Genomic DNA, 69011 nt, shown 5'->3' with positions numbered 1-69011 from the left:
GCTCTCTCTCTCTCTGCCCTCTCTCTCTCTCTCTGCCGCCCTCTCTCTCTGCCCCCTCTCTATCTCTCTGCTCCCCCCCTCTCTCTCTCTGCCCTCCCTCTCTCTCTCTCTCTCTCTCTCTCTCTCTGCCCCCCTCTCTCTCTCTGGCCCCGTCTCTCTCTCTCTCTCTCTCTCTCTCTCTCTCTGCTCCCCTCGTCTCTCTCTCCCCCTCCCTCTCTCCCCCCCTCTCTCCCCCTCCCTCTCCCCCCCCCCCTCCTCTCTCTCTCTCTCCCCCCCCTCTCTCCCCCCCCCTCTCTCCCCCCCCCTCTCTCCCCCCCCCCTCTCTCCCCCCCTCTCTCTCCCCCCCCTCTCTCCCCCCCCCCTCTCTCTCTCTCTCTCTCTCTCCCCCCCCCTCTCTCCCCCTCCCTCTCCCCCCCTCTCTCCCCCCCTCTCTCCCCCCCCTCTCTCTCCCCCCTCTCTCTCCCCCCCTCTCTCTCCCCTCCCCTCTCTCCCCCACTCTCTCTTCCCCCCCCCCTCTCTCCCCCCCCTCTCTCTCTCTCTCTCTCCCCCCCCCTCTCTCCCCCTCCCTCTCCCCCCTCCTCTCTCTCCTCTCTCCCTCTCTCCCCCTCTCTCCCCCCTCTCTCCCCCCCCTCTCTCTCCCCCCTCCTCTCCCCCCCCCCTCTCCCCCCCCCTCTCTCTCTCTCTCTCTCTCTCCCCCCCCTCTCTCTCTCCCCCTCCGTGTTACAGAGGTTACCGGAGGGCGTGCTGAAGCAGCTAGGACTGACGCAGCCCAAATGCCGCCACCTCCCCCTTCACCTCCACGCTCGGCAGCTGACGCTCCCAGACCCCGGGGAGGGGCCGGAGCGGGAGTCCCAGATCCAGCTGGTCTGCAGACCCCCCCACTTCTTCCTCCGCTCCCTGCGGAGCCTGAAGATCCAGCTCCCGGAGAGGGGGGGTTCGTGACCCCGGCGGGCGACCCGGTGACCCCGGCGGGCGACCCGGTGACCCCGGCGGGCGACCTCTTGAACCCACCGCCCCAGGTCGCCAGGCGATTGGGGGAGAGCTGTGCCTTGGACTGCGATGCTGCCTCAGGGCGGTGAAGACTCAGAGCGACAGGACGGGACGTGGAGAGGAGGGGGCCAGGCTGGGGGGTTGGGACACTGGAGCCTCCCCCCTCCTTCACAGCTCATCCAACAGGCCACAGAAATAAAACTGTTCAATTGCCAGGAGTGGCCCGGTGTGGTTATTCCGGCTCTGGGACCACCTCACACCCTGAGGGTGGTTGGTGTGGGGGGGAGGGGTGGTGGAGTCGCCCAGATCAGAGGAGGGGCGAAGGAGAGTTTGACATCAGGTGAGGAGAAAGAGACTGTGACGCACTCACTCTCTCGCCTCCTCTGATTCACAAGATCGTGGATTCGAGCCCCATAATCCCAAGTTCGGCACTCCCCGTTGGCTGTACTGAGTGAGTGCCGCACTATCGGAGGGGCAGTACTGAGGGAGTGCTGCACTGTCGGAGGGGCAGTACTGAGGGAGTGCCGCACTGTCGGAGGGGCAGTACTGAGGGAGTGCCGCACTGTCGGAGGGGCAGTACTGAGGGAGTGCTGCACTGTCGGAGGGGCAGTACTGAGGGATCACCGCACTGTCGGAGGGGCAGTACTGAGGGAGTGCTGGACTGTCGGAGGGGCAGTACTGAGGGAGCACCGTACTGTCGGAGGGGCAGTACTGAGGGAGTGCTGCACTGTCGGAGGGGCAGTACTGAGGGAGTGCTGCACTGTTGCTTTAGATCTCGCGGATGCCACGATAAACCGAGCCCACGTCTGCTTTCTCAGGTGGATGTAAAAGACCCCATGGCACTATTTCAAAGAAAAGTAGGGGAGTTATGTCTGCTGTGCTGACCAATATTTATCCCTCGGACATCATCAAAGGATTTGATGACCGGGTCATTATCGCATTGCTCATTTTTTTGTTGGGATCTTGCTGTTTGAAAATTGCCTGCTGCGTCACCTAAATTGTAAAAGTGGGACCAGTTCAAAAAAAGTACTTAATTCCCTGTGAAGCACTTTGGATAGGAAGGGCGTTTGTCTTTTTTTGAATGGTCGGGAAGTAGTTCAGTGGGACGGGGACTCTCGAAACCCGAGCCCCCCTCACCTGCTAATGTAACGCCTCTGCTTAAAAAAAGGGGGCAGACAAAAGGCAGGTAACTATAGGCCGGTTAGTTTAACATCTGTAGTGGGGAAAATGCTTGGAGCTATCATTAAGGAAGAAATAGCAGGACATCTGGATAGGAATAGTGCAATCAAGCAGACGCAACATGGATTCATGAAGGGGAAATCATGTTTAACTAATTTACTGGAATTCTTTGAGGATATAACGAGCATGGTGGATAGAGGTGTACCGATGGATGTGGTATATTTAGATTTTCAAAAGGCATTCGATAAGGTGCCACACAAAAGGTTACTGCAGGAGATAGAGGTACGCGGAGTCAGAGGAAATGTATTAGCATGGATCGAGAATTGGCTGATGAACAGAAAGCAGAGAGTCGGGATAAATGGGTCCTTTTCGGGTTGGAAATCGGTGGTTAGTGGTGTGCCACAGGGATCGGTGCTGGGACCAAAACTGTTTACAATATACATCGATGACCTGGAAGAGGGGACAGAGTGTCGTGTAACAAAATTTGCAGATGACACAAAGATTAGTGGGAAAGCAGGTTGTGCAGAGGACACGGAGAGGCTGCAAATAGATTTGGATAGGTTAAGCGAATGGGCGAAGGTTTGGCAGATGGAATACAATGTCGGAAAGTGTGAGGTCATCCACTTTGGGGAAAAAAAACAGTAAAAGGGAATATTATTTGAATGGGGAGAAATTACAACATGCTGCGGTGCAGAGGGACCTGGGGGTCCCATGAATCCCAAAAAGTTAGTTTGCAGGTGCAGCAGGTAATCAGGAAGGCGAATGGAATGTTGGCCTTCATTGCGAGAGGGATGGAGTACAAAAGCAGGGAGGTCCTGCTGCAACTGTACAGGGTATTGGTAAGGCCGCAACTGGAGTACTGCGTGCAGTTTTGGTTACCTTACTTAAGGAAGGATATACTGGCTTTGGAGGGGGTACAGAGACAATTTACTCGGCTGATTCCGGAGATGAGGGGGTTACCTTATGATGATAGATTGAGGAGACTGGGTCTTTTCTCGTTAGAGTTCAGAAGGATGAGGGGCGATCTTATAGAAACATTTAAAATAATGAAAGGGATAGACAAGATAGAGGCAGAGAGGTTGTTTCCACTGGTCGGGGAGACTAGAACTAGGGGGCACAGCCTCAAAATACGGGGGAGCCAATTTAAAACCGAGTTGAGAAGGAATTTCTTCTCCCAGAGGGTTGTGAATCTGTGGAATTCTCTGCCCAAGGAAGCAGTTGAGGCTAGCTCATTGAATACATTCAAGTCCCAGATAGATAGATTTTTAACCAATAAAGAAATTAAGGGGTATGGGGAGTGGGCGGGTAAGTGGAGCTGAGTCCACGGCCAGATCAGTCATGATCTTGTTGAATGACGGAGCAGGCTTGAGGGGCTAGATGGCCTACTCCTTTTCCTAATTCTTATGTTCTTATGAAGAGACGTGATCCACAAGAAACGCTGTGTGTTATCTTTCCCTTTAATTCAGCGACTCTGAACAGAAATTCAGTTTGCAATAAAATTATGTACTTTTACTTTAATCCTAAACTGATCTTTGGTACAAAATCGACAATAGTGTGTGAAAGTTTCCACTGAATAAAATCTGTACACGGTGCCTGTGCCTTTAAGAGCGCGACACTGCCACGGGCTGGTGGAAGGCGGCACTGCAGGAGTGTCGTTGATCAGCGCAGTGCCTCGGTGCGGCCCGCAGAGGGCGGTGTCGAGTCCCGGGACGAACGAGCAGCTCAGGACCAGTATGGTCTTAAAGGGGCTACGGCTGCAGAGCTCCCTAAGTTTGGCTGTAACACTGGGGCCTGTGAGCAGCCACAGGAGGAGGCCATTCAGCCCCTCGAGCCTGTTCCTTGCCATCTAGTTAGATTGTGGCTGATCTGTATCCTCACTCCCTTTACCCACCTGGGCTCCATATCCCTCAATGGTCCCACCCAAAAAAGGTCCCGGGGTGTCGGTGTCGGTTGCTCGGAGGAGGGCAGAGTGTTCATTGCCCCACCCCAGGGTCGGGGGCTGGGAGCTACAGGGAGAAAGGACAGGCACAATGAAGAAAGCTGAGAATGTCTTTCTAATTTGTGAGCATGGGAATTCAGTGCACAAAAATAAATCAGAGATGCAAACATATCGACACACCTGCACACACAGGCCTGTCTGCACAATGTACATATACAGAACTTGGAGAGGGTGGAGGGAGAGACAGACACGGGGAGGCGCCTGTTGACGCCTGCGTCAGCTGTGGCTCAGTGGGCAGCCCTCTCGCCTGAGTCAGAAGGTTGTGGGTTCAGGGGCCACTCCAGGGACTTGAGCACAACAGTCTCGGCTGACATTCCAGCGCAGTGCTGAGGGAGCGCTGCACCGTCAGAGGTGACATCTTTCAGATGAGACGATAAACCGAGACCCCGTCTGCTCTCAGGTGGACGTGACAGATGCCACTGCTGCTATTTTGAAGAAGAGCAGGGGAGTGTCCTGGGGCCAATATTTATCCCTCAATCAACATAACAAAAACAGATTATCTGGTCATTATCACATTGCTGTCTGTGGGAGCTTGCTGTGCGCTAACTGTCTATCGCATTTCCCACATTACAACAGTGACTACACTCCAAAGCGCCTACATTGCCTGTAAAGCGCTTTGGGATGTCCTTGATGGTTGTGAAAGGTGCTATATAAATGCAAGACTTTTTGTAGGGAGACTTCTCACTGAGAGAGGGGGCTTCTACACGGCGGGGGAGAGAGGGAAATATACATGAGACGAGAGGGGGACATACACACGGCATGAGAGGGAACATATACACTGGGGAGAGAGACATATACATGCGGGGTAGGGGGACATACATGGGGAAAAGGGCACAAATACATGGGGAGGAGAAGGACATAAACGGAGAGGGAAATATACATGGGGAGCGAGGGACATATATATGGGGGAGAGAGATAAACATGGGGGGAGAGGGAGATGAACACAGAGAGAGGGCATATACACTGGGGGAGAGGAGGGACATATTCGTGGGGGGGGGGAGTGGCATAAACACAGGTGGAGGGAGAGACATATACACGGGAGAGGGGGACATATACAAAGGGGGTGAGGGACATATACACGGCAAAAGGGATATATACACGGAGAGAATGACATACACGGAGAGAGGGAAATATACATGTGAGGTGAGGGGGACATATACTCGGGGGGGGGGGGATGGGCATATACACAAGGGGAGAGGGGAACATATACATGGGTGGAGAGACCTATACATGGGGTAGAGGGACATATACAGTGGGGAAAGGGACATATACATGCAGGGGGACATATACACTGGAGAGAGTGACATATACTCGAGGCGAGAGGGACATATATACGGGGAGGGGAGGGAGACATATACACGGGGGGAGATGGGCATATACATGGGGAGAGAGTAACACGTACACAAGGGGAGAGGGGAAGCTATACACGGGGAGGTGGTACATATACACGGGTGGAGAGGGACATACACACGGAGGAAGGAAGAGGGGGACATATACACTGGGGAGAGCGATATATACATGAAGCGAAAGGGACATTTACATGTGAGAGAGCGAAATAGAGATTGGGCTAAAAGAGGGGCAAATACACAGGGCAGAGTGAGATATACACGGGTGGAGTGGGATATATACAAGGGGAGAGGGAAATATTCACGGGAAAGAGGGACATACATATGGGGTGAGAGGGACAATAAATACTCGGAGAGGGAGAGAGATATATACACTGGGTGGCAGGGAGTGGGAGACATACTTGGGGGAGAGGGATACATACACTCATGGAGGGGACATATACACGGGGGCTTGGTGGAGAGGGCGGTTAGAGGGGACATATGCACGGAGAGAGAGGGACATATACCCTGGGGGAGAATGGCATAAACATGGCTGGACAAAAAGACGAGTGGAGAGGGACATATACACGAGAGGAGAGGGAGACATATACACGGGGAGAGGAGGACGTATACACGGGGAGAGGGAAATATACACAGGGTAAAAAGAGGGACATATACACGGGGGGGTGGGGTATGGATGAGGGGGGCATATACACGGGGAGAGATGGACATATACACGGGGGAGACGGACATCTACACGGCGGAGAGGTAAATATAGACGGGGGTGGAAAAGGGACATGTACACGGGGCGGAGGGACATATACACAGGTGGAAGAGGGGGACATATACACTGGGGAGGGGCACAATCACACAGGGGGAAGAGGGGGACATATACACTGGGGAGACGGGGGGAAATATACATAGGGAGATGGAACATATACACGGGAGGAGAAGGACTTGTAAATGGGGGGAGAGGGGCAGAAATAAATGGGAGTAGAGGGACATAGACATGGGGGAGTGCAGACATATGCACAGGGGAGAGCCACATATACACAGAGAGAGAGGGCATATACACGGGCATGGTGGGACATATACACGGGTGGAGAGGGACATATATATGGGTGGAGAGGAGCATATACACAGCGGAACACAGGTATATGTAGACGGGTGAGGGGAAGATATACACGTGGGGGAGATGGGGCCATATACACGGGGGAGAGAGGGACATATACACAGGGGAGAGAGGGACATGTACACTGGGGAGAGGTATATTTTTATATGGGCGTGGAGTGGGACATATACCAGGGCGAAGGTGGGTGGGTGGTGAAGGACATATACACGGGGAGAAGGAAATATAGACGGGGGGAAAATGGGACATACACACGGGGTAGAGAGAAATATACATGGTGGGAGAGGGACATATACACGTGGGGAAAGGGGGACATACACAGGGATGAGAGGGGGATGTATATATGGGGGAGGGCATACATATACACGGGGGGCGAGGGATAGTTACACGGGGGAGAGGGGGATATACATGGGGGAGGGTCAGGGGTACATAAACCCTGGGAAGAGGGACAAATGCACTGGGCAAGAGGGGGAGATGTATACATGGGGGAAGCGGGACATATACATGAGAGGAGAGGTGCACAAATACACGGCTTGGGAGGGACATATGCACTGGGGGAGGGTGGGGACATATACAGGGGAGAGGGACATACATGGAGGGAGAGGGACATATACACCGCGGGAGAGTGGCATAAACACACGTGTAGGGAGGCACATATAGACGTTGGAGAGGGACATATATACAGGGGGAGAGGGGGCATCTTCATGGGGGATGGGGAGAGCATATAGACAGGGGTCGACGGATATATATACACGTAGGAGAGAGCAACATATACACGGGGGGAGATGGACATATACACCGGGGAGAGAGTAACATATACACGAGGGTAGAGGGGAACATCTAAACGGAGGAGGCGGTATATGTACACAGGTGGAGAGGGACATATAAACTGGGGAGAGGGACATGTATATGGGGCGATATGGACATTTATAGGGGGAGGGACATTTACACGGTGGAAGAGGGAAATATAGATGGCGGGAAAAGAGGGACATATACATGAGGGGAGCGGTGCACAAATACACGGCATGGGAGGGACATATGCACTGGGGAGGGGGAGGACATATACAGGGGGAGAGGGACATATATATGAATGGGGAGGGGGCGATATACACGGTGGGGGGAGGGAACATGTGCACAGAGAGAGAAGGACATATACACTGGGGGAGAGTGGCATAAACACGGGTGGATGGAGGTGCATATAGCCGGGCGGAGAGATGCATATAGCCGGGTGGAGAGGGACATATACAGGGGGGAGAGGGACATATACACGGGGGAGACAGACATTTACAGGGGGGAAGAGGTAAATATAGACTGGTGAAAAAAGGGACATATACACGGGTAGAGAGGGGCATGTACATGGGGCAGAGGGACATATACACAGGGAGAAGAGGGGGACATATACACAGGGGAGAGGGGGGACATATACATAGGGGGGTGGGATATATACACGGGAGGAGAAGGACATGTAAACGGGGAGAGACGGGCACAAACAAGGGGGGAGAGAGGAATATATACACTGGGTAACAGCGGGGACAACTATAGGGGAGAGGGACATATACACGGGGGAGTGGAGACATATGCACAGGGGAGTGCCACATATGCACGGAGAAAGACGGTATATACACGGGCATGGTGGGACATATACATTGGTGGAGGGGGACATATATACGAGTGGAGAGGGGCATATATACAGGGGGACAGGGGTATATATACACAAGGGTGAGGGGAAGATATACACGGAGGAAGAGGGGGACATATACACGGGGGGGGAGAAGGACATAGATGTGGAGAGGGAAATATACACGGGGAGACGGGGTGGGAGGGAAACATACACATGGGGGAAGAGGAAAATATATAAGGGGGAAAGAGCGACATATACACGGGACAGGGCGATATATACACTGGGGGAGAGTGGCATCAACACGTGGGGAAAGGGGGACATAAAAACAGGTGGAGAGGGACATATACACGGGGGAGAGGGGACATATACATGGGGGAGAGGTAAATATAGACGGGGAAAAAGAGGGATATATACATGGAAAGAGAGGAACACATGCACGGGAGAGAGGGACATATACACTGAGCGAAGAGGGGGACATATACACTGGGGAGAGTGACACATATATGGGGCGAGAGGGACATATATGCGGGGGAGGGACATCTACACGGGGTGAGGCGCACATATACACGGGGGGGAGGGGGACATTTACACAGGGGAGAGGGAAATATAAATGGGGAGAAAAGATGGACATATACATGGTGGAGAGGGACATATACATACAGGGGGAAGAGGGGGACATATACACTGGGGGAGAGACATATACAGTGGGGAGAGGGGAGGTCATATACATGGGGCGAGGAGACATATACACGGGAGGAGAGGGACATATACATGGGGGAAGAGGGGCACAAAAAGGGTGGGGGACTGGGGGCATTTACAGGGGTAGAGGGAAATATACACGGGGGGAGAGGGATAGAAATAAAACGGTGCAGAGGGACATATACACTGTGGGAGAGGGGGGACATATACAGGGCGAGAGGGATACATACACTGGGGGAGAGGGACATTTACACGGATAGGGGACGAGGGACATATACATGGGGAGAGATGGGCAGATATATACGGGGGAGAGGGCCTCATATACACGGGGGAGAGGGTCGTGTACCACAGGGCAGAGAATGGGATGTATACAAGGGGGGATTGAGGGACATATACACAGGGGAGAGGGGACATATGCATGGTGAGTGTGACATATACACGGAGGGAGAGGGCATATACATGGGCGGGTAGGGACCTATACACGGAGGGAGAGGAAAATATGCTCGGGGGAGCGCGGGACATATACAGCAGGAAAGAAACATATACACGGGAGGGGAGAGCAACATATACACGCGTGGAGAGGTGGACATATACACCCGGAGAGAGGGACACATACACTGGGGAAGGAGGACATATACACAGGAAGAGGGGGAGCTATACACAGCGGGACAGGGGACATATACACAGGACATGAGGGTAGACATATACACTGCGGGAGAGGGAAACATATACACAGGGGGAGGCACATATAAACGGGGGGAGGGGGGAGAGATGGGCATATACACTGGGGCAGAGGGGCATATACACGGAGGGGGGAGTGAAATATAAACAGGATGGAGATATACACAGGGGGAGAGGGACAGATACCCGGGTTGGGGGCGGAGTGGCGGTTGGGTTGGAGGGAAGAGAAGGACGTCTACATGAGGGAACAGAGGGATACACAGGGGGAGAGGGGGACATACACACGGGGTGAGAGGGAGATATATACACGGAGGATGGAGGACAAATATACGGGAAGAGGGGGATATATACACGGGGGTATAGGGACATATATACGCGGGGAGAGAATGACATATACATGGCGGGAGGGCGATATATACATGGTGAGAGAGGGCAACATATACATGCGGGAGGGGACATAGGCATCGGAGTGCGACTTATACATGGAGGGAGAGGGCATATACACGGGCGGGGAGGGATATATACACCGGAGGAGGAGGGCATATACATGGGTGGAGAAGGGCATATACAAGTGGGTCAGGAGATATATACACAGGAGTGAGGGGGGCATATACACGGGGGGGGGGGGGGTCAGGGGGACATCTACACCGGGGGAGAGGAACATATACACGGGATGGGATGGGGACATATACACAGTGGGCGAGGGCCATATCCGCGACGTGAGAGAGTCATATGCACCGGGTGAGGTGCAAGTATAGACGAGGGGAGAAGGAGCTATACACCAGCAGAGACGTGGACATATACATGGGCAGAGAGGGACACATATACTTGGGGAGGGGACATATACACGGGAGCAGAGGGGGAAATTAACACAGGGGAGAGGGAATGTATACACGGGGGGGCGACGGACATATACACGGGTGAGTGTGGACATATACTCAGTGAGAGAGGGGGACATATACACTGAGTCAGAGAGACATATACACACGGTGAGAGGGACATATACACGGGCAGAGAGGGATATATACACGGGAAGAGGGAGATATACATGGGGTGGGGGAGAGGTGGACATACACATGGTGAGAGACGGGCATATACACCGGGGGAGCTGCCATATACACGGGGAGAGGGGGATATATACATGGGTCGAGAGGGGGAAATTTACACACGGGAGAAGAGACGTTTCCATGGGGAGAGAGAGGGATATATACACTGTGGGAGAAGGACAGATACACGGAGGGATATATACCCAGGCAGTGAGGGGTACATATACGCGGGGTGTGAGGGGGATCTATACACAGGGAGAGGGATATATACTCGAGTGGCGAGGGACATATACACGGGTGGAGAGGGAGATATACAAGGGGGAGGAGGACATATGCACGAGGGAAAATAGAGACATATACAGAGAGGGAGATGTGAACATACACCCGGGGTAAGAGGGGTATATACACGCAGAGGAGCGAGGACATATACACGGGGAGAGTAGGACATATACACGGGGGAGAGGGGCATATACACGGGAGAGATGGATATACACACAGGGAGATGTACATGGCGGGAGAGGGGGGCATATACAAGTTGAAAGAGGGACATATACAGGGGGGCAGAGCGGGATCTATACATGTGGGGAGAGGGGACATATGCATGGGGAACTGCGACATATACATGGAGGGAGAGGGCATATACACGGGCGGGGAGGAATATATACACTGGAGGAGGGGGGCATATAAACGGGGAGAGAGGGACATATACATGGGGCGAGCGGGACATATACACAGAGGGATGTGGGAAATTTACATGGGGAGAGCGGATATATATATGAGGAAAGAGTGACATATACACTGGGGAGAGGGGCATATACACGGGGTGAGATGGGGACATATACACGGGGGGCGAGGGTCATGTACGCGATGGGAGAGGGTCATATACACCGGGTGAGGGGGGCATATAGAAGGGGGAGAAGGAGATATACACTGGCAGAGAGGTGATCATATGCACGGGCAGAGAGGGACACATACGCTGGGGGAGGGGAACATATACACGAGAGGAGAGGGGGAAATTACCACGAGTGAGAGGGGACATATACTAGGTGGGAGAGGGGGACATACACACTGGGTTAGAGAGACATATACACACGGTGAGAGGGACATACACACGGGGAGAGGGGGGCATATACACAGGGAGAGGGTCATATAGACGGGCAGAGAAGAATACATAGACTGGAGAAGGGGGACATATACACGGGAGGAGAGGGGGAAATTAACATGGGGAGGGGGATGTATACGCGGGGGGATAGTGACATATACACGGGTGAGAGGGGACATATATTCGATGGGAGAGGTGGACATATACACGGGGAGTGGGGGACATAAAAACGGGGAGAGGGGGACATATACACGGGGAGAGGGGGGCATATACAGGGGGCAGAGCGGGACCTATACATGTGGGGAGAAGGGACATATGCATGGAGGAGTGTGACATATACATGGAGGGAGAGGGCACATACACGGGCGGGGAGGGATATATACACGGAGAGGGGGTCATATACACGGGGAGAGAGGGCATATACACGGGGGGAGAGGGGGAAATTAACATGAGGGAGAGGGGATGTATACACGGGGGTAGAGTGACATATACACGGGGAGAGTGGGACATATACACGGGGAGTGGGGGACATATACACGGGGAGTGGGGGACATATACACGGGAAGAGGGGGACATATACACAGGGAGAGTGGGACATATACACAGGGAGAGGGGGGCATATACATAGAGGGAGAGGGAGATATACACGGAAGGACAGAGGTGGACATATACACGGTGAGAGAGGGGCATATACACTGGGGGAGGGAGTCATATACATGGGGAGAGGGGGATATATACAGTGTGAGAGGGGGAAATTTACACATGGGAGAAGGGACGTATACATGGCGAGAGAGGGCAATATATACATATGGCGAGAGGGGTATATACACGGGGGAGAGAGGGACATATACATGGGTGGGGGTGGGGGGGGGAGAGGGGACATATGCATGGGGGAGTACGACTTTTACTGGAGGGTTGAGGGTGTTATATATGTAAACCTGTAAATGCCTTGTTTAACCACCAGAGTGCTCATTCCCTGGCATCCCAAGGGATCCCACAATCCCTTGGTAGCATCTGTACTTAAGGAGGTCTCACAGGCTGGAGAGGCACTCTGGAGACCTGCAATAAAAGACTACGGTCACACTTTACTTTCAGCTCACAGTATCTGGTCAGACTCTTTATTCATACACCACAACTGGCGACGAGATACAGATGATGAACCCCACCACAATGATGCAGAGAACAGTGGGCATCCTGGAGAAATTTTCGGAGGGAGATGATTGGGAAACCAATACTTCTTGGCCAACGAGCTGGAAGTAGAAGTGAACGCTGCCAAACGAAGGGCGATTCTCCTCACTGTTTGCGGGGCACCAACGTATGGCCTCATGAAAAATCTGCTTGCTCCAGCAAAACCCACGGAGAAATCATATGATGATTTGTGCACACTGGTCCGGGAGCATCTTAACCCGAAGGAAAGCGTTCTGATGGCCAGGTACCGGTTCTACAGGTACAAGAGATCTGAAGGGCAGGAAGTGGCAAGCTATGTCGCCAAGCTAAGACGCCTTGCAGGACAGTGCAAATGTGAAGGACATTTGGAGCACATGCTCAGGGACTTCTTTATACTTGGCATTGGCCATGAAGTGATCCTTCGCAAACTTTTGACTGCAGAGATCCCAACCTTGAGTAAAGCCACAGCGGTTACCCAGGCGTTCATTGCCACCAGTGATAATACCAAACAAATCTCTCAGCACACGACTGCTGCTACAAGTAACTGTGAACAAAGTAATGTTGTTTTCGAATCGTAACCTACAGGACAGGCCCCACATGCCTGCAGCTGCACGTCCGCAGATGTCCCAGAGTCCACCATCAAGGGTGATGAATGCAGGGCCATTAACACCTTGTTGGCACTGCGGGGGTGATCATCATTTCCATTCATGTCGCTTCAAAGGGTACATTTGCAAGGGCTGTGGAACAATGGGACACCTCCAACGTATGTGCAGGTGAGCTGCAAGCCCTGCTAATCCTGCAAACCACCATGTTGCAGATGAGGACAGATCCACGGTGGATCACAACGAACCAGAGCCTCAGACCGAGGAGGCAGAGGTACATGGGATGCACACATTCACCACAAAGTGTTCTCCGATAAAGCTGAAGGTTGAATTAAATGGACTCCAGGTGTCAATGGAGCTGGACATGGGCGTGAGCCAGTCCATTATGAGCAAAAAGACTTTCGATAAATTGTCATGCATCAAGGCCTCAAGGCCAGTCCTGACTCCCATTCACACGAAACTGAGAACTTATACAAAGGAACTGATTCCCGTAATTGGCAGTGCTACTGTAGAGGTGACCTATGATGGAGCAGTGCACAAGTTACCACTCTGGATGGTACCGGGTGATGGTCCCACGCTGCTCGGCAGGAGCTGGCTGGGAAAGATATGCTGGAACTGGGACAACATCCGAATGCTCTCGCCCATTGATGATACTTCGTGTGCCCAGGTCTTAAACAAGTTCCCCTTGCTGTTTGAACCAGGCATCGGGAAGTTCTAAGGAGCAAAAGTGCAGATCCACCTAATTCCGGGGGCGTGACCCATCCATCACAAGGCGAGAGCAGTACCGTACATGATGAGAAAGAGGGTGGAGATCGAGCTGGACCAGCTTCAACGAGAGGGCATCATTTCGCTGATCGAATTCAACGAGTGGGCCAGTCCGATTGTTCCAGTCCTCAAGGGAGACGGCACCGTCAGAATCTGTTGTGATTACAAAGTAACTATCAATCGTTTCTCCCTGCAGGATCAATACCCAGTACCAAAGGCAGATGACCTATTTTTGATGCTGCCGGGAGGAAAGACATTCACGAAGCTGGACTTGACCTCAGACTACATGATGCAGGAATTGGAGGAATCATCGAAGGGCCTCACCTGCATCAACACGCACAAAAGTCTCTTCATTTACAACAGATGCCCGTTTGGGATTCGATCAGCCATGGCGATATTCCATAGAAACATGGAAAGCTTACTGAAGTCGGTCCCGCACACTGTGATCTTCCAGGATGAAATCTTGGTTACAGGTCGGGACACTGTCGAACATGTGAAGAACCTGGAGGAGATTCTTGGACAGCTCAGGTTAAAACGTTAGACGTGCGCTTTTCTGGCACCTGAAGTGGAGTTCTTGGGGAGAAGAATAGCGGTGGACGGCATCAAGCCCACCGATTTGAAGATGGTGGCAATCACAAACGCACTGAGACCACAGATCGTGATGGAGCTGCGGTCATTTCTATGACTCCTGAACTACTTTGGTAAGTTCTTACCGGGTCTCAGCACACTGTTATAACCACTGCACGTTTAACTGTGTAAAGGAGACAAATGGATATGGGGTAAAAGCCAAGAAAATGCATTTGTAAAAGCTAGAAAACTGTTATGCTCAAACAATTTGCTTGTGTTATATGATCCATGTAAGCGTTTGGTACTAGCATGTGATGCGTCATCATACAGTGTCGGCTGTGTAGTGCAACAACCTGATGAATTTAGGAAATTGCAACTGGTTGCTCATGCATCCAGAAGTCTGTCTAAGGCTGAGAGAGCCTACAGCATGATTGAAAAAGAAGCGTTAGCGTGTGTCTATGGGGTAAAAGAAAATGCATTAATATCTGTTTGGGCTCAAATTTGAATTGGAAACTGACCATAAGCCACTGATATTCCTCTTTTCGGAAAGCAAGGGGATAAATACGAATGCATCCGCCCACATCCAGAGATGGGCACTCAAGTTGTTCGCATACAACTACGCCATCAGCCACAGGCCAGGCAAAGAAAATTGTGCCGATGCTCTCAGTAGGCAGCCATTGCCCACCATGGGGGTGGAAATGGCACAGCCCACAGATTTAGTTATGGTAATGGAAGCATTTGAGAGTGAGCAATCACCTGTTACCGCCTGACAGATTAGAACCTGGACGAGCCAGGACCCCTTACAGTCCTGGGTAAAAAAACTATGTGCTTCACGGGAGCTGGTCCAGTGTCCCATTAGAGATGGAGGAAGAAATAAAGCCGTACCAGCGGCGCAGAGATGAAATGTCTATACAGGCAGACTGCCTCCTATGGGGTAATCGGGTAGTGGTGCCAAAAAAGGGAAGGGACACTTTCATTAGTGATCTTCACGGTACCCACCCAGGCATTGGAATGATGAAAGCGATAGCCAGATCCCACGTGTGGTGGCCCAGTATCGAGGCAGACTTAGAGTCCTGCGTGCACAAATGTAACACATGTTCACAGTTAAGCAATGCACCCAAAGAAGCACCACTAAGTTTATGGTCTTGGCCCTCCAAAACGTGGTCTAGGGTCCATGTTGACTGTGCAGGCCCGTTCTTGGGAAAAATGTTCCTAGTGGTTGTAGATGCGTACTCCAAATGGATTGAATGTGAGTTAATTTCGGCAAGCACGTCCTTGTGAGTGACAACGTGCCGTGTTTCACCAGTGCCGAGTTCAAAGAGTTCATGACCCGCAATGGGATCAAACATGTCACATCTACCCCGTTCAAACCAGCATCCAATGGTCAGGCAGAGAGAGAGCAGTGCAAACCCTCAAGCAGAACTTGAAGAGGGTAACTGAAGGCTCACTGCGGACTCGCCTATCCCGAGTCCTGCTCTTAGCTACCGCACGAGACCCCACTCGCTCACTGGGATTCCACCTGCTGAACTGCTCATGAAAAGGGCACTTAAGACTAGGCTCTCGTTAGTTCACCCCGATCTGCACGAGCAGGTAGCGAGCAAATGGCTTCAACAAAGTACATATCATGATAGCGCAAATGTGCCCCGCGAAATTGAGATGAATTATCCTGTATTTGTGTTGAACTATGGACAAGGTCCCAAGTGGCTTCCCGGCACTGTTGTGGCCAAAGAGGGGAGCAGGGTGTTTTGGGTCAAACTTTCAAACGGACTCATCTACAGGAAACACTTGGACCAAACCAAACTCAGATTCACGACTATCCAGAGCAACCCACATTAGACCCTACCTTTTTTGACACCCCAACATACACAACAATGGCAACAGACACAGCGGTTGACGAAGAAATAGAACCCACCACCCGCAGCAGCCCAGCAGGACTCACCACATCAGGCAACCCAGCAAGGCCAGCTGCACAGCAGCCCAGCGAAGGCCCAACAAACGACTCATCAAAACCAGCATTTGCACCGAGATGATCAACCAGGGAAAGGAAGGCCCCAGATCGACTCACCTTGTGAATAGTTACACTATTGACTTTGGGGGGGAGTGTTGTAATATATGTAAATCAAGGTGGTTACCTTGTTTAACCACCAGAGGGCTCGTCCCCTGGAATCCCAAGGGATCCCGCAATCCCTTAGGAGAACCTGTACTTAAGGAGGCCTCAGAGGTTGGAGAGGCACTCTGGAGACCTGCAATAAAAGACTAAGGTGACACTTTACTTTGAGCTCACAGTATCTGGTCAGACTCTACAAAGGGCATAAACACGGGCAGGGAGGGACATATACACGGGGGGAGGGGGGAGACATATACACGAGTGGAGAGGAGCATATACACGGGGGGACAGGGGAATATATACACAGGAGTTAGGGGGACATATCCACGGGGGGAGAGGGACATTTACACGGGGCGGGGGGGGGATGTGGGAATTCTTTACGGGGGAGTGTGGATATATACATGGGGAATGGGGCATATACACTGGGGAGAGTAGCATATACATGGGGCGGGAGGGGGCATATACATGCGGGCGAGGGTCACACACACAACGGGAGAGGGTCATATACACCAGGTGATGGGGATATATAGACAGGGGGAGAGGGACATATACACCAGAAGAGAGGTGGATATATACACGGGCAGAGAGGGACACATACACTGGGGGAGGGGGAAATATACACAGGAGGGAAGGTGAAATTAAGACACGGGAGAGGGAATGTATACACGGCTGAGATGGACATATACACGGGTGAGAAGGGACATATACTCGGTCGGAGAGGGGGACATATACACTGGTTAGAGAAACATATACACATGTGAGAGGTACATATACACGGGGAGATGGTGACATATACACGGGGGGAGAGGGAGATGTACACGTGTGGGGGAGAGGTGGTCATATACAAGGTGAGAGAGGGGCATATACACTGGGGGAGCAGGCCATATACATGGAGAGAGGGTCATATATACCGGATGAGGCGTCATATAGACGGGGGGGGGGGGAGAGGCAGATATACACCGGCAGAGAGCTCGACAAATACATGAGCAAAGAAACATAGAAACATAGAAACATAGAAAATAGGTGCAGGAGTAGGCCATTCGGCCCTTCTAGCCTGCACCGCCATTCAATGAGTTCATGGCTGAACATTCAACTTCAGTACCCCATTCCTGCTTTCTCGCCATACCCCTTGATCCCCCTAGTAGTAAGGACCTCATCTAGCTCCTTTTTGAATATATTTAGTGAATTGGCCTCAACAACTTTCTGTGGTAGAGAATTCCACAGGTTCACCACTCTCTGGGTGAAGAAGTTCCTCCGCATCTCGGTCCTAAATGGCTTACCCCTTATCCTTAGACTGTGACCTCTGGTTCTGGACTTCCCCAACATTGGGAACATTCTTCCTGCATCTAACCTGTCTAACCCCGTCAGAATTTTATATGTTTCTATGAGGTCCCCTCTCATTCTTCTGAACTCCAGTGAATACAAGCCCAGTTGATCCAGTCTTTCTTGATAGGTCAGTCCCGCCATCCCGGGAATCAGTCTGGTGAACCTTCGCTGCACTCCCTCAATAGCAAGAATGTCCTTCCTCAGGTTAGGAGACCAAAACTGTACACAATACTCCAGGTGTGGCCTCACCAATGCCCTGTACAACTGTAGCAACACCTCCCTGCCCCTGTACTCAAATCCCCTTGCTATGAAGGGCACATACACTGGGGGTGGGGGACATATAAACGGGAGGAGAGGGGGAACATAACACGGGGGGGGGGGTTTATACACGGGGGGAGAGGGGCATATACACGGGTGAGAGGGGACATATACTCGGTGGGAGAGTGGGATCTATCCACTGGGTTAGAGAGACATATACACACGGTGAAAGGGACACATACACGGGGAGAGGGGGACATATACCCGGGGGGAGAGGGAGATATACACGGGGTGGAAGAGGTGGACATATACACGGTGAGAGAAGGGCATATACACTGGGGGAGGGAGCCATATGCACGGGGAGAGAGGGCTATATACATGGTGTGAGAGGGGGAAATTTACACACGGGAGAATGGATGTATATATGGGGAAGAGAGGGACATATACACTGGGGGAGAGGGACAGATACAAGGGGTGACAGAGGGATATATACACAGGCGGTGAGGGGTACATATATGCGGGGGCTGAGGGAGACATATACATGGGGTAGAGGGGGACTTATACATGGGGAGAGGGATATATACTCGTGAGGAGAGGGACATATACACCATGGCAGATAGAAAAATACATGGGTGAGAGGGGTATACATATATACGTGGAGGAGTGAGGACATGCACATGGTGGGAGTGGGGGACATACACACAGTGCTGGAGGGACATATACATAGAAACATAGAAACATAGAAAATAGGTGCAGGAGTAGGCCATTCGGCCCTTCTAGCCTGCACCACCATTCAATGAGTTCATGGCTGAACATGCAACTTCAGTACCTCATTCCTGCTTTCTTGCCATGCCCCTTGATCCCCCTAGTAGTAAGGACTACATCTAACTCCTTTTTGAATATATTTAGTGAATTGGCCTCAACAACTTTCTGTGGTAGAGAATTCCACAGGTTCACCACTCTCTGGGTGAAGAGGCTTCTCCTCATCTCGGTCCTAAATGGCTTACCCCTTATCCTTAGACTGTGACACCTGGTTCTGGACTTCCCCAACATCGGGAACATTCTTCCTGCATCTAACCTGTCTAAACCCGTCAGAATTTTAAACGTTTCTATGAGATCCACTCTCATTCTTCTGAACTCCAGTGAATACAAGCCCAGTTGATCCAGTCTTTCTTGATAGGTCAGTCCCGCCATCCCGGGAATCAGTCTGGTGAACCTTCGCTGCACTCCCTCAATAGCAAGAATGTCCTTCCTCAAGTTAAGAGACCAAAACTGTACACAATACTCCAGGTGTGGCCTCACCAAGACCCTGTACAATTGTAGTAACACCTCCCTGCCCCTGTACTCAAATCCCCTCGCTATAAAGGCCAACATGCCATTTGCTTTCTTAACCGCCTGCTGTACCTGCATGTCAACCTTCAATGACTGATGTACCATGACACCCTGGTCTCGTTGCACCTCCGCTTTTCCTAATTTATCACCATTCAGATAATAGTCTGTCTCTCTGTTTTTACAACCAAAATGATAAACTCACATTTATCCACATTGCACTTCATCTGCCATGCATTTGCCCACTCACCTAACCTATCCAAGTCACTCTGCAGCCTCATAGCATCCTCCTCGCAGCTCACACTGCCACCCAACTTAGTGTCATCCGCAAATTTGGAGACACTACATTTAATCCCCGCGTCTAAATCATGGGGGAGAGGGGACACATACACGGGGGGAGAGGGGTACATATACACGGGAGGAGAGGGAGATATACACGGGGAGTGGGGGACATATACACGGGGTGAATAGGACATATACATGAGGGGACGGCGGAAGTTTACATGGGGGATGCGGGACATATACACAGGGGGAGATGGATATATACACGGGGGGAGAAAACATGTACGTGGCGGGAGAGGGGGACATATACAAGTTGAGAGAGGGACATATACAGGGGGGCAGAGCAGGACCTATACATGTGCAGAGAGGGATATATACACGGGGGGAGATGAAGAAACATAGAAATTTACAGCTCAGAATGAGACCATTTCAGCCCATCATGCCCGCGCCGGCCGACAAAGAGCCACACGGCCCATGGTCAGCAGCCCTGAAGGTTACATATAAACCTATGAACAATAGCATAAAGGTAAAGAGCACCCAGCCCAACCAGTCTGCCCCACACAACTGCGGCACCCCTTATACTGAAACATTCTACACTCCACCCCAACTGGAGCCATGTAATCTCCTGGGAGAGGCAAAAACCAGATAAAAACCCAGACCAATTTGGGGACAAGAATCTGTGAAAATTCCTCTCTGACCCATCCAGGTGATCGAAACTAGTCCAGGAGATCATCCTGGCCGCATTCGATTCCCTGCAGTACTTACCATCGTATCTGCACCAGCCAACAAAAGGTCATCCCGTCTAATCCCAATTACCAGCTCTAGGTCCGTAACCCTGCAGGTTACAGCACTTTAAGAGGAACATAGACACGGGGTGATATGGGGACATATACACGTGGGGACAGAGGCACATGTACACTGGGTTGACGGGGACATATACAGGAAAAATTGGGACATATACATAGGGGGAGGGGAGAGGTGGACCTATGCACGGGGAGAAGGACATATACACGGAGGAGAGTGACATATACACGGGGGAGTGATAGACATATACATGGTGGAGCGAGACATATACACGAGGGGAGAGGTACATATAACCTGGGGGAGAGTGACATATACACGGGGGAGAGGAAAATATCAAGGTGAAGTGTGGAGGACATACATACAGGCTGAGAGGGACATATACACTTGGGGAGAGGGGACATAAACACGGGGGGAGAGGGGGACATATAAACGGGAGCAGTGCGAGACATGCACACTTGGATGAGAGACATATACACGGGGGAGAGCGAAATATACACGGGGAGGGGGGAGATATACAGGGGGAAGAGGTGGACATAGACACGGGGAGAAAGGGACATATACACTGGGGAAGGGGGATGTATACCTGGGAAGAGGGGGATATATTACATGGATGAATTACAACAATTGTACATTCCTGTCTGGCGTAAAAATAAAAAAGGGAAGGTGGCTCAACCGTGGCTATCTAGGGAAATCAGGGATAGTATTAAAACCAAGGAAATGGCATACAAATTGGCCAGAAATAGCAGCGAACCTGGGGACTGGGAGAAATTTAGAACTCAGCAGAGGAGGACAAAGGGTTTGATTAGGGCAGGGAAAATGGAGTACGAGAAGAAGCTTGCAGGGAACATTAAGGCGGATTGCAAAAGTTTCTATAGGTATGTAAAGAGAAAAAGGTTAGTAAAGACAAACGTAGGTCCCCTGCAGTCAGAATCAGGGGAAGTCATAACGGGGAACAAAGAAATGGCAGACCAATTGAACAAGTACTTTGGTTCAGTATTCACTAAGGAGGACACAAACAACCTTCCGGATATAAAAGTGGTCAGAGGGTCTATTAAGGAGGAGGAACTGAGGGAAATCTTTATTAGTCGGGAAATTGTGTTGGGGAAATTGATGGGATTGAAGGCCGATAAATCCCCAGGGCCTGATGGACTGCATCCCAGAGTACTTAAGGAGGTGGCCTTGGAAATAGCGGATGCATTGACAGTCATTTTCCAACATTCCATTGACTCTGGATCAGTTCCTATCGAGTGGAGGGTAGCCAATGTAACCCCACTTTTTAAAAAAGGAGGGAGAGAGAAAGCAGGGAATTATAGACCGGTCAGCCTGACCTCAGTAGTGGGTAAAATGATGGAATCAATTATTAAGGATGTCATAGCAGCGCATTTGGAAAATGGTGACATGATTGGTCCAAACCAGCATGGATTTGTGAAAGGGAGATCATGCTTGACAAATCTTCTGGAATTTTTTGAGGATGTTTCCAATAAAGTGGACAAAGGAATACCAGTTGATGTGGTATATTTGGACTTTCAGAAGGCTTTCGACAAGGTCCCACACAGGGGTTTAATGTGCAAAGTTAAAGCACATGGGATTGGGGGTAGTGTGCTGACGTGGATTGAGAACTGGTTGTCAGACAGGAAGCAAAGAGTAGGAGTAAATGGGTACTTTTCGGAATGGCAGGCAGTGACTAGTGGGGTACCGCAGGGTTCTGTGCTGGGGCCCCAGCTGTTTACATTGTACATTAATGATTTAGACGAGGGGATTAAATGTAGTATCTCCAAATTTGCGGATGACACTAAGTTGGGTGGCAGTGTGAGCTGCGAGGAGGATGCTATGAGGCTACAGAGTGACTTGGATAGGTTAGGTGAGTGGGCAAATGCGTGGCAGATGAAGTATAATGTGGATAAATGTGAGGTTATCCACTTTGGTGGTAAAAACAGAGAGACAGACTATTACCTGAATGGTGACAGATTAGGAAAAGGGAAGGTGCAACGAGACCTGGGTGTCATGGTACATCAGTCATTGAAGTTTGGCATGCAGGTACAGCAGGCGGTTAAGAAAGCAAATGGCATGTTGGCCTTCATAGCGAGGGGATTTGAGTACAGGGGCAGGGAGGTGTTGCTACAGTTGTACAGGGCCTTGGTGAGGCCACACCTGGAGTATTGTGTACAGTTTTGGTCTCCTAACTTGAGGAAGGACATTCTTGCTATTGAGGGAGTGCAGCGAAGATTCACCAGACTGATTCCCGGGATGGTGGGACTGACCTATCATGAAAGACTGGATCAACTGGGCTTGTATTCACTGGAGTTCAGAAGAGTGAGAGGGGACCTCATAGAAACGTTTAAAATTCTGACGGGTTTGGACAGGTTGGATGCAGGAAGAATGTTCCCAATGTTGGGGAAGTCCAGAACCAGGGGTCACAGTCAAAGGATAAGGGGTAAGCCATTTAGGACCGAGATAAGGAGAAACTTCTTCACCCAGAGAGTGGTGAACCTGTGGAATTCTCTACCACAGGAGGTAGTTGAGGCCAATTCACTAAATATATTCAAAAGGGAGTTAGATGAAGTCCTTACTACTCGGGGGATCAAGGGGAAAGCAGGAAGTGGGTACTGAAGTTTCATGTTCAGCCATGAACTCATTGAATGGCGGTGCAGGCTAGAAGGGCTGAATGGCCTGCTCCTGCACCTATTTTCTATGTTTCTATGTTTCTATGTTTCTATAAATACACAGGGGGTGAGGGGGACATATACAGGGGCCGAGTGGGACATATACACAGGAGGAGAGGGACATATACGCTTTTTCGGAGATTTGCGAGTAATTTTTTTACTTTTTTGAGTTTTTCGAAGTTTCTCATGGTGCATATGGGATGTGTTGCGTTTTACACTGCCCTGCCCTGCGTTGCTTGTGAGATTTTTGCGTTATTTTTTTACTTTTTTGAGTTTTTCGAATTTTCGGGGGAGAGGGATATATACACTGGCGGGGAGGGGGATATTTACACGGCATAGAGGGATAGAAACATGGAGGGAGAGGGCGACATATAGAGGGGGAGCGGGACATACATGAGGTGAGAGAGTGACATACACGGGGAGAGGGGGCATATAAACGGGGGAAGAGCGGGCCATATACAGGAGGGGAGGGACATATAACCGTGGGGAGTGAGCGACAAATACATGGGGTTAGGGGAACATATACACAGGGGGAGAGTGACTTATAATCGGAGGGGAATGGGGAGACATACACGGGGAGAGGACGTCATATACACGGGGGGGGAGAGGTTCATGTACATGGGGGGAGAGTGTGACATATGCACGGGGGAGACCGGGCATATACACGGGAGAAGAGATACATACACAGGGGGAATGGGGGCATATATATGGGGGAGAGAGGGAAATATACAGTGGAGGGAAAAGGACATATACACAGAGGGAGAGGAACATATACACGGTGGTAGTGGGGGACTTACACCGAGGGGGAGAGGGAAATATACACGGGGAAGATGGCGAAATATACACGGGTGGATGAGCATATATACATGGGGTGGGGGGGGGGGGGAGAGTGGGACACATACACCCGGAGATGGGATATATAAACTGGTGGAGAGGGGGATATATATACGAGGGTAGAGGGGAACATATATATGGGGGAAGGGGGATACATACACGGGGGGAGAGGAACATATATACAGGGGGAGAGGGAAATATACTCGTGGGGAGGGAGGGCCTTTCACAGCTGGAAAGGAACATATAGACGGGGGGAGAGAGCAAAATATACACGCGGGGAGAGGTGGACATATACACCCGGAGAGAGGGACACATGGACTGGGGAAGGGGACATATACATGGGGAGAGGGGGACCTATATACGGTGGGACAGGGGATATATACACAGGGGATAAGGGAGACATATATACTGGGGAAGAGGGGAACAGATACATGGAGGGGGGGAGTGACATATAAACAGGATGGAGATATACACCTGGGGGAGAGGGACAAATACCTGGGGTGGGGGCGGGATGGGGGGTTGGAAAAAGAGGGCCATATACTGGGGGAAAGGGACATATACACGAGGGAACAGAGGGACATATACATAGGGGGAGAGGGGGTCATACACACGGGGTGAGAGGGAGATATGTACACGGAGGAGGGAGAACATATACACGGGGAGAGAGGAGAATATACATGGAAGAGAGGGACATATACATGGGGAAGGGGCGGGAGTGGGGCAACATACACAGAGGGGGAGAGGGATATATACACGGGGGGAGAAGGACATATACACAGGGGGAGAGGGATATATACTCGGGGGGGGGAAGATGGGGAGATATACATGGGGGAGAGGGCCTCATATACACGGGAGGAGAGAGTAATGTACACGGGACAGAAAATGGGACGTATACACGGGGGGTGGAGGGGGGCAGGGGACATATACACGGGGGAAGAGGGGGATACATACACGGGGGAAGAAAGTGACATATACATGGCAAGAGGGCGATATATACACAGCCGGAGAGGGGAACATATCCATGGCGGGGGGAGAGGGAAATATATGTGGGAGTGTGTGGGACATAAACACGAGGGGAGGGTGACACATACACGGGGGTAGAGGGGGACATATATACGGGGGCAGGGGGATATAAACATGGGGGTAGAGGGATATATAAACGGGGAGAGGGACATATACTCGGGGGGAGAGACAGTTTTATACACAGGGGGAGAGGGATATATATATGGGGGTGAGGGGACATATGCATTAGGGAGTGTGACATATACGAGGAGGGACAGGTCATATACACGTGCGGGGAGGGACATATACACGGGAGGAGGGGGGCATATACATGGGTGGAGAAGAGCATATACACGGCGGGGGAGGGGGGCGGAGTGCGGGACATATACACCGGGTGAGAGGGACATATGCACTGGGGGAGGGGTACATAAACACGGGGAGAGGGGCACATATACACGGGAGGAACGTGGGCAATGTATGTGGGGGAGAGGGGATATTTGCACGGGCAAAGAGGGACATATATACTGGGGAAAGGGACATATACACCAGGTGAGGGGGACATATAGACGGTGGGGGGGAGAGGGAGGTATACACCAGGAGAGAGGTGGACATATACACGGTCAGAGAGAGACACATACACTCGGGGAGGGGGACATATACACGGGAGCAGAGGGGGAAAATAACAAGGAGGAGAGAGGATGTATACACGGGGGCGACGGACATATACATGGGTGAGGGGACATAAACTCGGCCGGAGAGGGGGACATATACACTGGGTTATAGAGATATCTACACGTGGTGAGAGGGACACATACACGGGGAGAGGGGGGCATATACACGGGGGTAGAGGGAGATATACACGGGAGAAGAGGTGGACATATACACGGTGAGAGAGGGGCATATGCACTGGGGTGGGGGTCATATACACGAGGAGAGCAGGATATATACAGGGGGAAAGAGGGACATATACACTGGGGTGGAGGGACAGATACACGGGGGGACAGAAGCATATATACACAGGAAGTGAGGGGTACATAAAAAGCGGGGGCTGAGGGAGACATATACATGGGGGGAGAGGGGGATTTATACATGGGGAGAGGGATATATACTCGGGAGGAGAGGGACATATACACGGTGGCAGATAGATATATACACGGGAGAGAGGAACATATACACGGGTGGAGAGGGAGATATACATAAATACATAGAAACATAGAAAGTAGCTGCAGGGGTAGGCCATTCGGCCCTTCTAGCCTGCACCGCCATTCAATGAGTTCGTGGCTGAACATGCAACTTCAGTACCCCATTCCTGCTTTCTCACCATACCCCTTGATCCCCCGAGTAGTAAGGATTTCATCTAACTCCTTTTTGAATATATTTAGTGAATTGGCCTCAACAACTTTCTGTGGTAGAGAATTCCACAGGTTCACCACTCTCTGGGTAAAGAAGTTTCTCCTCATCTCGGTCCTAAATGGCTTACCCCTTATCCTTAGACTGTGACCCCTGGTTCTGGACTTCCCCAACATTGGGAACATTCTTCCTGCATCTAACCTGTCTAAACCCATCAGAATTTTTAACGTTTCTATGAGATCCCCTCTCATTCTTCTGAACTCCAGTGAATACAAGCTCAGTTGATCCAATCTTTCTTGATATGTCAGTCCCGCCATCCCGGGAATCAGTCTGGTGAACCTTCGCTGCACTCCCTCAATAGCAAGAATGTCCTTCCTCAAATCCCCTCGCTATGAAGGCCAACATGCCATTTGCTTTCTTAACCACCTGCTGTACCTGCATGCCAACCTTCAATGACTGATGTACCATGACACCCAGGTCTCTTTGCACCTCCCCTTTTCCTAATCTGTTACCATTCACATAATAGTCTGTCTCTCTGTTTGGAGATATTACATTCAATTCCTTAGTCTAAATCATTAATCTATATTGTAAATAACGGGTCCCAGCACAAACCCTGTGGCACCCCACCAGTCACTACCTGCCATTCTGAAATGGACCCGTTATTCCCACTCTTTGCTTCCTGTCTGCCAACCATTTCTCTATCCACGTCAATACATTACCCCCAATACCACATGCCTTAATTTTGTACACTAATCGCTTGTGTGGCACCTTGTCAAAAGCCTTTTGAAAGTTACAAATACACCATGTCTACTGGTTGTCCCTTATCGACTCTACTAGTTACATCCTGAAAAAACTCTAGAAGATTTGTCAAGCATGATTTCCCTTTCATAAATCCATGCTGACTTGGACCAATCCTGTCACTGCTTTCCAAATGCGCTGCTATTACATCTTTAATAATTGACTCCAGCATTTTCCCGATAACCGATGTCAGACTAACTGGTCTAAACTTCCCTGTTTTCTCTCCCTCCTTTTTTTTTTAAAAAAGTGGGGTTACATTAGCTACCCTTCAATCCATAGGAACTGATCTAGAGTACAAGGAATGTTGGAAAACGACCACCAATGAATCTACTATTTCTCGGGCCACTTCCTTAAGTACTCTGGGATGCAAACTATCAGGCCCTTGGGATCTGTTGGCCTTCAGTCCCTTCAAGTTCCCTAACACCATTTTCTGACTAATAATGATTTCCCTCAGTATCCCCTTCTCGCTAGACCCTCGGTCCCCTAGTATTTTTGGGAGATTATTCATGTCTCCTTTAGTGAAGACAGGACCAAATTATTTGTTCAATTAGTCTGCCATTTCCTTGTTCCCCATTATGAGTCTGACTGCAAGGGACTTATATTAGTCTTCACTAATCTTTTTCTCTTCACATATCTATAGACGCTTTTGCAGTCAGTTTTTTGTTCCCTGCAAGTTTACTCTCGTACTCTATTTTCCCCCTCCTAATGAAACCCTTAATCCTCCTTTGCTGAATTCTAAATTTCTCCCAGTCCTCAGGTTTTTCTGGCCAATTGATATGCCCCTTCCTTGGACTTAACACTTTCAATAATTTCCTTGGTTAGCCACGGTTGAACCTCCTTCGCTTTTTTATGTTTACACCACACAGGGATGCACAATTGTTGTAGTTCATCCATTTGATCTTTAAATGTCCGCCATTGCCTATTCACCGTCTACCCTTTAAGTATCATTCGCCAGTCTATCCGAGCCAAATCACGTCTCATACCGTCGAAGTTTCCTTTCTTTAAGCTCAGGACCCTGATTTAACTGTGTCACTCTCCATCTTAATGAAGAATTCTTCCCCAAGGGACCTCGCACGACCAGATTGCTAATTAATCCTCTCTCATTACATAAGACCCAGTCTAGGATGACCTGCTCTCTAGTTGGTCCCTCGACATATTGGTCTAGAAAACCAGGAAATACACTCCAGGAAATCCTCCTCCACAGTATTGCTACCAGTTTGGTTAGCCCAATCAATATGTAGATTAACGTCACCCGTGATAACTGCTGTATTTTTATTGCACACGTCCCTAATTTCCTGTTTTATGCCGTCCCCAGTCTCCCTACTACTGTTTGGTGGTCTGTACACAACTCCCACTAACGTTTTCTGCCCTTTGGTATTTCGCAGCTCTACCCATACAGATTCCACATCATCCAAGCTAATGTCCTTCCTTACTATTGCGTTAATCTCTTCTTTAACCAGTAACGCAACCCCATCTCCTTTTCCTTCCTGTCTATCCTTCCTGAATATTGAATACCCACGATATAAGCGCTGGTTGTGTGGGTTATTTAACTCTCTTTACAGATGTAGAAGTTCCAGGTACCTTCCGATTTCATCACCCACCCTCTCTGCGTTGGTACATGAAGACAGAACACAAATCAGGGAGCGGCTGGCTCCTTACTGTCAATGCGGTTAAACGGGATGGACTGAAGATCTTCCAATTGTCACCACCTAGCGAGCTATGCCCAATATTGATACTGGCCCAGAAATTGCACACGTGTCCCAGGAGTGTAAGGACTGTATTACATCACATTGGTCTGCATCGAATTTCATTTGCCAATTATAGGCACATTTTGCAAAGAAACAGAAATTTACAGCACCGAAGGAGGCAATTTCGGCCCATCGTGTCCCGTGCCGGCCGACAAAGTGCCACACGGCCCTCGGTCAGCATCCCTGAAGGTTACATATAAACCTATAAACAATGAACAATGGTGGAAAGGCAAAGAGCATCAGGCCCAACTAGTCAGCTGCACACAACTGCGACACCTCTTGTATTTTACACTCCATCATAACCGGAGCCATGCGATCTCCTTGGACAGGCAAAAACCAGATAAAAACCCAGGCCAATTTAGGGAAAAGAAATCTGGGAAAATTCCTCTCCGACCCACCCAGGTGATCGAAACTAGTCCAGGCCCTGTTCAATTCCCTGCGGTACTTACCATTATATCTGCGCCGGCCAACAAGAGTTTATCCAGTGTAATCCCATTGACGAGCTCCAGGTCCATAACTCTGCAGGTTATGGCAATTTAACAGCAGATCCAACCATCTCTTAAAAGTGATGATAGTTTCTGCATTCACCACCCTTGCAGGCAGTGAGTTCTAGATCCCCTCTGCATAAAGAAGCCCCACCCCCAAGCCTCAAATCTCCTGTAAACCTTCCACCAACCACCTTAAAACTATGCCTCTTTGTAATAGATCCCTCCACTAATGGAAATAGGCCGTTACTCTCCACTATGTCCAGGGCCGTCAATGAGGTCTCGTCTAAAGCTCCTCTGTTCCAATGAGAACAAACCCAGGCTATCCAATCTGTCCTGATAACTAAGATTCTCCATTCCATGCAGCATCCGAGTAAATCACCTCTGCACCCTATCTAGTGCAACCACATCCTTCCTATGATACGGCGACCAGATCTGCACTTTTTATCAATGTCTTCCTGTTTTATGTCACAGTCCACCTCTGTTTTAACTCAGTGCGTAGCGCACTTGACTCCGAGTCAGACTGTTGTGGCTTCAAGTCCCACTCCAGGGACCTGAGCACATAAATCTCGGTTCACACTCCTGTACAGTGCCGAGGGAGCACTGCACTGTCGGAGGATTAATTTTGAGGGAGCGCTGCACTGTCAGAGGGTCAGTATTGGGGGAGTGCTGCATTGTCGGAGGGGCAGTACTGAGGGAGCGCCGCACTGTCGGAGTGGCAGTACTGAGTGAGCGCCGCACTGTCGGAGTGGCAGTACTGAGTGAGTGCCGCACTGTCGGAGGGGCAGTACTGAGTGAGCGCCGCACTGTTGGAGGGGCAGTACTGAGGGAGCTCTGCACTGTCGGAGGGGCAGTACTGAGTGAGCGCCGCACTGTCGGAGGGGAAGTACTGAGTGAGCGCCGCACTGTCGGAGGGGCAGTACTGAGGGAGCACCGCACTGTCAGAGGGGCAGTACTGAGGGAGTGCTGCATTGTTGGAGGGGCAGTACTGAGGGAGTGCTGCACTATCGGAGGGGCAGTACTGAGAGAGCACCGCACTGTCGGAGGGGCAGTATTGAGGGTGCACTGCACTGTCGGAGGAATGGTACTGAGGGAGCACCGCACTGTCGGAAGAATAGTACTGAGGGTGCACTGCACTGTCGGAGGGAGAGTACTGAGGGTGTACTGCACTGTCGATTGCCCCATCTTCCCTCTCAGGTGGTGGTAGAATATCCCATAGTAATATTTCAAAGAAGAGCGGTGGAGTTATCTCCGGTGTCCTGGCCAATATTTATCTTTCAAATAACATAACAAAAACAGATAATCTGCTCTTTATCACATTTGTGTTTATGGGAGCTTGCTGTGCGCAAATTAGCTGCCGTGTTTTCTACATTAAAACAATGACTACACTCCAAAACAACTTCATTGGCTGTAAAGCGCTTTGAGACGTCTGGTGCTCGAGAATGGCGCTATATAAATGCAAGTCTGTCTTTAACAATAGCTCGCAATTTGGTGCCACATTGTACACGTAGAAGTTGGCTAATTATAATGTCATCGATGGATTAAAATTAATGTTTGCTTAAACTGTTTTGACTTTGTATTCTCAGATGAGTTAGCGAAGCCAACCTTGTATTTTACCCCACCCTATGGTGTGTTCTTAACAGGAGAGGGAATAAATTTGTCGCTGTCGGTGTCCTGTCACAAGGATCCGTTATCACAGGGGTCATCAGCTACTCACAGAATGGGACCCTCATGAAGGAGAATGTGAGACCTCTGTTAGCTTAACGGCAGCACAGGGCTATGAAGGAGATTACACATGTCAATGTCTGCACTCGGTGAATACACAATGGAAATATTCAGAACGGAGCGATCCTGTTCAGGTAGTTGTTCGAGGTATGTTAGCAAAACCAATTCTCCCCAATCCGATTACATCAATTTGTGAATTTCGAGCAATCCAGTGATCCAGCGGACGCAAAGGACACTTGGGCTGCATTTATATTGGCCATTGGAAGTTGGTTTGCCACCCAAAGGCCTGGAGATGGGTTTGAAATTGATATTGTAAATCTGGGTAGAAGTCAGTTTAAACTCCGGCCCCAGTTAAGTCTCGCATTTAATATGCGGGGAGAGGCATTTAATATGCTAGAAAGTTCTCCCAGTTAATGGTACATGTGGTATTGTGAGAAGGCACTTCACCACCGCTGCTTCGAACCCGTAGAAAAATCCAGGGCTTTTGATTGAGGGACAGAGAGTGCATCTGGCAGACGCGTAACGTCTTCACTATGGGTTGTGCTCTTAGAAGCTGCCCTTCCTACTTCACATTGACCAATCTGGTATAATAAAAGCATTGGTTAAACGGGTTTTTGAAGTTAAAACTTATCGCATAGTGACCAAAACTTCTACTGAATGTGGCGCTGCTTCAAATCGAGACAATGTGGCCATTTCCTGCAAAGGTGACATTCGCTCTGGAGGGGGGACATTTCACTTGTACAAAGATGGCAAAGTTAATCCTGTACAGTCTCGTACTGTGACCGGCGGTGAGCAGACTGTGACCTTCACCATAAATACCCGAAGCGACGGCTCTGTGGGGAATTATAGTTGTCGATATCAAACAGATGTTGCAGGACATTCGAGAGACTCGCCGTTCAGTAAAGATGTAGCGATTACTGAGAAAGGTAGGGACTAACACATATCTGAAGCGGGTTACATGTTCTTCTATCTCAATGTCTGACTGTTTCGCTCATATATAGTTAATATAGGTGACCAATTCCATTTAACATGCAATCGAGATTCACGAATTTCCCTGAAATGGTTAACTGGGGCCGGTTTTTGATCTCCTGTCTTAATCTTTACATTCGTGTTGCATGGCCTGCAGAAGCTAAACCCTCTGCTCGTTATCCACAGACACATGTCACGATATCAGCGCTGGGTGGGTTATTTAACTCGCTTTACAGGTGTAGAAATTCCAGGTACCTTCCGATTTCATTGTCCACCCTCTCTGCGTTGGTCCACGAAGACAGCACACATACCAGGGAGCGGCTGGCTGCAAACTGTCAATGTGGTTAAATGGATGAACTGAAGCTCTTCCATTTGTCACCAATATTGTTCTTGGCCCAGAAATTACACACGTGTCCCAGGAGTGTACGGGCTTCGTACAGAACAATATCTCACGCTGGTCGCAATACGGCATCGATGTGATCACGTGGGCCAGACCAGCCTCTCAGGGTAGGGAGAATCCCCATTCAAATTTATGTGAGTTCCGTACGTTTCGAACCAGCATAGGTTTGAATGGGAATATTCTCCCAAAATACTGAAACACTGAGAATAACTTTTCAAAAAACCATCACATGTTTCAAATTAATAAAAATGTATTTTAATTAATTATTTAAAACAAAAAATGGATGTTTTGAAAAATAAATGTACTTATTTAAAAGTATAAAAATAGACTTACCTTATTCAACAGGATTTGGAATATTTAAATTACTTTTTAAAGTATTTGTCTGTAGTTTAATAGTCTTACGACTGATAAGAGCAATACTTACACCTGCTGTTACCAGCGTAAGAATTGAATGACATTTTCTGGACAAAAGATCTCCTGATCAATCATTCTTGATAACCTCTCGGTTCTGGTATCATTCTAGCACCTATTGCATGCCTCTATATCAATATTATAAAATGGAGACCACAACTATGCACAGTCCTCCAAGTGTGCTCCAAACAAGGTTCAATGCCATTTTAACAGAACTCTATTCCCCTGGAAAAGAACATCGCCGTGGTTTGTTTGCTTTTTATTCGCTTGTTTACCTGTCATGCTATTTATAGTGATTTGTCTATTTCCCCCATGTCCTATTCCTCCTCTCCAGCATTTAGACACTTATTTTCCAAGGAGTGTGTACCCTCTTTCTGCTTCCCATCACACACATATATAGTGTATGACATTTGATAATTACACACCAGATGTGGAAGTTTATTAATATCTTCCTGTATATGTTGCAGTCCTCCTCTGTATTATCTACAATCACCAATGTTGTGTTACATGCGAAGTTTGAAATTGTACTTCTATAGAGGAGCAGGTGGGCAGGAGCCTGATCGGGAATGTTCCTGACGTGTCCCTGGCCCCAGATGTCCCTGTCGTCAATATTACAGGACTTCCCAAGCTATTAAGAAACCTTGCAACAATCATCTTCCATTCTACTAATGCAATGTTATGTTTGCTTTGTATACAGGAAAGGAGACATTGGATAAAATGTGTTCGCATGACCGACACAACAGATAAAGCATGGTGGCTGTGTCCATGGGTTGATTCGCTGTTTCAAAGGTTTTTTTTTAAATTTCGCAGAAGAGATTACTTGCCTGCAGAATACATATTTGTTTCTTTTAAAGGACAGCCATGTCTGTTTTGGTGATGTTCTCTCTCTAATATATTGGTTACAGCGACAATTCCTGACTGAACACCTTACACTGACTTTACCAGAAGCCCAAAAGATCCGAGTGTACCTGGACTCTCAGGGCAGTCTGATGCTGATGCTACAGTGCTGATGATGTGCCTTATTGCCGCAATTTCATTGATGAGTTTTCTGAGAAATTCTACCATTAACACACGCTTATACTGAACAACAATCTTAGCACTGAAAATGTGCAGGGTTAAGGTTCATTGAATGATTTCATTTCTTGGAACTGCCTTTCAGATGATCATTGCTATCTCATCTCTTAAGCAATTCGTGTTGGTTTGAACATTATAATCGGAGTAAATCAAATGTATCTTCCTGCAGTTGAGCTGAATAGTTTGCAGGACTGCCTTGATACTGCCCTGAGCTTATTATTCTGATGCTTGGGAACATCAACTTTGAGCTGAAGTGTCAGCCTGGGCTCATTGGTAGAACACTTGCACAGACGTCAGCACATAATGCAGGCTGACACTTGGGGGATGCTCTTTTGGAGACGCAGTGTTTCAAATGAGAGGTGAGAACAGAGGAACGGAAGGAATAGGAGCAGGTGTAGGCCATTCGTCCGGTCGAACCTGCTCCGCCATTCAACGAGATCATGGCTGATCTTCACCTTCCTGTACTATCCCCATAGCCATTCATTCACTTAATATCCAAACATTTATCGATCTCTCTCTTGATTATATTTAACGACTGAGCCTCCACACCACAGCCCTCTGGGGTAGATCGTTCCAAAGGATCACCACTCAGTGAGTGCAGAAATGTATTCTCATCTCCGTCCTAAATGGCGGCCCACTTATTCTGAGACTGTGATCCCTGGCTACAGACTCCCCAGCCAGGGGAAACATCCTTCCTGCATCTACATGTCAAGCCCTGTAATAATGTTGTCTGTTTCAATGAGATCACCTTTAATTTTTCTAAACTCTGGAGGATATAGGCTTAGTCTGCTCAATCTCTCTTCATAGGACAATCCCCCTATCCCAGGAATCAGTCTGGTGAGCCTTCGTCGCACTCCCTGTATGGCAGGACTATCCCTCTTTAGCTAAAGAGAACAAAACTGTACACAATACTCCACGTGCAGTCTTACCAGGGCCCTATATAATTGCATATTTCAGAATTCGATTAACCAAAGTCTTGGTCGCTCTCTCACTTGGAGGAAATAAATGCCATCACGCTAGTCGATTAAAAGCTGGGTAGTTCTCCCCGGCTATTCTGGTGCACATTGATCTCTTAACAAACATCCCTGAAAACGATTGTCTTATCATTTATCTCTTTGCTATTTGTGGGACATTGCTGTGAGCAAATGGGGTGTCGCGTTTCTCTACAGTGCTCTCGGGACCATATTTCAGAATAGTTGTAATTGGTAGTACACGGTAGCTCCATGGGGCCGTGATAGTTGCTAAATAAATTGAATTTGTTTCAAATTGTTTCTATGGAATGAAAATAGAATCTGCATTGATATATATGATACATGTGACGTATATAATCTCCGCTGTGTGTCATGTCTCAACATTTCACAAATAAATTACCTTTGCTCACCGAGTGATTTCTGTATCAGGTTCAATCTTTCTAAGGTAAGATATGCAAAGCAGGAACTGTTTCCGGCTTCTAAACGTCAGCACTAAGAACAGATTTTAGTGTTAATATGCATGGGGAGGCTGATCACTGAATAACAGGAAGAAGTGGTAAACTCTGTAACATCTAGAATTGACTATCCCAACGCACTCCTGGCTGGCCTACGCTCTGTAAACGTGAGTTCATCCAAAACTCGGCTGCTGTGTCGTAACTTGCACCAAGTCCCGCTCACGCATCACCCCCTCTGCTCGCTGACCTCCATTGGCCCCTGGTTAAGCAACGCCTCGATTTTAAAATTCTCATCCTTTTTTACAAGTCCCTCCATGGTCTCACCCCTCCCTATCTCTGGAATCTCCCCCAGCCCTAAAGCCCACCAAGATATCTGTGCTCCTTTAATTCTGCCTTCTTTAGCATTCCTGAATTTAATTGCTCCACCATTGATAGCTCTTCCTCGGCCCTAAATCTCTGGATTTCCCTGTCTAGCAATCGGCGCCTCTCTACTTCACTTTCCCCTTGAAGACGGTTCTTAAAACCTACCTCTTTGACCAAGCTTTTGGTCATCTGCTTTAAGATCAATGTCGTTTGACAACGCTCCTGTGAAGTACTTTGAAAAGTTTTACTATGTTAAGTCTTTGTTGTAAATTTAAATGATGAACTCATGTTTGCTAGAGTTGAACACATCTCCCTTAGGAGTAAGAGTGAATTACATCACGTGAATCTTTTCCTGTAGACTTTCAACTTCCTGCCACGTGGAGCAGTTGAGGCGAATAGCAAAGTTGCATTGACAGAGAGGCGGGAGTAGAACATGAGAGAGAAAGGATTCGAGGGATATGCTGACAGAGTTAGATGGAGTAGGGTGGGAGGAGGTTCGTGCGGGTCATAAACTCTGGCATAAACCTGTTGGAGCCGAATGGGCCAGTTTCATTCTGTTAATTTCATGTAATTTTATGTAATTGTTCTCTGAGGTGAACATCAAATGATGTTCCCTTATCCTGACACGGGTAACCGTTTGCTAACGTGAGCAAGATTGCCCAGTGTCCATTAGGGAGGGGAACCTGCCTCTTTCACCGGTTTGGGTTACATGTAAATCCTGTCCCACATCGACTCTGACCTTCCCTCTGAAGTGGCAGAGAAAATCACAGCGTAATAAAATAGCAGCAAAGGCAAACAGATAAGTGTACATGATGGAACATACAGCTGGGACACGCATCGAAGCAAGACATGACACAGGGCACACCCATCCCAGTCGGATCCCTCAAAGGCCTCCTCACTGCCTGATACCAAAGAACTCTCCCAAAATATAGTTCTTTATCAGTCCGACACAGTCATATCGTCAGAATCACACTTTCTAGATTCCTCCCTCACCATTCTTGGTTACGAGTAACCGCGCCTCATGCATCATTTAGGCACCAGGCAGCCTCTGTACTCAATATTGAGTTCAACAATTTCAAAACATAACTTCTGCCACTATATTTTTCTGTTTTTCTCTTTTTCCCACACCAGCTGTTGATGATTCTGCCATCTACATTTTTACCCCAACTAGACACATCTTTTGTTTCTTAACTTATCCCATTACCATCTCCCTTTGCCTCCCACCATCATTCCCTTTTGTCATTTAAACTCTCCAGCCTTCCACCTTATCACAGTCCTTCCCTTTTCTTCTTTCCTGCATCCCCCCCTTTCCCTGCTCCTACATTTGCTTAAAATCTGTTACACCTCTAATTTTTTCCAGTTCTGACGGTGTCATCGACCTGCAACATTAACTCTGTTTCTCGCTCCATAGATGCTGCCTGACCTGCTGAGTATTACCAGAATTTTCTGTTCTTTATTTCAGATTCCAGCATCCATGGTACTTTGCTTTTTTTATTGTTGATTATGATCTGTCCCACCAACAGGGCGGATCAACCAGAGAGGGGGACACAACGGAATACAGTCGTAGAGAGTGTTCCTGGGAGTCATCAACAGTGTCTTCAGCTCAACGAAGTCACTTCAGGTCAAACATACGAAAGGAAATAATCTGTTGATTGCCCCCGACTGCCCTCCATCAGCTGATGGATCAATACTGCTCCATGTTAATCCCACTTAGAGCAAGATCTGGGGAGAGCAAGGACAAAGAAAGTACTCTGGCTGGGGGGGCGGGGGTTGACTGTCCATTAGCAAGAGTGGCTCCTTGTTACATCGCCGACCGAGCAGGCCCAGTCTGTTCACAACGGGCAGTGAGAGAAAGAACACAAGGGGAGGGATTCCACATCCAACGGAGATTTGTAGCCCTCCAACATCCAGTTCTCAATGGTGAGGGACCATTGAGGGACTGAGGGAAGAGAAGGCTCCATGAACATCCAACACAATAAAGGTGGAGGTCAGCACGTGAACAGAGAAGATAAGGCTGAAGTGTCCACAATGATCTTCATCCGGAAATGCCGAGTGAATGAACATTGTTGATCTCCTTCTGAGGTCCCCCACCATTACACTTTTCAGTCCTCAGCCAATTCGATTCACTCCAAGGGTGAGCAAGGAAACGCTGATTGCACTCGACACATAAAAGGCTCCAGATTGGTCAATATCCCGGCTGTAGCAACGAATAACGTGACTTTATCCCACTGCCATGATATTCAGGTTGCTAAGTCAGTGCAATAACAGTACAGTACCCGCTCCCATCTCGTTGGCAACTCGGATGTTAAAGTGACTGGAATAAATTCTAAGGAGACCACTTGTTCGAACTGCTATGGATGGTATATCAGTTGACTCTTTTGAATTGCATGCACCTTTATTTTGGTAAGATCACGGGTAGACGCAGCTGGATTAATTCTGTATACTGAGAAGGACAATCCAAGTGTAATTCGGGAGTGGAACAGTTAAATTGCTGAAAGTTTTTTTTCAAAAGGTGGCAAGTCTGCAGTAGAATTATCCAAACTGTTTGACCGCATTGACCACAATATGTCCTTTCTGGAATGACTGAGTGCATGTCTGTTGCCTCACCGGCCAGATAACTCCACCCATAGCAGGATGTTAAACAGAAGCGTGCTAAGGTTGGAAACCGCAACTGGGGAAGTGGTAAGAGGCCGTTACCCAGGAGGGAATTGATCATACTGTGACCTTGACGTTTCCCTGCGCCTTGTGCCTGGAGATGTGACCCTTCCATTGACCATGCCACCTAACATTGTGAATATTGACAGTTAATGCACTCTGCACGCAGAAGGTGGCACTCGAACTGCAGTGTCACCACTGCCTGATGTGAGTCGCAATGTAACCTCAGCTTAATCATGATCCCTGCTCATTAACCGTGAGCTTTCCAGCAGTTTGCTCAGCCTCAGTTCAGTCTACTGGCAACATTGCGGTTCCAGGATGTGTTTTAAGGGGAAAGGAACAGAAAAGCTACAGAAATCGGAGGCGAGAGAATCATTTATCGAGGGGCAGCGGCCTGGAGGGAGGAGAAGGACATTGAAGGACAGGAATGGTAAACTGTAACTTGTATAGTATTACATAAGATTACATCGGAGATGCGGCACAGTAACTGACCATTGGGCCCAACCAGTCAATGCAGGAGTTAATGCTTCACTCGAGCCTCCTCCCGATTTTCCTCTTATAACTCTATCAGCATAACCCTCTATTCCCTTCTCTCTCATATACTTGTCCAGCCTCCCCTTCTATGCATCTATACCATTCGCTTCAACCACTCCCTGTGATAGCGAGTTCCACGTTTTTCCCACTCTCTGGGTAAAGAACTTTTAGGTTTCTTGGTAACTATCCTCGAATGATGGCCTCGAGTTATGCTCTTCCCCGCAAGTGGAAACATTCTCTCTGTGTCCACTCTAACAAAACCTTTAATAATTTTAAAGACCTTTATTAGGTCCCCCCTCAGCCTTCGTTGTTCAAGAGGAAAGAAACCCAGCCTGAACATTTCTGTCATCTTTAGCAGCCCAACGTGGCTTTTATAGTGAAGCAGATATTATACAGTGCTCCAATATCATATCAGTCACTCATATTCTTATTTTAAGTTCGTTGTATTACAAAATCGACTCACGGGCATTAAAAAAAAATACTCATGCATGGAATCCGATTGCGTTTTGTTTGAATAATCTGAACATCTTACTGACAGTGCGTTTATACAGTCTGCGTCTCTCAGTGCTTGATACTGCCGCATTTCCCCTCCTGCCAGGATACAGCCCCCACACTGTACCAGTGTGACACTGCCCCAGTGTATTCTTGAGCACAGTCACCATTGAATCTGTTTAAGGTGTTTTCTATTTCGTTTGATATTGCTTCTTTTGTCTTTTCTGCACATTTCGAAGTGTGCAGCTCCCAAGCACGCCATTCAGATATGTCTCTGTCTCTGTTTCTCAGTCTCTCCCTCGCTGTCTATCTCTCTGTATCTATTTCTTTCTGTCTCTCTGTCACTTTCTGTCTCTATCTCTCTCTGTCTCTGTATCTCTCTCGGTGTCTGACTCTGACACTGTCTCTGTCTCTCTCTCTCATTTTCTCTATCTCACTCTCACTCCCTCTTTGTCTCACTCTCTTTCTGTCTGTCTGCCTCTCTGTCTCTCACTTTCTCGGTTTCTCCATCTCTGACTCTCTCCCCATCTCTCTCTCTGTCTCTCTGTCTCTCTTCACTCACTCTCATTCACTCTCTCTCTCTCTCTCTCTCTCTCTCTCTCTCTCATTAACTCTTTCACTGTCTCGCTCTCACTCTCCGTCTCTCTGCTGGTTGTTTACTGCAGCAATACGGGATCGCTATATCTTGCCCATTCCCCATAACCCTGTATCTACCTCTCCTTAAAACATGTATTCGCTTACCCCATAAAACAAGACATATAAATTGCTTGGGGGTGATGTTGATCCTGTTACTGTATCCGGGTCACTCCTTTTCACCCACGACATTCAGTTGCTATTTATTGCATGTTACTTGCACAGTTCTGGGAGCTAATCATTCATGTCTCACATATTGCTAAGGAGGCAATGGCAGAGTGGATACAATGTCTCAGGGTCAAATAGAAGAGATGAAGGCTTATTGTTGCACACTGGAGGGATGTGTGTTGTGATGTTCTCCATGGGTCTGTTATTGAGACCACTGCTCTTTGTATTATATATTAACGACCAGGATTACTGGGTATGATTTCTAATGGGCAGACACATGGCTGCTGAAATTTAATGCCATGAAGTGACGTATGTTGGTAGTCACAATGAGAAGAGGTGATAGACATTAATTGCTACAATATAAAGGGGTCGGAGGAACAGAGAGACCTGAAGGTTCACATACACACATCTTTGTAGTTGGCAGGATAAGTTTATAAGGCAGGTAAAAAGCATTCGGGATAACAGAGATTCTAAATAGTGGCATTAGTAGTGTACATAAATATTGAAGTAATGCGAAACCTTTGCAAATCACCGTTTGGTGCTCAGCTGGTGCACTTTGTCCAAGTCTGGACAACACATTTTACCAAGGATGCAAAGGAAGTGTAAGGATATGCATTTGTGGAAAGGGAACAATGCAGAGAATACACAATCAATGGGAGTACCCTGCGAGGTGTGTTGTGACAGCGGGACATTGGAGTATATGTACACAGATACTTAAAGGTAGCAGGACAGGTCGACAAGTAAGTTAAAATGGCGTATTGAATGCTTTAATTCTTTATTAGTCGAGGCATAGAATGTAAGAGCAGTGGGGTTCTGCTCGAAATGTATACAACACTAGTTAGGCCACAGCAGGAGTACTGCATGCATTTCTGGTCACAGGAAATATGTGATTGCAGTGGAGAGGGTACAGAGGAGATTTACGAGGATGTTGCCTGGTCTGGAGAATATTAGCTATGAGGAAAGATTGGATAGACTGGATTTGTTTTCTTTCGAACAGAGGAGGCAGAGGGAAGATTTAATTGAGTTGTATACAATTATGAGCGGCCTCGATCGAGTGGATAAACTGGGCATATTTCCCTTAGCAGACGGGTCAATAACCAGGGTGCATAGATTTAAAGTAGTTGGTAGAAGGATTAGAGGCGTGATGTGGGGGGAAAATCACCCAGAGGATGGTGGGGGTCTGGAACTCACTGCCTGAAAGGATGGTAGATGCAGAAACCCTCATCACTTTTAAAAAGTACTTGTATGTGCACTTCAAGAGCTGTGACCTACAGGGCTACGGACCTAGTGCTAAGAGGTAGGATTAAACTGGGTAGCTCTTTTTCGACAGGGTCAAGGACACGATGGGCCGAGTGGCCTCCTTCTGTGTCGGAATTGTCTATGATTCTATGATTTTATAAGGGCTTAGGCCGGATACAGTGGAAATTTAAAAGAATGCAAACAGAGATGAGGGACTTCAGTTATGTGGACATACTAGACAGGCAAGAACGATTCTCCTTGGAGCAGAGAAGGGCAAAGTGTTTAAATAGAAGTGTTCTTCATTATAAATTGGTTTGATAGAGTGAATCAGGAGAAACTGTTTCCACTGGCTAGAGGTCTACAACATAAGAACATAAGAACATAAGAAATAGGAACAGGAGTAGGCCACCTGGCCCCTCGAGCCTGCTCCGCCATTTAATAGGATCTTGGCTGATCTGATCATGGACTCAGCTCCACTTCCCTGCCCGCTCCCCATAACCCTTTACTCCCTTATTGCTCAAACATCTGTCTATCTCCGCCTTAAATATATTCAATGACCCAGCCTCCACAGCTCTCTGGGGCAGAGAATTCCACAGATTTACAACCCCGTGAGAGAAGAATTTCCTCCTCATTTCAGTTTTAAATGGGCGGCCCCTTATCCTGAGACTATGTCCCTAGTTTTAATTTCCCCCATGAGTGGAAATATCCTCTGCATCTACTTGGAGTACGCGTCTACAACCACAAGGAACATTTTACCCAAGAATGGGCCTGCATAGTCGACATGTACCCTAGACCATGGTTTGGAGGGCCAAGACCATAAACTTAGCGGCACTTCCCTGGGTACATTGCTTAACTGCGAGCATGTATTACATCTGTGAATGCAGGACTTTAAGTCCGCATCGATACCGGGCCACCACACGTGGGATCTGGAGGTCATTGATGAAGGTCTCTCTGCCCTTCTTGGGGACCATTACTCGATTGCCCCACAGAAGGCAGTCTGCCTGTATAACCAGAGGCTCCACACTTAGTGCAATTGGCAAAAGCACCAGAGGGAGCGCTGCACTGTCAGAGGTTCCGTCTTTAGTATGAGATGTTTAACCGAGGTACTGTCTTCCCCCTCAGGTGGATGTAAATTATTCCACATAATTATTGGAAGAAGAGCAGGGGAGTTGCACCGATGACCAGGTCATTATTCCGCCCTCAGCCAAAACAAATAAAAGCATTTTGAAAATCCATCTGTTTAGTGAGGGATTGTCAATGACTATCAGATAAAACACATTGGGGAATTATTTATCAACATGTATATCTTGGGTAGAGGTCTGAGATTAAAGCTTGAAGTGACATAATTGACTGAGTGATCCTGGAATTACAGAGGCAGAATAATTAATCAAACTCTTCACTGGGTTGACTCACCAGATGCTTGCAGTGAGAGCAAGCGTGAGTCAGTCATTGCTAATTCTGGCGGGTTCCTTGGTAATTGACAGCTCTGCTGGAACTGCTGCCTCGCAGTGTCTCAGAAACACCTCTAGTTCCTTTTAATACAAAAGGCGCTGTGCAGGGCAGTGCAGATAGAGACGTGAAATTTCTGTACCCACATGGCCTAAACTAACAGCTAAGATTATTGACTCATCTTTTCCCCCGCTGTCTTCTTTCTAGATAGATCAGCTTCACAGAAGCTGTAATTTGTAAAATAACACCCCTCTAATAAATTAGCGGTAGAAACTCAAGTAGTTGCTGAGAGAAAATGCCATTGAATCTATTCTCGATATCAATCGATACCTTTTAAACAATGTATTCATTCTCGGGTTAATTTTTTACTTGTTCTGTATATATGTAAATTTTTATGAATCTCTCTCTTTCTTTCTCTTTCTCTCTGTATATATATATATATATATATATATATATATACAGAGGGAGACAGAGAGAGAGAGAGAGGGAGGGAGAGAGAGAGACAGAGAGAGAGAGAGAGAGAGAGAGAGTAGGCAGATATATATATATACATAAATATATATATATATAAAATGGCCTCTGTTGATTTATTCACGTATATGATTTCATAAAATGAAAACTATTTCTGCTGATCCCCAAAAAACTATTACTTGAAACAGTACTATTTCTTTAAAAAAGACTTAAGGAATGTATAGGTGCAGGGAAATTTACAGCTAATTACCGGGTGGGCCTGATAATACCGTTGGTTATGTCTCTGATATGTTCATGTGCCAAACATAGAACAGAAATGAAGAAATGAAAGATTGCAACACTTGGAACATGGGGCCAGTCAGCCCCACGAGACAGTTTCGACATCCAATCCATTGGATGATCTCAAGCTCAGTTCCTTTTACCCGTCTTTGCTGTACAGCTTTTAGCACACTTACACAACAAAAATGATTCTATCATACACTTGACATCCCTAACTAACTTAGCATCCATAGCGTTTTGTGTGGGATGGCTCGAGGTTTCTAAATCTCTTTGTGCGAGTAACTTCCTCTGATCTGCTGCCGGTCCTTCTCTCAATTATCGTCTATCCGTGTCCTTTGGTTATCAACCTTACTATCAGTGGAAACAATTTCTATTAATTTACTCTATCAAAACCACTCATAATTTGTAATGCCTTCAGCAACCACCAACCCCCCCCGCCCCCCCCGTCACCCCTTAATCTTCTCTGCTCTAAGGAGAACAATCCCAACTTCTCCAGTCTCCCTATATAACTGAAGTCCCTCATCCCTGGTACCATTCTGGTCACTCTCCCCTTAACCTTCACTGCTCTCAGGAGAACAATGCCAGCTTCTCCAGTCTCCCAATGTAACTGAAGTTCCCTCATCCCTGGTACCATTCTGGTCACTCTCCCCTTAACCTTCACTGCTCTCAGGAGAACAATGCCAGCTTCTCCAGTCTCCCCACATAACAGAAGTCCCTCATCCCTGGAACCATTCTCTGAGGCCTTGGCTCGCTTCCTCAAATGCGGTGCCCGAATTGGACACAATACCCTCGCTGAGGCTTACGTCATTTATGAACGTTTACCATGAATATAACTTCCTTGTTATTGTTCTAAAGCTTTAACATGATGTCCTTGATTTTCCCTATTAATCCAAAATGCTCAATCTTTACTTCATTTGCTTTACATTATTGAGAATGTGTCTCTTTGTTCTCCCAAATATCTCCCATTGTTCGTTCAGCGACTTATCTGCCAATCTCTCTTCCCGTTTTTCACCATCCCTTTTATTTCATTCAAGTTGGTTTTTCCCGAATAAAGTAGCTTTGTTGTTCACACTCTGCTCTCGTTTTCATTCAATCTTGTGCATAATAATAATATATTGGCTCCTTTATATTCTCATATTCCAATTTCATTCATGTAGAATTATGCCCTGGGATGTCATCTTTACTTTGCTTTAGTAATATATTAACACCGTAATAGTTGCAGGCAAGAGAAGAACTTAGGTCTATCCCCGGTGTCAGCTTTGGCTAGATCTTAGCACTCTTGTATCTTAACCAGAAACTCGTGGGGTGAATTAGAATATAAGAACATGGGAACATAAGAAATAAGAGCAGGAGTAGGCCATGCGGCCCCTCAAGATCGTTCTGCCATCCAATATGATCTTGGCCTCAATGCCACATCTGTGCCTGCTCCCCTTTGACTTCCTTGTAATTCAACAATCTGTCTGTCGCAGCTTTGAATATATTCAATTACCCAGATTCCACAGTGGCAGATAATTCCACAGATTAATGACCCTCTGAGAGAAGAAATTCCTCCTTATTTCCGTCTTAACTGGGCGATCCCTCATTCTGAAGCTATGTCCCCGAGATTGAGTTTCCCCCACGAGGAGAAACGTCAGCCTCTACCGTGGCAAGCTCTCTCAGGATCGCATATATTTCAATAAGATCACCTCGCAATCTTCTAAACTCCATTGAGTAGAGGCCCAATGTAAGAATTCCTGCACAACAGACTTAATCGTGGAATTTATGCTGACACTTCAGTGCAGTTCCTGAGGGATCACACGATCTGAGGTGCCGCCTTTAATGTGAGATGTTAAACCTAGGCCCCTTCCGTCCTGTAAGGTGGATGTAAATTATCCCACAGAGTTATTCAAAGAAGAGCAGGGGATTTCCATTAGAGTGCTGCTCACTATTTAGCCCTCAATCTAACCAGGATCTTGCTGACACTCGCCATCTGGTCCTACAGATTGGCGAGACTTCCAGCATCCGTGGAACCAGAACATCTAGGTATTAATGTGACATTTATTGCAAGAGGATTCGAGTATAAGAGTAATGCATTTTACTGCACTTATGTAAGGCCCTGGTGCGACCGCACCTGGTGTATTGTGTACAGTTTTGTTCTCCTTCCCTTAGGAAGGATATAATTGCCACAGAGGCAATTCAACAAAGGTTCACCAGACTGATTTATGGGATGGGGGGCGGGGGGAAATTGTCCTATGAGGAGAGATTGGACAGGTTATGCGTATATTTTCTAGAGTTTAGGAGAATGAGAGGTGATATCATTGAAACATGCCAAATTCTGAGCAGGCTTAACAGGGTAGATGCAGGGAGAACCAGGGTCGCACTCTCAGAATAAGGAACAGAGATGACGAGTAATTTCTCCACTGAGAGGGTGGTGAATCTTTTGGAATTATCTACCCCAGAGAGCTGTGGATGCTCAGTATTTCAGTATATTCAAGACAGGGATGGATCTATTTTTGGATATTAAGGGAATCAAGGGATGAGGGGACAGTGCAGGAAAGTGGGGTTAAGGTAGAAGATCAGCCGTGAGCTTATACGAAGTGCTGAATGGCCTACTTCTGCTCCTAACTTTAATGTTGTTAAGTTGTTAATCAATGTCTGTCCTTGGGAAAAGAAGTGAAACTTTAGGCTTTAAGTACTAAATACAAAGCTTTTTGAAAACCATCCTTTGGAAAGGAATTTCAAATTTGAGGATAAATAATTATGAGATTGGAGGATAACTGATCAATAGACATATTTTGGATAGAGGCCTTAGATTAATTTGTGAATGAGATAATTAACTGAGCAATCGTGGTTCTCTAGATACAGCAACAGAATAATTACTCAAAGTCTTCTCTGGGCTGATCCATCTGCTGCGTGCAGTTAGTGCAAGCTTGATTCCGTCATTGCTAAATTTAATCTGTTTCCTGTGACAATTTAAAGCTCTGCTAAAAGCTGTTGCTTGCAATTCCTCAGCAACACCACCATAGGCATAGAGTAACAATGGCACAGACGGAGCCCATTCTGCCCATCGTGTCCATACCGTCTCTCTGTAGATCATATATGAATGTCTCTCTCCATCTCTCCCTGCTCTCACTATTTATAAATATATATATATATATACACATAAATTTTTTATCTCTATATGCATAGCTCTTTGGCTCCTTCTCAGAGACATAATGCATTTGGTAGATCCTTCTCTCTCTATAAATAATAAAATAAATAAATATATATATATATATATCTTATATATAAATAATATATATATATATATATAGAGAGAGGGTGTGTGTTTTTGTGTGTGGGAGGGGGGGGGGCGGGGCGGGGGGCATCTACCAAATGCATTATGTCTCTGCGAAGGAGCCAAAGAGCTTCCAATTAATTGCGTTGTTGGCGGCATTTGTTGGAATCAACTGCCCTGTGAATAATGTAGCAATAAGTCTTATTGTTGTGCTTGTGTGTAATTCACTAGACTGCACTGCTATTGTATGTGATTGCTTCAAGGCACTGCTTACTATATGCTGAAGGGATATTAGACAGATAGATAGATAGATGGAGAGATGGATAGATAATAAAACAATAATAAATAAATAAACAAACAAACCAACAAATAAATAAATAAAGGACTTGCATTTATATTGTGCATTGTACGATCACCGGACGTCTCAAAGCACTTTACAGCCAAGGAAGTACTTTTCAAGTGTAGTCACTGTTGTAATGTGAGAAACACGGCAAGCAATTTTCACACAGGGAGTCACACCAACAGCAATGTGATAACCAGTTAATTAGTTTTTGTTGCGCGATAAGCATTGGCCCAGGACACGAGGATAACTCCCCAAATCTTCTTCTAAATAATGGCCAGGGGATCATATACGGCAACCTGAATCAGCAGAAGGTACCTCGGTTTAACATCTCATCTGAAAGACGGCACCTCCGACAGAGCAACACTCCCTCAGTACCGCCCCTCCATCAGTGCAGCACTCCCTCCGTACTGTCCCTCCGACAGAGCAGCACTCCCTCAGTACCGCCCCTCCAAAATAGCAGCACTCCCTCAGTACTATCCCTCCATCAGTGCAGAAATTCCTCCGTACTGCCCCTCCGACAGAGCAGCACTCCATCAACGCTTCACTGGATATTTGTGCTTAAAAGTGAGATATGAATCCTTAACCTTGTGACTCTGAGGCGTGTGTGGTACCCACTGAGCCACAGCTGTCACTAGTGCACACTTTTCAAACTCATGTTCTTATATGTAATTATATGTGCTGACAGATCAGGGGTGTTATTTAGTGACAACTTCACTAATGTTAACACTGCCCTAACGGATTATTTCAGCTTTCATGATTTCTGTGTTGCAATCGCAGTTACGACAGCAACAACCACATCATATCCGTCTTCTTCAAACCGAGGACTAAGCTAATTAAGGAAGTAAACTATCTCGCTTTTTCGGAGTAGCTGAACAGTGTGCGCCAATCTAATTAAAACATGTTTGCTCTCTCAGTTGTCCTTGGGATGGGTGAGTATGGGTCTAATGTCTGGTACCTTTCACTCCTCGAAAATCTTTATGTCAGGGAAAGTTTAAATGAGTGATTCAGAAACTGCTTGCGATTGAGGAACTACCAACACAGGGTGTGGCATTTTTTTCGAATGAGCATAGTCGATCAAATTCGACCTGTATTTTGAAATAGTGAAAGTGTGAAATAGCAATTCACTGGGTAGAAACTGGATGATGTGCTCTGGTGGCTTAAAAAATAAATCACACAGGTGTCTCTCATGATCTGGACACTATTTTCATCAAGTTTTAATAAGCGTATTAAAGGAAGAAAGAACAAGGAAATTTTGGCTGCTATAAGACTAATCTAAAGACATTCTCTCTAAATTACTTCAAATGGAAAGTGTTGTAAACACTCAATAGGCCAGGCATTATCTGTGGAGAGGGAGCAGAGTTAACTTTCAGGTCGATGGCCTTTCATCGGAACTGGGAGTTGTTAGTGATGGACAGCTTTTGAGCAAATACATCTGGCTGGATATACGGGATAGGGAAACAACAAACATAGATAGCGTTGTGATAGGGGAGAGGATTTGACTGATGCAATGACCAAATGGATAATGGTGTAAGGGAAATGGGGGTGATAATGGGCCAAGTCTAGAGACACATATTTGGGTCCAGATATTTTTAAATGGTTGCACGAGAACAGGGAAAGGAATAATGGAAAACAAACCAAGCGCAGAGGCTTGAGCTGGTTGTGAATGTGGTGGAAGAAAGGGTGGTAGACACACAAGGTATGGATATTGGTTCGAAATGTGTTCTGGGAGGGAAGCAGTGACGCCGGATGTGCGGAAAGAGAAGTGTCTGTGAGAGGATCCCATTTCCAGTGCTTATTTTAGAATCTCTTTTTCTCTAATGTCTTTCAGTTCCCTTGAAATTTATCGAACTAAAATGCTAACTCTGTTTCTGAATAAGTGATGTTATTCGTTCCTTTAAGAACATCTTGACTCGTGATAGTACAGTGCTCCAATGAATGATTCAAGATAAGGTGATATCTAGTTTGCAAACTCGGTTGCTACAGCAATTGCCACATCATATCCGTTATCTGCAGAACAAAGACTGAGACAATTAAGAAAGTAAACTATCTCAGTACTTTAGTGGATCGGAACAGTGTGTGACAAACTTAGAGCATGTTTACTCTCTCAGTTGTTCTTGGGATGGGTGAGTATTAGTCTAGTGTCTGGTACCTTTCACTATACGATGATCATTATGTTATGAAAATGTTCAAATAGAGAGTTCCACAAACTGTTTGCGATTGGGGAAGTGCCTGCACAGGGCGTAGCTCGCAAATCTTTTTTTCTAATGAGCAACGTCACTCAAATTTGATGTATAATTTGAAATTGTAAAAACGTGAAATAGCAATTTAAAAACTGGATGATGTGCGCTGGTAGTTGAAACGTAGAACACAAAGATAAAATGTTTCTGATCATCTGGACACCCTTTTCGTAGAATTTTAAAAAGTGTATTAAATGAAGAGGGTTTCAAATAGCTTGGCAGGGGGATGGGAACCGGAGAGTAAATTCAGTGGCGAGAGAAGCAAAGCTGGAATTGGGCAGTAAAAAAGTAGAAAGTAAATTTGGAAGACAGAGGAAAGAAGGGCTGGAAAATAGACAAGGGAGTTTGGCACCACTAAATGGTATATACTTCAATGCAAGGAGTATAGGGAATAAGGCAGATGAGTAGAGATCACAGATTGACACTTGGGAGTATGATATTATACCTATCACTGAGGCATGGCTGAAAGAAGGGCAGCTGAACATTCCTGTTTACAGGTTATCAGACGGGAAAGAGAGGTGGTTAAAAAAAGGACGTGTCCGCACGATTGATTCAATAAATTATTACAGCTGTGAGGAGGGATGAAATGTTAGATGGGTTGAAATGTTAGATGGGTTATCAAACGAGGCCATTTGGGTCGAATTGAAGATTAGAAAAGGGGCGATCATAATATTGGAAGAATAGACTCCGAAACTGTCAGAGTAAGATAGAAGAACAAATATGTTGGCAAATTGCTGCGAATTACCAAAACTGTAGAGCTGCAATAGTGGGAGATTTGAACTACCCGAATATTAACTGGGAAAAGAACTGTGAATGGTACAAAGGGTGCGGAATTCCTAAAATGCATTGAGGAGAACTTCCTTAGCCAGTATGTAACACGCCCAGCAAGGGAGAGGGCAGTTCTGGACTTGGTTTTGAGGACTGAAGATGGGCAGGTGGAAGGGATATCGGTGGGAACATATTTTAGTGCGAATGATCGTAATTCAGTAGGATTTATGGAAAAGGACAAAGGTGTTCCATGAAAAAAAGTTCTCAATTGCGATAAAGCCAATTTTGCTGAGCTGAGATGCGATTTGGCCAAAGTGGACTGGAATCGGCTACTTGATGGTAAATCAGTGTCAGAGCAGTGGGAGGCATTGAAGGAGGAGATGCTCAGGGTACAGGTCAAGTCTGTTCCATTAAATAAAAAGGGTGGGGCTAACGAATCTAGAACCCCCTGGATGTCAAGGGACATACAGTGTAAGATAAAGAATAAAAGTGAAGCTTATGCAGATACCGAGAACTCAACACTGCTGAAACTCTACAAGAATATAAGAAGTGCAGTGGTGCAATTAAAAACTATATCAGGAAAGCGGAGAGAGCAGGAAAACATTTTGGCAAGTAAAATCATGGAAACCCCAAAGATGTTTTATAAATACATTAAGAGCATGAGGATAACTAAAGAAAGAGTGGGACCATAATGTAAATATGTTTGTGGAGGCAGAAGAGTCTTATGAATACTTTGCATCTGTTTTCACAAAAGAGAGAGTGATGCAGACAATGCAATGAGGGAGGAGGAGTGTGAAATAATGGCAAGATGAACATAGCGAGAGAGGAAGTATTAAGGGACTTAACAGCTTTGAAAGCGAATAATTCTCCAGATACGAATGAAAATTATCCCAGGCTGTTAAGAGAAGCAAAAGATGAAATAGCACAACTTTAATTTAAATGAATCTTAAGTATGTAGTGTATTTTTCTATTTTATATTAGCGTTTTGTGCGTTTGCGGGGGGAGTGGGGTTCATTCATAATAATAGGAACTCCAACTTACGGAGTTTCCATTCTTATGAGTGACAAAATACTCTACCTGGATTGGCTGCCCAGAGCCATGTGACCCCAGCTCCAGCAGACGGATATCCCAGCGCGCACGCGCTCCGATGCGCAGGGAACGAAGGCCTCAGGATCGGAAGTTCGAGCGGGTGCAGCACCTTCCGGTAAGTGCACATTTTTTTTCTATTTTCCAGTCGTTTGCCCACGGGAAGACCTCGATCGGAATTTCAGGCACATAATATCTTTCTTTCTTTCTTTGTTTGTTTCTGTCTTTCTTCCTTTCTCTCTCTCTTTTTCGCCTTTTCTCTTTCTGTCTCTCTTTATTTCTTTCATTCACTCTTTCTTTCTTTTCTTCGTTCTTTCTTTCTTTCGGTTCATTTATGTGTCTAGTTTAATATTTGCATCTAACACAATTGGCACGAGCCCATCACTGTTTCCCTGCGTCCAAGAGCATGGGCCATTTGCCTACTGCTCTGGACCAGAGCCGGCCATCTCTCTTTCCATTTATTGTTCCCTCCTTTTCCTTTTCTCTCTATCCTTCCCTGACTGTTCTCCCTATCATCATTCCTCCTTTCATCTCTCCTGCCTCGGAAACTATGTCCTCACAAATGCATACCACAATCCTTCATTACAACTAAGGGATGTTATTCATTCATTTAGTGACACCTTGACTAATGTTAATGCAGTGCACGAATTGGTGACTACAGCTGATGTGATATCTGGTTTGCAATCTTGGTTGCTATGGCAACAGCCACGTCATATCCGTTATCTGCAAACGCAGTACCAAGACTATTGAGAGAGTAAACTATCTCGGTTCATTGAAGGATCTGAATAGTGTGTGCCAAGCTAATTACAACATGATTCCTCTCTCGGTTATTCGTGGGATGGGTGAGTATGGGTCTAGTGTCTGGTATATTTCTGTACTCGAAGATCTTTATGTCAAGGAAAGGTTCAAATAGAGAGTTCCGCAAACGAATGAGCAGATTCGATTATATTCCAACTATATTTTGAAGTGGAAACGTGAAATAGCAATTCACAGGGTACAAACTGTGCTCTGCTAGCTTAAAGAAACCACACGGATGTTTCTCATGATCTGCAGACTCTTTTCGCAGAATTTACAAAAAGCTTATTAAAGGAAGAATGAACCAGGAATATGTGGCTGCCAAGAAACGAATCCAAATACAAATTATTTATCTAAGTGACGTCAAACGGAAAGTGCTGGTGACACTCAACAGGCCAGGGATCATCTGTGGAGAGGGAGCAGAGCTATCCTTTCAGGTCGCTGACCTTTCTTCAGAACTGGGAGTTGTTAGCGATGGGCAGCTTTTGAGCAAATACATATGGCAGGATAATCATGACCATAGGTGGTCCCTCGAAACAAGGATGACTTGCTTCCACGCCAAAAAAGGATGAGTTCACAGGTGTTTCAATGAAGGACCTGAACTACATCCTCAAGGGTGGATGATGGCTGTGCGTGGATTTTTTTTTAACGTGTGGTGACCGTTGCACACCAGACACCACACGGGTTTGAAAGAGCTAGGCCTTGGTCCAGTGGTAAGTTTACCCAAGACGACTGGAGATCCTCTCTGCTGCATGGACCGAGGGGCAGCTTCGTGACAGGGGGAAGGATATGACTGATTCAATGCCAGAATGGATGATGCTGTCAGGAAAATGGGAGTGATAATGGATCAAGTGTAGAAACACATATTGAGTCCAGTATTTTTTAAATGATTGCAGTAGAACAGCAGAGGTGAAGGCACCATGGAACATTGAATAAAGTGGAATGGCTTCCCCGGTTCGGGAATGTGGCAGAAGAGACTGAGGTAGACCCCCAGGGCCGCAGAGAGTCAGAAATGGGAACTGGGAGGGTGGTGGCGATGCCGGAAGTGTGGAAAAATAGGTTTCTGGGAGGGGATCCCCTTTCCCTCCTTATTTTTAACAACGCTTCATCTCTAATATCTTCGAGTTCTGATTAAATATTCGAACTAAAATGGCAAGTTTGCTTCTCTCCACGCAGATGCTGCCTGACCCGCTGAGTGTTTCCTGCATTTACTGTTTGTATGTCCGATTTTCTGCATCCATAGAGTTTTTCCGTTATCTATCCGGCTTATCAATGGCCCTGAAATTCCGGTGTCCCTGGTCCGATCGAAGTTTCGATGGAGCCGGGAAGGCATCGGAAAAGCCGGTTTTCAGCACGCAATGCTTATGCGCTGAAAACCGGGCTTTTCCGATCTGTCAAGTTTCTGGCTGGACAGATCTCGCGCATATCGGGAGGGAGGACACTTGCAGGGCAATATTTCCGCTATTTACGCATATCTTGCCCAGCAAATGTACTCAAAAATCTTGCGCCTGAAAAAGCAGGTATACAGCTAACTTTTACAGGCGCAAGTGTTTAAAAACATACATAAACATTAAAATTAAATTAAATAAACACATATGAAAACATATTTTATTGTTAGTAAGCCTCCCTACTACGGTAAGTTTATTTAAAGGCATAATTTTATAAACTTTTAAAAAATCAGGAAACTAGTTTTTTTTATAAGAAATTTAATTTAAATGAATCTTAAATATGTAGTGTATTTTTCTATTTTTTATTAGTGCTTTGTGTGTTTGGGGAGAGGTGTTTCTCATTCATAATAATGGGAAATCCAACTTACGGAGTTCCCATTATTCTGAATGAGAAAATACTGTACCTAGATTGGCTGCCCAGAGACATGTGACTCCAGCTCCAGCATACGGACAGCTCAACACATGCGCTCCGATGCGCAGGGCGTGAAGGCCTCAGGATCGGAAGTTCGAACGGGTGCTGCACCTTCAGGTAAGTGCGCATTTTTTCCCCTTTTTTCAGTAGTTTGCCCACGGGAAGACCTCGATTGGAATTTCCGGCCCATAATATCTTTCTTTGTTTCTGTCTTTCTTGCTTTCTCTCTCTCTTTTTTGTTTTACCTCTTTCTGTCTCTCTTTATTTCTTTCTTTTATTCTCTCTTTCTCTCTTTCCCTCGTTCTTGCTCCATTTTTTCTTTCTTTCTATCTTTCTTTCTCTCTTTCTTTCTTTCTTTCTGTCTTTCAATCCTTTCTCTCCTTATTTATTTTTATCTCTTTCTTTCTGTTCATGTGTCTGTCTCAAATTATGCATATCTGTTTTTGTGCTAGTCTTGAAAATGTAGAACATTTTGTATCCAGTACGAAACAGAACGGGACATTTCAAAATGTTCCTTTTTTCCAGGGTTATACAATTTGTTGCTTTATGTAGTAATATATTTATGCTTGATGTTGTTTGATAACTTTCAATTTTCATATTCCACTTTACTTGTACTGAATTACAATGGTACAAATGAAACTGAGAAAATTCTGATGTCTATTTAGGAAGTAGTAAAATCCGAGCTCTGAGAATTGCTGGATTTTGCTGCAGATCAATAGGTTATTGATGGGTGGAATTGTTGATTTTCTCCATTTGGTTCTCTTTCAGTTCATATGCAGGTGCTGACTGGACAAAACATTCGTGAGTATTTGACATTAATGTGAATAACCTGTTTCTCCTTCATTTCTTCTTAGATTTATTAGTGCCTATTGTATGTTTATGGTCCTTACTTCTGGTCTTGCCCTCAGCTGAAAACATTTTCGCTATGTTTACCATACCAAACCCTTTCATAATCTTATATACCTCGATTAGGTCGCCCGTCAATCTTCCATTTTCTAGATAAAAGATCTCCAGCCTGCTCCATCCATCCTGATAGATAAAACGTCTCCATTATGTTATCATTCGAGCTAAGTTTTTGATAACTCTTTACTACCCATATGTCCTTTTTATAATAATAGACCAGAACTGTTCTCAGTGGCACACTTTTGGACTTGCTATGGTTCGATACAAGTTTGACATAACTTCCCTGCTTTTCAATTCTATCGCTTTAGAAATGAACCTCAGTGCTATGTTTGCTTTCTTCGTGTTTTATTAACGTGCGTCGCTACTATCAATGATTTGTGTATCTGCACCTCCAGATATCTCTGTTCTTCAACTCAATTTGGACATTTATTTTACAAGGAATATGTGACCTTATTCTTCTTGCCGAAATCTATTACATCACACTTGTTTAGATCGAATTTCGTTTGCCAATTACAGGCGCAATTTGCATGTTTGTTAATGTCTTCCTGTATGTTGTCACAGTGCTCTTCGGTATTTACTTGGTAGGTAAGGTTCTGGGTTCAAGTCCCACACTAGGAACTTGAGCACAAAATATCTAGGCTGACGCTCAAATGCTCCATGTGGTCTAACCAAGGTATAAGGAGTCCAGAAATGTGCACAGTGCTCCAAGTGTGGTCTAACCAATGTATAAGGAGTCCAGGACTGTGCGTAGTGCTCCAAGTGTGGTCTAACCATGGTACATGGGGACCAGAACTGTGCACAGCGCTCCAAGTGTGGTATAATAATTGTTGTATACAAGTTTAATGAACTTCTTAGCTTTTCAATTCTTCCCTTCTAGAATTGAACACCAGTGCTCTGTTTGCCATCTTATTGTCATATTAGCTTGGGTCGCAACTTTCAGCGATGTGTGTCTGTGCACCCACTGATTCCTCTGATCATCAACCCTATTTATACATTACATTTTCAATATATATGTGACGTCCTTATTCTTCCGACCAAAATGTATCACATCGCACTAGTCTATAATGAAGTTCATTGCCAATTACAGGCGCATTATGCAAATTTATTAATGTCTTCCTGTATTTTGTCACAGTCCTCCTCTGTGTTAATTCAATGTGGACCACACTCGCCCCAGAGTCATCAGTTGTGGGTTAAAATCCCAGTCCTGGGACTTCAGCACATAACTATAGGGTGACTCTCCCAGTGCAGTGCAGATGGAGCACCGCAGTATTGGAGGTGGCGTCTTTCGGTTGAGACGTTAAACCGAGGCTCTATCTTCCCTCTCAGGTGGTCGTAAAAGATCCCATTGCAATACTTGGAAGAAGAGCAGGGGAGTTATCCCCGGTATCCTGGCCAATATTTGTCCCTCACACAACATAACCAGAACAGATTATCTGGTCATTATCACGTTGCTGTTTGTGGGAGCTGGCTTTGCGCAAATTGCCTGGCACGTTTCCCAAATTACACCAGTGACTACACTCCAAAAGAACTTCAGTGGCTGTAAAGCGCTTTGAGACGTGTGGTGGTCATGAAAGGCGCTATATAAAGGCAACTAGTTATTTAACTTCACCTCCCAGTTTGGTGCCACATTGTGCACATAGTACTTGGCTGATGATACTGATGACATTGATTGATTAATGTGTTCCCTGTATAAACTGAGTTGACTTTATATTCCTCAGACGATTCAGAAAAGTCAATCTTGCATTTGAATCCACACTATGGAGTGTTCTTAAAAGGAGAGAACATAAATTTGAATTGCCGCTGTCGCTGTCCCATCACAATGAACCATTATTACAACAGTGATCATTTTTGGATGGAACTGGACCCTCAGAAAGGACAATGTGAGACCTCTTTTAATTTAACAGCAGAAAAGGGCTATGAAGGAGGTTACACATGTGAATGTCTGCTCTCGGAGAATGGACAATGGATACACTCAAAAAGGAGCGACCCTGTTCAGATAGTTGTTCGAGGTAGGTTAGCAAAATCAATTCTCCACAATGGGCTTCCATCAGTTTGTGATTTCCGAGCGATCCAGCAGACGCGAAGGTCACTTGGGCTGAATTCATATTGGCCATTGGAGGTTGGTTTACTATCCAAAGGCCTGTACATGGATTTGAAATTGATGTTGTAAATTTGGGTGGAGTTCAGTTTAAACTCCAGCTCCAGTTCAGTCTAGCATTTAATGTACGTGGCAGAGGCATGTCATATCCTCGAAAGTTCCCCCAGTTTTCTCTTCTTATGCGAAGACATGTCACCCCGCCTTTTCCAACCTATAGAAAAATCCAGCGCTTTTCATTCATGGACAGAGAGCGCCTCTGGCCGACGCCAAAAGCCTTCAATATGCTTCTGGTCTGAGAAGCTGCCCTTCCCACTCCACATTGATCGGTCTAGCGGAATATAAGCATTGGTTAAACGTGTTTTTCAAGTTAAAACCAATCGTATGGAGTCCAAACCTTCTACTGAAGCGGGACATGAATTTGAATTGGGAGAGTCTATATAAATATATCACTAAATGTATAATTTCCGATGCTGTAAGGTCCCCTGTCCTTATGGCATTTGGAAATCAATTACAGTTGCTTAATTCTATGTCATTGGGAATCATTGTAGCCTGCCACTGTTTGATGCTCTTTGGGAGTAAGGGTGAGAATTTTACAGCGAGTTTCCGCAAATTGTCCACATATCTGTTTGACGTTAAATGCTGCCTTTACGTGGGAGCAAATTGTAATAGTATTTTGAGAGGCTGGTGTACAAATTCTCACCCTCTACCGGATACCACCGATCAATGTGGAGTGGGAAGGGCTGCTTCTATGAGCACCATTGTGCATGGTGCTCTTTTACAACCTGTTTAATATTTAACTGTGTATGCCAAACAGGGAAAACCAGCAACAGATGCAATTGGAAGTGTGGTTTGTAACGAGGCAGAATCGTTTGTGAAACGGTGGGTCTTATAGGGTGAGTGAGTGCTAATATCGATGCACTGATTACAGAGAGGGTTTACACTGTGAGTATCAGGGGAATAAATGAGTGCCTCACGTGTCAGAAAGTTACAGGAATCCGCTGGTTGTAAACAGTTTTCTGTTGTTCAGTTCAGTAGCAATGGTTATGGTTATAAATCACTTTATTGTTTTCTACTTTTACATAACAAATAACCTGAACGCAGAGTATAATTTCTTCAGAGTATAATGCAGTTTATAAGCAGAGTTTGTCAGCAGTTCCGAGTGTAGGCATACATTAAATAAGTTTCTCTCTTTTTCTCAAACTGTAACAAAATACATTATTTTTTATACAGTATTCTTTTTTTTATCAAACTGGAATTGGCCTGTCCTTATTTTGTAGCTTCCGGGCCGTGCACTTTCCTTCACCAATTCATACGCACACATTTATCGTACATCAAGATTCGCTAGTTTCCCGTCAATGCACAGTCCTTCAGCCGATTCATACCCACACAAATTTACATTGTTTGTCCATCAACAACCTCTCATGTCGCCTGCAATAATATGTGGTTACATGTTTATAGTAGGCCAACTATAGTCAGCCTTACTTCAATCTTGAGCACTGGCAGTTGCAAAGTGTAATATATATCTCTCGCTCTCTCTTTCTCTCTCGACTGATGCTAACCACATTTTTTCTGCGCACTGAAATAACTAAACATGAACACATTTCAGCAACCGAATTAACTGAGTTACATTTGGAGCATAGGAACACGACTAGGCTATTCAGCCACTCGAGCCTGTTCCTCCATTCGATGAGATCACGCTGATCTGCGACCGAACTCCAGATACCTGCCTTTGGCCCATATCCCTTAGTACCTTTGGTTAATAAATAGCTCTCAATATCCGTTTTAAAATTAACGATGAATCGAGCATGAATTTCCGTTTGCCAAAGAGAATTCCAAAGTTCTACTGTCCTTTGTGTGTAGAAGTGTTTCCGAATTGCCATCTTGAAAGGTCTGGCTCTACTGTTTAGACTATGCCCACATGTCCTAGAATACCAAACCAGCGGACATAGTTTCTCTCTATCTACCCTATCTGTTCCCCTTAATATCCTGAAAACTTCGATCAGATCCCCCCTTAACCTTTTAAATTCCAGGGAATACCCGACTAGTTTGTGTAATTTCTCCCTGTAAATTTATATATATATATGTTACACCATATATATGGTGTAACATATCAAATTCATGTTCAGAAAGAATGTGTAGTAAATTTACGTGCTGAGAGATCAGGGATGTTATTCATTCATTTTGTAATCACTACACTGATGTTAATACTGTGCTCTAATTGGTGACTACAACTAACGTTATATGTGTTGCTGCAATCTCAGCTACTGTAGCAACAGTCACATCAGATCCCTTATCTCCAAACGAATGACTAAGGCAATTAAGAAAGTAAACTATCATGGTACTTTGGGATGGGTGAGTATGGGCCTAGTTTTTAATAAATTTAGTTACATATGCCAAAAAAATCATAGGATTACATAGCCAGTCTGTGCCAGTCTTTATGCTCCACTCGAGTCTCCTCTCGTCTTTCTTCAACTAAATCTATCCACATAACCCTCTATTCACTTCTTTCTCATATGCTTGTCTAGACTACCCTTAAATGTATCTATTCTATTCGCTTCAATCATTTCTTGTGGAAGCGAGTTCCACATTCTCATCACTCTTTGGAAAATAATTTTCTTGTTAATTCCCGATTGGTTTTCTTGGTGACTATTTTATGTTGATAGCCTCTAGTTATGCTCTTCCACACAAGTGGAAACATCCACTCAGTATCCACTCTATCAAAACTTTTTATATTTTAAAGAACTCTATTAGGTCAACCCTCAGCCTTCTTTTTTCAAGAGAAAAGAGTCCCAGCCTGTTCATCCTTTCCTGATATTTGTACCCTTGTATTTCTGGTATCAACCTTGTAATTCTTCTCTGCACCCTCTCCAGTGCCTCTGTATCCTTTTTATAATCTGGCAACCAGAACTGTACGCAGTGCTCCAAGTGTGGTCAAACCAAGGTATACGGAATCCAGAACTATGCGCAGTGCTCTAAGTGTGGTCTAACAACTCTATATGTAGACCATAACTGTACGCAGTACTCCAAGTTTGGTCTAACCAAGGTATAACGGGACCAGAAGTGTACGCAGTACTTCAAGTGTGGTCTGTCTAAGATATATGTAGACCAGAACTGTAAGCAGTACTCCAAGTGTGATCTCTCCAAAGTATATGGAGACCAGAACTATACACAATACTCCACGTGTCGTCTAACCAAGGTATATGAAGACCTGAAGTGTACGCAGTACTCCAAGTGTGGTCTTTCCAAGTACCGATGCAGGTTTAGCATAACTTCCGTAGTTTTCAAATCTATCAATTGAAATCCGATAGAAAAATATCGTCCTGAGAATGGGAAGGCAATTGAAGAGTTGAGCTAAAGGAAGGTCAGTTTGTGCAGATTGAATGGAGACGTGCGGTAAGTGGCTACACAATTTTCATTATTGAAAGCAGATAAAAACAGAATGAACGGAATATCCTGGAACCAAAGAAAGAATCAGTACTTCCTGGTTTAAACCGCTCTCCCGCCATCCTTAACTTTTGGGTAATAACGAAATTCCATGTGTACATGAGGTGCAATCGGACAGATTTTGTTCTAAAAGCATCCTATTAAGTTAATCAGTCGAGATTTGCAGCACAATTGCATACAATACTTTTGTTACAGAGAGTCTCTTGGTGCCGACTATCTACATGGACCCAGATTCCGGCACTGCTTCAAATGGAAACAATGTGGCCATTTCCTGCAAAGGTGACATTCGCTCTGGAGGGGGGACATTTCACTTGTACAAAGATGGCAAAGGAAACCCTGTACAGTCTCGTACTGTGACCGGCGGTGAGCAGATTGTGACCTTCACCATAAATACCCGAAGCGAAGGCTCTGGAGGAAATTATAGTTGCCGATATCAAACAGAGGTTGTTGGACGTTCGACAGACTCGCCGTTCAGCAAAGACGTGGCGATTACTGAGAAAGGTAGGGACCAAAACATATCAAAAACAGGTTGTATGTTCTTCTATCTCAATGTCTGACAGTTTCGCTCATATATAGTTAATATAGGTGGCCAATTCCATTTAACATGCAATCGAGATTCACGAATTTCCCTGAAATGGTTAACTGGGGCCGGTTCTTGATCTCCTGTCTTAATCTTTACCTTCGTGTTGCATAGCCTGCAGAAGCTAAACCCTCTGCTCGTTATCCACAGACACATGTCACGCTATCAGCGCTGTGTGGGTTATTTAACTCGCTTTACAGGTGTAGAAATTCCAGGTACCTTCCGATTTCATTGTCCACCCTCTCTGCGTTGGTCCACGAAGACAGCACACATACCAGGGAGCGGCTGGCTGCAAACTGTCAATGCGGTTAAATGGATGGACTGAAGCTCTTCCATTTGTGACCAATATTGTTATTGGCCCAGAAGTGTACGGGCTTCGTACAGAACAATATCTCACGCTGGGTCGCAATACGTCATCGATGTGATCACGTGGGCCAGACCAACCTCTCAGGGTTGTGAGAATCCCCATTCAAATTTATGTGAGTTCCGTACGTTTCGAACCAGCATAAGTTTGAATGGGAATATCCTCCCAAATTACAGAAACACTGAGAATAACTTTTCAAAAAACCATCACATGTTTCAAATTAATAAAAATAGAATTTAATTAATTATTTAAAACAAAAAATGGATGTTTTGAAAAATAAATGTACTTATTTTAAAGTCTAAAAGTAGACTTACCTTATTCAACAGGATTTGGAATATTTAAATTATTTTTTTAAAGTATTTTTCTGTAGTTTAAAAGTCTTACGACTGATAAGAGCAGGACTTACACCTGCTGTTACCAGCGTAAGAATTGAATGACATTTGCTGGGCATAAAGTTCATCTCTCCGTTCATAAGCGCCCTTTAGTGTAGGATGTGGTGCATCTGTCAAGAGAATTCTTAACATGCTTCACATACTTAAACCGGACATGTGTGCAGCTCGTCCTCACCCATGTGGAGAGCGAGTTCAGGCCTAATCTGTGCACAGTTAACGGCCTTAAATCTTACCTTTGTGTCCCCAGTACTGCCACGGTGACACACGTGTGCAAAGTTACAACAAGACTATAAATAAGTGAGAACAGAATCAAACCTAATTAGCATTGAGCAAGCTGTAAAATTCGTCAAAATTTACTACACACAAACAATACCAGCAATTGCTTCAATGACCATGTTTAAGTTCATCATAAATGCATTAATAAAGATTCCCACCATTCATCAATATGTTCGAAAGGAATGGGTTAAACACTTTGAAGGAAAAACTGTTAAACTCCCACAATGATTACCTGAACTTAAATTGTTATTACTGGGGTTATTTTCATGTTACAATAGAGAAACTGCCAGCGGGTGTTAACAATGTTATGGCATAAATATTAAAGTTACGATGCACCTCCATTTTGAGTTGACTTTGGAAGCGTTAATTACTAAGTTAAGACGTGCTCACAACGAGCTACAATGATCTTGGCTTCTCCCACAGAACAATATCTCATGGTGACCGCAATCCGGCTCTGCCTCGGTGCCTTAGTGGTAATTGTGATGGTGATATTCATTGTTCAACATCTTGTTAGTGCAAGGTCTCCCCAAGGTAAGACATTACATACAGTTGCTGGTGTTAGATTTCTCACCTGTGTTTTGACTTATTGTGTAGAACTCTGTGGAAAGGACATGCCCACATCGTTATCCTTAATACAGAGCCTGCTCGATAAAAGCACACACCCAGTCACGTAGTATTGCATGGCATTTACAGCACAGAAACAGGCCATTCGGTACATCAGATCCGTGCCGGTGTTTATATCCACACCAGCCTCCTCCCACCCATCTTCAGCTCAGCCCATAACCATATTCTTATATTCCTTTCTCCCTATTGCTTATATCTAGCCTTCCATTAAATGTAACTGTGCTATTTGCCTGAACCTCTCCCTGTGATAGCGAGTCCCATATTCGAACCATTCTTTTGTGTAAGAAGTTCCTTCTTAATTCCTTATAGGATTTATTCGTGACTATCTTATATTCATGCCCAAAATAATGTTCTGATCCATAAGTGCAAAGTCTACATCTAACCTATCGAACCATTCCATAAATTTAAAGGCCTCTATCAGGTAAACCCTCAGTCTTTACTTTTCTAGACAAAACATCTCCTGATCAATCATTCTTGATAACCTCTCGGTTCTGGTATCATTCTAATACCTATTGCATGCCTCTATATCAATATTATAAAATGGAGACCACAACTGTGCACAGTCCTCCAAGTGTGCTCTAAACAAGGTCCAATGCCATTTTAACAGAACTCTATTCCCCCGGAAAAGAACATCGCCGTTGTTTGTTTGCTTTTTATTCGCTTGTTTACCTGTCATGCTATTTAGAAACATAGACATAGAAACATAGAAAATAGGTGCAGGAGTAGGCCATTCGGCCCTTCTAGCCTGCACCACCATTCAATGAGTTCATGGCTGAACATGCAACTTCAGTACCCCATTCCTGCTTTCTCACCATACCCCTTGATTCCTAGTAGTAAGGACTTCATCTAACTCCTTTTTGAATATATTTAGTGAATTGGCCTCAACAACTTTCTGTGGTAGAGAATTCCACAGGTTCACCACTCTCTGGGTGAAGAAATTCCTCCTCATCTCGGTCCTAAATGGCTTCCCCCTTATCCTTAGACTGTGTCCCCTGGTTCTGGACTTCCCCAACATTGGGAACATTCTTCCTGCATCTAACCTGTCTAACCCCGTCAGAATTTTAAACGTTTCTATGAGGTCCCCTCTCATTCTTCTGAACTCCAGTGAATACAAGCCCAGTTGATCCAGTCTTTCTTGATAGGTCAGTCCCGCCATCCCGGGAATCAGTCTGGTGAACCCTCGCTGCACTCCCTCAATAGCAAGAATGTCCTTCCTCAGGTTAGGAGACCAAAACTGTACACAATACTCCAGGTGTGGCCTCACCAAGGCCCTGTACAATTGTAGCAACACCTCCCTGCCCTTGTACTCAAATCCCCTCGCTATGAAGGCCAACATGCCATTTGCTTTCTTAACCGCCTGCTGTACCTGCATGCCAACCTTCAATGACTGATGTACCATGACACCCAGGTCTCTTTGCACCTGCCCTTTTCCTAATCTGTCACCATTCAGATAATAGTCTGTCTCTCTGTTTTTACCACCAAAGTGGATAACCTCACATTTATCCACATTATACTTCATCTGCCATGCATTTGCCCACTCACCTAACCTATCCAAGTCGCTCTGCAGCCTCATAGAATCCTCCTTGCAGCTCACACTGCCACCCAACTTAGTGTCATCCGCAAATTTGGAGATAATACATTTAATCCCCTCGTCTAAATCTTTAATGTACAGTGTAAACAGCTGGGGCCCCAGCACAGAACCTTGCGGTACCCCACTAGTCACTGCCTGCCATTCTGAAAAGTCCCCATTTACTCCTACTCTTTGCTTCCTGTCTGACAACCAGTTCTCAATCCATGTCAGCACACTACCCCCAATCCCATGTGCTTTAACTTTGCACATTAATCTCTTGTGTGGGACCTTGTCGAAAGCCTTCTGAAAGTCCAAATATACCACATCAACTGGTTCTCCCTTGTCCACTCTACTGGAAACATACTCAAAAAATTCCAGAAGATTTGTCAAGCATGATTTCCCTTTCACAAATCCATGCTGACTTGGACCTATCATATTACCTCTTTCCAAATGCACTGCGATGACATCCTTAATAATTGATTCCATCATTTTACCCACTACCGATGTCAGGCTGACCGGTCTGTAATTCCCTGTTTTCTCTCTCCCTCCTTTTTTAAAAAGTGGGGTTACATTGGCTACCCTCCACTCCATAGGAACTGATCCAGAGTCAATGGAATGTTGGAAAATGACTGTCAATGCATCCACTATTTCCAAGGCCACCTCCTTAAGTACTCTGGGATGCAGTCCATCAGGCCCTGGGGATTTATCGGCCTTCAATCCCATCAATTTCCCCAACACAATTTCCCGACTAATAAGGATTTCCCTCAGTTCCTCCTCCTTACTAGACCCTGTGACCCCTTTTATATCCGGAAGGTTGTTTGTGTCCTCCTCAGTGAATACCGAACCAAAGTACTTGTTCAATTGGTCCGCCATTTCTTTGTTCCCCGTTATGACTTCCCCTGATTCTGACTGCAGGTGACTTACGTTTGTCTTTACTAACCTTTTTCTCTTTACATATCTATAGAAACTTTTGCAATCCATCTTAATGTTCCCTGCAAGCTTCTTCTCGTACTCCATTTTCCCTGCCCTAATCAAACCCTTTGTCCTCCTCTGCTGAGTTCTAAATTTCTCCCAGTCCCCGGGTTCTCTGCTATTTCTGGCCAATTTGTATGCCACTTCCTTGGCTTTAATGCTATCCCTGATTTCCCTAGATAGCCACGGTTGAGCCACCTTCCCTTTTTTATTTTTACGACAGACAGGAATGTACAATTGTTGTAGTTCATCCATGCGGTCTCTAAATGTCTGCCATTGCCCATCCACAGTCAACCCCTTCAGTATCATTCACCAATCTATCCTAGCCAATTCACGCCTCATACCTTCAAAGTTACCCTTCTTTAAGTTCTGGACCATGGTCTCTGAATTAACTATTTCATTCTCCATCCTAATGCAGAATTCCACCATATTATGATTTGTCTATTTCCCCCATGTCCTATTCCTCCTCTGCAGCATTTAGACACTTATTTTTCAAGGAGTGTGTACCCTCTTTCTGCTTTCTAACACTATTTACCACCACACACATATATAGTGTATAATTACACACCAGATGTGGAAGTTTATTAATATCTTCCTGTATATATTGCAGTCCTCCTCTGTATTATCTACAATCACCAATGTTGTGTTACATGAGAAGTTTGAAGTTGTACTTCTATAGAGGAGCAGGTGGGCAGGAACCAGATCGGGAATGTTCCTGACGTGTCCCTGACCCCAGATGTCCCTTTCGTCAATATTACAGGACTTCCCAAGCTATTAAGAAACCCTGCAACAATTATCCTCCATTCTACTAATGCAATGTTATGTTTGCTTCGTATACAGGAAAGGAGACATTGGATAAAATGTGTTCGCCAGACCGCCGCAGCAGACAAAGCATGGTGGCTATGTCCATGGGTTGATTCGCTGTTTCAAAGGTGTTTTTTTTTAAATTTCGCAGAAGAGATTACTTGCCTGCAGAATACGTATTTGTTTCTTTTAAAGGACAGCCATGTCTGCTTTGGTGATGTTCTCTCTCTAATATATTGGCTACAGCGACAATTCCTGACTGAGCACCTTACACTGACTTTACCAGAAGCCCAGAAGATCCGAGTGTACCCGGACTCTCAGGGCGGTCTGATGCTGATGATACAGTGCTGATGATGTGCCTTATTGCCGCAATTTCGTTGATGAGTTTTCTGAGAAATTCTACCATTAACACAGGCTTATACTGAACAACAATCTTAGCACTGGAAATGTGCAGGGTTAAGGTTCATTGAATGATTTCATTTCTTGGAACTGCCTTTCAGATGATCATTGCTATCTCATCTCTTAAGCAATTCGTGTTGGTTTGCACATTATAATCGGAGTAAATCTAACGTGTCTTCCTGCAGTTGAGCTGAATAGTTTGCAGGACTGCCTTGATCCTGCCCTGAGCTTATTATTCTGATGCTTGGGAACATCAACTTTGAGCTGAAGTGTCAGCCTGGGCTCATTGGTAGAACACTTGCACAGACGTCAGCACATAATGCAGGCTGACACTTGGGGGATGCTCTTTTGGAGACGCAGTGTTTCAAATGAGAGGTGAGAACAGAGGAACGGAAGGAATAGGAGCAGGTGTACGCCATTCGGCCGGTCGAACCTGCTCCACCATTCAACGAGATCATGGCTGATCTTCACCTTCCTGTACTATCCCCATAGCCATTCATTCACTTAATATCCAAACATTTATCGATCTCTCTCTTGATTATATTTAACGACTGAGCCTCCACACCACAGCCCTCTGGGGTAGATCGTTCCAAAGGATCACCACTCAGTGAGTGCAGAAATGTATTCTCATCTCCGTCCTAAATGGCGGCCCACTTATTCTGAGACTGTGATCCCTGGCTACAGACTCCCCAGCCAGGGGAAACATCCTTCCTGCATCTACATGTCAAGCCCTGTAATAATGTTGTCTGTTTCAATGAGATCACCTTTAATTTTTTTAAACTCTGGAGGATATAGGCCTAGTCTGCTCAATCTCTCTTCATAGGACAATCCCCCTATCCCAGGAATCAGTCTGGTGAGCCTTCCTCGCACTCCCTCTATGGCAGGACTATCCCTCTTTAGCTAAAGAGAACAAAACTGTACACAATACTCCACGTGCGGTCTTACCAGGGCCCTATATAATTGCATATTTCAGAATTCGGTTAACCAAAGTCTTGGTCGCTCTCTCAGTTGGAGGGAATAAATGCCATCACGCTAGTCGATTAAAAGCTGGGTAGTTCTCCCCGGCTATTCTGGTGCACATTGATCTCTTAACAAACATCCCTGAAAACGATTGTCTTATCATTTATCTCTTTGCTATTTGTGGGACATTGCAGTGAGCAAATGGGGTGTCGCGTTTCTCTACAGTGCTCTCGGGACCATATTTCAGAATCGTTGTAATTGGTAGTACACGGCAGCTCCATGGGGCCGTGATAGTTGCTAAATAAATATAATTTGTTTCAAATTGTTTCTATGGAATGAAAATAGAATCTGCATTGATATATATGATACATGTGACGTATATAATCTCCGCTGTGTGTCATGTCTCAACATTTCACAAATAAATTACCTTTGCTCACCGAGTGATTTCTGTATCCGGTTCAATCTTTCTAAGGTAAGATATGCAAAGCAGGAACTGTTTCCGGCTTCTAAACGTCAGCACTAAGAACAGATTTTAGTGTTAATATGCATGGGGAGGCTGATCACTGAATAACAGGAAGAAGTGGTAAACTCTGTAACATCTAGAATTGACTATCCCAACGCACTCCTGGCTGGCCTACGCTCTGTAAACGTAGTTCATCCAAAACTCGGCTGCTGTGTCGTAACTTGCACCAAGTCCCGCTCACGCATCACCCCCTCTGCTCGCTGACCTCCATTGGCTCCTGGTTAAGCAACGCCTCGATTTTAAAATTCTCATCCTTTTTCACAAGTCCCTCCATGGTCTCACCCCTCCCTATCTCTGGAATCTCCCCCAGCCCTAAAGCCCAACAAGATATCTGTGCTCCTTTAATTCTGCCTTCTTTAGCATCCCTGAATTTAATTGCTCCACCATTGATAGCTCTTCCTAGGCCCTAAAACTCTGGATTTCCCTGTCTAGCAATCGGCGCCTCTCTACTTCACTTTCCCCTTGAAGACGGTTCTTAAAACCTACCTCTTTGACCAAGCTTTTGGTCATCTGCTTTAAGATCTCCTTATGTGGCTCGGTGTCAAATGTCGTTTGACAACGCTCCTGTGAAGTACTTTGAAAAGTTTTACTATGTTAAGTCTTTGTTGTAA

At 46.1% G+C, this 69011-nt stretch overlaps 1 protein-coding gene across 7 annotated transcripts; it reads left to right on the top strand.

Moving 5' to 3' along the window:
• Positions 1-38995: 38995 nt before the first annotated feature.
• LOC139247334 (T-cell-interacting, activating receptor on myeloid cells protein 1-like) lies at positions 38996-68315 on the top strand. 7 transcript variants are annotated; one of them, XM_070871608.1, is made up of 7 exons: positions 48579-48674; positions 51812-51954; positions 55260-55292; positions 57113-57403; positions 61132-61437; positions 62972-63079; positions 66555-68315. In XM_070871608.1, the coding sequence occupies exons 3-7, from the start codon at positions 55265-55267 to the stop codon at positions 66629-66631; spliced, it is 810 nt and encodes a 269-aa protein (XP_070727709.1). In that variant the 5' UTR covers positions 48579-48674; positions 51812-51954; positions 55260-55264; the 3' UTR covers positions 66632-68315. The 7 variants fall into 7 exon arrangements, with proteins under 7 accessions (XP_070727703.1, XP_070727706.1, XP_070727702.1 ...); XM_070871602.1 differs by lacking the exons at positions 48579-48674; positions 51812-51954 and adding an exon at positions 38996-39311 and having other exon boundaries at positions 66714-68315; XM_070871601.1 differs by lacking the exons at positions 48579-48674; positions 51812-51954 and adding an exon at positions 38997-39311.
• The last annotated feature ends 696 nt before the right edge of the window (positions 68316-69011 follow it).

Source organism: Pristiophorus japonicus, unplaced genomic scaffold, assembly GCF_044704955.1.
Source record: "Pristiophorus japonicus isolate sPriJap1 unplaced genomic scaffold, sPriJap1.hap1 HAP1_SCAFFOLD_270, whole genome shotgun sequence".
Taxonomy (NCBI): Eukaryota; Metazoa; Chordata; class Chondrichthyes; family Pristiophoridae; genus Pristiophorus; species Pristiophorus japonicus.
The sequence above is the reverse complement of the archived record's forward strand: the minus strand, read 5'-3'. Positions and strand labels throughout refer to the sequence as shown.

What these genes read in the sequence shown, in the direction of transcription:
- LOC139247334 (XM_070871601.1), top strand. Translation starts at nt 39,200, where the DNA reads ATGTGTTTTAAGGGGAAAGGAACAGAAAAGCTACAGAAATCGGAGGCG. An exon ending in GACATTGAAGGACAGGAATG is followed by an intron (nt 39,312 to 55,259) that starts GTAAACTGTAAC and finishes GTTCTCTTTCAG; the next exon opens with TTCATATGCAGGTGCTGACT. An exon ending in CGTGGCGATTACTGAGAAAG is followed by an intron (nt 61,438 to 62,971) that starts GTAGGGACCAAA and finishes CTTCTCCCACAG; the next exon opens with AACAATATCTCATGGTGACC.